At 31.5% G+C, this 72,089-nt stretch overlaps 3 protein-coding genes across 4 annotated transcripts in view; 2 read left to right on the top strand and 1 right to left on the bottom strand.

Moving 5' to 3' along the window:
* The first annotated feature begins 10,497 nt into the window (after positions 1–10,497).
* On the top strand, positions 10,498–15,077 carry LOC139497447 (uncharacterized). Its single transcript, XM_071285671.1, has 3 exons — positions 10,498–10,792; positions 13,148–13,220; positions 14,506–15,077. The coding sequence occupies exons 1-3, from the start codon at positions 10,498–10,500 to the stop codon at positions 14,978–14,980; spliced, it is 843 nt and encodes a 280-aa protein (XP_071141772.1). The 3' UTR covers positions 14,981–15,077.
* A 9,310-nt stretch (positions 15,078–24,387) lies between these two features.
* Positions 24,388–43,079, top strand: LOC139497281 (uncharacterized). Of its 2 annotated transcripts, XM_071285463.1 has the most exons (10): positions 24,394–24,487; positions 27,660–27,851; positions 28,551–28,648; positions 29,162–29,273; positions 31,140–31,271; positions 33,548–33,739; positions 34,311–34,433; positions 39,817–39,873; positions 41,803–41,878; positions 42,340–43,079. In XM_071285463.1, exons 1-10 carry the CDS (start codon positions 24,427–24,429, stop codon positions 42,821–42,823), a joined length of 1,527 nt encoding a protein of 508 aa, XP_071141564.1. In that variant the 5' UTR covers positions 24,394–24,426; the 3' UTR covers positions 42,824–43,079. The 2 variants fall into 2 exon arrangements, with proteins under 2 accessions (XP_071141565.1, XP_071141564.1); XM_071285464.1 differs by lacking the exon at positions 39,817–39,873 and having other exon boundaries at positions 24,388–24,487.
* A 22,639-nt stretch (positions 43,080–65,718) lies between these two features.
* The window catches only part of LOC139499221 (uncharacterized), a 6,620-nt gene continuing 249 nt past the window's right edge, over positions 65,719–72,089 (bottom strand). Inside the window, exons 2-3 of the mRNA XM_071287898.1 lie at positions 68,539–68,892; positions 65,719–67,098 (exon numbers count right to left, since the gene is read on the bottom strand). Of these exons, the coding sequence (XP_071143999.1) occupies positions 66,692–67,098; positions 68,539–68,892 (761 nt within the window). The 3' untranslated portion in view covers positions 65,719–66,691. The remainder of the gene's footprint in view (positions 67,099–68,538; positions 68,893–72,089) is intronic.

Below are 72,089 nucleotides of genomic sequence, written 5' to 3'. Positions count from 1 at the left end.
TGAATTCTTCTTGCAGCGAAGGAAGTGTGTTTGTATATCCAATGTTACACTTGAAAATCAGATACAAAATATGAATTGCAGAAATCCAGTAACTTACAAAGTTTATCAAGGTATTTAAAGTAAATATCTTGTTAATTTCTGTTTAATTTTGGTCTCTTGTGGACGGTTGTCGCATTGACAATCATACCACATCTTCTTTTTTTTTTTATATCAAAGAGTTAATTTACAATCTACGGACTGTAAAATAAAAATTGTTAATGATAATAATCTTTACGTATATGACAAAGACATAAAAAGGTTTGTGCCAGTTGTTCAAAGTTCAGTTATATTGACAACATTGTTGAGGAACGGCAGCAGACATAACATGTACTGAGCAGCACAGACTGTGTAAAAAAATGAAAGACTGAACAATCAAACAAACAGACACTGTTAGACAGAGAAATTTGCAAATAACTCATCTTAAATACCAGGCTAAAGAGGTTGTACGTACGACTCGCGTTTCGTCTACATTAGACTCATCAGTAAAGCATGGATCAAAAATGTTAAAAAACATAATAATGTTAAAGTGCTCTGAGGACCAAAATTCAAATATGTTTTGAAAAAATCCCAATTAAGATAAAAGGAGGACAAAAAAAAAATATTCAGGAAAATGATAGTACATACAGTATCATAAAACACGCTAAAGATTCATCATAATACAAGGGTGAACGAAATGAAAATTTCAATATAAAAACCTAACTTGTCCAAATCGAACCTCTGAACCCATCCGTATTAGGAACTGTAAATAGCAAAAAAAAACGGAAGTAAAACAAGAATACTGAACCAAGTTAAGAGTCATACGATCAAAAGCAGTATAGTAGTAGAAGACAATGGATGGAAAATAGTTTCTCTCTCGCTTTCTATCTTCTGAATCCCTATTACATAAATACATATGTAGTTTATTACAGTTACCGATAACAATTACGAGGCATTGGAGCTTGGGTTATGTAAAATTGGTAGATGTATCAACAGGGCTCCTGCAGTTCCAACATATAAACCATTGAACTCTAGTATTTCAAAATGTGTAACAAATAGTTATGGTATTTCCGGTTTTTGTAGTAAGTATAACTTTCTTATGTATCACTGCTAAATTTAACATATCACATAAACACACAAAGAGATAAATGACTATTGACGATCATCAAATTTACAACAGGCGTACTCTTGCGGACAACCTGAGGTTACATTTTTATATTCACCGCCTTTATTCAATGTCAACAATTTATATCTGAAATTAGCGATACATATAGATATATCGAGCGCGATACGATATTTGTCCACTCCAAACAGTTAAATTTCTTGATTTAAAAGGCAAAGCTCGCCGAGAGTTTTTAATATACAGAATTTTACTATCGAGAATGGATAAATATTACACGATATTTGTTGGTTGCATCATTTTCGAAAATCTTCATCCTTCTTTTCGAACAAAAAGATGTGTTTTTTTCTACGTGGCGTCACGATACATGGTCGCCTTTTTCAGATGTCACAATAGGAATTTCAAAGTACAAGTGAGAACATTTGACGTCATAATAGCATTTTGACCAATGAAGATCAAACGAACCACACGTTAGTTAAATAAAAATAATCAACAGGTCAGGAAAGGGACAAATCGAGCAAGAAATAGAGAAACTAATGTATTCTCTCCTCACTAAGGTATAGAGTGTCGAAAGACTAAAACCATTTAGCCAGATTAGCTATATAAACATTTGGCTTTTTCTAGTTGAATAATGACTTACATGTAAGCCTTTATGTGCCCCACCTACGATAGTAGACGGGCATTATGTTTTCTGGTCTGTGCGTCCGTTCGTTCGTCCTTTCGTCCGTCTGTCTTTCCGTCCGTTCGTCCCGCTTCAGGTTAAAGTTTTTGGTCAAGGTAGTTTTTGATGAATTTGAAGTCCAATCAACTTGACATTCAGTACACATGTGCCCTATGATATGATCTTTCTAATTGTAATGCTACATACATTTTTTTACCCAAATTTCTCGATTCACTGAACGTAGAATATGATAGTGCAAATTTCAGGTTAAAGTTTTTAGTCAAGATAGTTTTTGATGATGTTGAAGTCCAATCAACTTGAAACTTCGTATACATGTTCCCTGTAATATGCCAAATTAGAGTTTTTACCCCAATTTCACGGTCCACTAAACATAGAAAATGAAAGTGCGAGTGGGGCATTCGTGTACTATGGACACATTCTTGTTTAGACTTGTTTTACGGCGAATAATATAAAATGAAGAACGTAGATGGAATATCTTACAGGTCAACTGTTTGTAACCGATCAATCATTGTTCTGATATATAATAAAACCTCTATCAGTGAAGGTACTTTATTTATGTCCGCGTTGAATGGAAAATTATCTTTTTCATGCAAGCACATCAACAATTATTTTTTTTCTTAATTTGCATCAATTGTTCTATACACTTTTATTCCTTATCATTAAGTTTGAATAATGTTCAACTGTAATGCAAAATCGGAAGTTTAGTGTGAATTGTGTACTTTAACATTAAATTGTGAGTATGGCAATGTTCAAAAAATAAAAGCCTCATTATTTACATTAGTATTTCTCTGCTATTGCATATGATAAACCTGAGTTTGGGGAAAAAATGCTTCCAACTTGAAAACATATACATGTAACCCCATTTTTCTGATGACATAATAATCGACCACTATCTCTTAGCTCTAAGAGAGTTTGTTGACCGTTTGATGTGTTGTTCTGTACAATGTCTTTTGTGTATTCCAATAATCGTTCAATGTACTATTTTCTTTAATTATTTTTATTATCAAATAATAGTTGCTCAGCATGAGATGCCAGTGTACTAAAACTGACTAATAATCTAAAAACAGAACAAACAAAAAATCAACATTTCCGACTATTTCAAATAGTCAAAATAATTATTGAAATTGTATCCCTGCACACATCTACACCAATCAACATATCGACCATACAAGTATTCATTCAGTGAGGACCGTCTACATTTCTTCCAAGTTTACGGTCGTTAACTTAAGTATTGACTTCTTATTCGAAACATTGTTTGTGTGTTTGCTTTCTGAATCGACAACATATTCTGTGTTTTACGATTGTATTTAAGTTCCTTTTTTGTGCCTATCAGTGAGTATTGATATTGATAAAATATTAGACATTACACCCTCTTTATTACAAAATAAAATGTTCGTACACTTGCCACTAATGAAAAGGATTTCTGTCTCACCGGTCAATTATCTCCCAACACCAACTGAAAACTCTGAACAATAAATATTGAAATAATGTTTTGACTTTTGCGGTAAATTCTGCAAATTTCAGACAATGCATTAAGGGCATATCCAACAGTTTATTTCTGACAGTGAGAATTTTTTCTTTTTAAGATATGTAGGGTAATTTTACCTGCTCAAATCTAATATGTAATAAAAAAAATATACCTTGATGTGCTTCATTTTGAGTTAATTGAGGTCGAAATTTCAGATATTTGCTCTAAAATCGGATTTGTTGACGTATTTTTCCTCCCGAGAGAAATGCACAACTTTTTTGTTTTAAAAGATAAAGACAAGCTGTTAGTTGTTAAATTATTTATAGGTTTTTCTTTTATATTAGTATCATAACAAAATGCATCATTGAATTTTTCATGAAATTTGGTACAAATAATTTTTATACGTAATCAAAACGAGAGCCATTTTAAAAAAGAGGGGTCCATGATCTCGTTTAAACTTTAAATCAATTTGAATGATAAAAATCAGTCGAAAAATGCATCTTTTCCCGATATATATCACAATTTGACTTAGCAATAATAACATTTTACGTTAGCAACATCATTACCTCTCCTGTAACTGTAACATATGCCCTTAATACAAGTCACTGTTTCAGTAGACTTTTAGACACATCACTTGTATTCAGATCAGTACTACATAGTAGCTTTAAGAGCAATGTCGGTATCATGTTGATGTGTGCATATACACACACGTTTCTGTAAAGTTTGACTCTAGACTATACAGATATAAAAAAACACCTACTATAAGCGAATCTACTGAACAATACTGAATTTAATGCAGTAGATAAACATGCACAGAAAGACAGAAAAGACGAAAATATTCATTATTCAGTGCTTTAAGAGCTTTTAAATAAAACTGCTTGTATAAGATCAAAATTGGTTTACTAATGTGTGCTTTGTAGGAAATGGTCACAGCTTATCAGTTTCAAACATGCAAAATGAAGTATTAAAAGTATGTGAAAGCAGTTATAACTCATTTCTTCCAAATATGTTAAAGGATTTTTGCGAAAAACATGGGTCTAAAGCTCAAGTCAATTTTTGGCTTTCAAAGTTTAGATTATTATATAATGGAACTCAAGATAAAAAAGGTAAGATTTTAATAAAAGATTCTATTTTGTTTAAATTTTGCGATCTTACATTTTTTTTTTATAGATAAAGCAGGTATTGAGACAACACCAAAATAGCAACGAAGGCACTACTGGTATAGGTTTTTCTTAATGTTGAAGGCGGTTCAGTTGCGTATAAATACTTAATTCCAATAACCGTTTCATGCGCTATTTTCTTAAATTATTTTTATTATCAAATAATAGTTGCTCAGCATGAGATGCCAGTGTACTAAGACTGACTAATAATCTTAAAACAGAACAAACAAAAAAAAACAACATTTCCGACTATTTCAAATAGTCAAAATAATTATTAAAATTGTATCCCTGCACACATCTACACCAATCAACATATCGACCATACAATTATTCATTTAGTGAGGACCGTCTACATTTCTTCCAAGTTTACGGTCGTTAACTTAAGTACTGACTTCTTATTCGAAACATTGTTTGTGTGTTTGCTTTCTGAATCGACAACATATTCTATGTTTTACGATTGTATTTAAGTTCAATTGTTGTGCCTATCAGTGAGTATTGATATTGATAAAATATTAAACATTACACCCTCTTTATTACAAAATGAAATGTTCGTACACTTGCCACTAATGAAAAGGATTTCTGTCTCACCGGTCAATTATCTCCCAACACCAACTGAAAACTCTGAACAATAAATATTGAAATAATGTTTTGACTTTTGCGGTAAATTCAGCACATTTCAGACAATGCATTAAGGGCATATCCAACAGTTTATTTCTGACAGTGAGAATTTTTTCTTTTTAAGATATGTAGGCTAATTTTACCTGCTGAAATAAAATATGTAAATTTCAATGAGCACCTCTGTCATATGCAATATCTGCACATTCCAATTTATCAAGTTTTCAATCAGGAATTTCTAAAATCTAGCGAATCAGATGCATTTGGCTACTCCATTTTGTATCATTAGATGCTCGTAATCTCTTTTAATCTTCAAGAAATACAGATGCAAATATAGACTTTCGAAAACAAGAATCAATCTTATAAACCTTCGCAAAATTTAACCTTTCGAATGGTTTGACCACACTGTCAAACGTATAAATTATAACTAACTGCAGACTGTGTGCATAGCACCGTTTATGTTTAGGAAAAGGATATTCTATCTCTATTGTTCCTTGTTCAAAATCACAATTTAAATCATCCTCAATTAGACAATTTTGATCATCATGTTCAGTATATCCAGGTACTGAGAAATTAAGGCCTTAACCATGTTAAAGGCATTGTCACTGATCACGCAGAAAATTTTATCATAAATATCAAAAGATGTTATGCACTCTTCATACCCGTGTAAGATATTCTCAGCAGTATATCTATCTTTGAACCGTTTACAAGCAATCATTGCATATTTCGTTTCCCAGTTTAATACATAGGTCAACAGTTAGACAGATGTGACCAGCTTTTTTAAGATTGTCGTGCAATAATTCACGTACTTCCTTGGCTTTAGTTAGAATAATTTTAGACGAGAGATGTATTCTGCTCGGAAGGTTTAATTTTGGGTCAAGTTTTTCAACAAAGTTCTTTAAGTTTTGGCTTACAACTGTAGCAAACGTAATTTAATCACCGGCAATAAACTGAATTAATGCATCTGACGCCTCTTTTTGCTTAGGATCATTATATGATATTTCTGATGTCCAATCTGTTAAATAAAATCTATCAAAGTTGACTGCTCTTCTGTCTTTGGTTTCAAAGTATCAATGTATACGGGTGCGGGAATTCTCGCTGCATTGAAGATCCATTGGTTGCCTTCGGCTGTTGATTGCTCTATGGTCGGGTGGTTGTCGCTTTGACATATTCACCATTTCCTTTCTCAATTTTATGTCTGTGTTTTATCTAAAAGGAAATTACAGAGACGTAGTTTAATACATATTTTAACTTAATGTAAACTTTTCTTTTATAAAAAACATTTTTGTGTTTTTGCGTTTTTTTTTTAAATTTCAATCAGAATATTTTTATATCTTTCCTAATAATGTAATAAACATAGAGCTTAATTTATAGCTTAGTGTCAAATGAAGAAAAGATTGATTGTAAAACAAACACATTAGTGTTTTATGCCAGTGTGCAATTATCTGTTATTTAATCAAGACGAGATATGTATTTATCTTTTGACAACAATGGAACACTTTTACTATATAGCTTTTCACTTATAATTTTTGTTTATGTAGGTAAATGCAGGAAATAGAATAAGATAAAAAGACATTAAATCAATCTTTCAATCAGTTTAATTGAAGTCTGGAGCTGGCATGTCAATTAACTGCTAGTAATCTGTTGTTATTTATGTATTATTGTAATTTTGTTTATTTTTCTTTGGTTACATCTTCTGACATCAGACTCGGACTTCTCTTGAATTGAATTTTAAATGTGCATATTGTTATGCATTTACTTTTCTACATTGGCTAGATGTATAGGGGAGGGTTGCGATCTCATAAACATGTTTAACCCCGCCGCATTTTTGCGCCTGTCCCAAGTCAGGAGCCTCTGGCCTATGTTAGTCTTGTATTTTTTTTTAATTTTAGTTTCTTGTGTACAATTCGGAAATTAGTATGGCGTTCATTATCACTGAACTAGTATATATTTGTTTAGGGGCCAGCTGAAGGACACCTCCGGGTGCGGTAATTTCTCGTTACATTGAAGACCTGTTGGTGACCTTCCGCTGTTGTTTTTTCTATGGTCGGGTTGTTGTCTCTTTGATACATTCCCCATTTCCATTTTCAATTTTATTAAAAAATAACTCAATCTGTCTGATATGCAGTGTTGTGTTATTCTTTTTAAGTTGTAATTTGGACATTCTAGTATTTATATCATTTTTATCTTTATTTTTTATTTATATATTTGTGAAATATTTCTGGCATATTAATACAATATCTAAATTATTGAAAGTCTTACCTTAAAATGAGTAACAAATTTTGATGTTATCTTTAGACTAGCGGATATCACAGAAAAGCAGTGTTTGCATTTTACCTTTAACACTTCATCAATATTTCCAGGAAAGTCAAAATGATCTAGAGAGTTCGACGTGTCTTTTCAAAATAACAAATTATACTGCAAAGTAATAACTTTTCACTAAGTAGATTACACATTTTTTTCAAGTTCTACCTGGGGCAAATATTAAAATCCAAGTTCCCTCTAGTGATTTAGGTAAAGTGTGAAAAATAATGGTAAATATAAAATCAGTATTTAAATGATTATGTTCTGAGTTAATCAAGAAATCTTCAACAATTTGTTAAACATATATAGTATACAAAAAAAGGAAATGCCATGTAATGCAATGTAATGCATGAAATTACACATATTTTTGCTAAGGTAATGCTTTTTATTAAAATTACATGTAGACCTAAAAATCCTGCATTACACATTACATGCAATTACTAGGGGAAATGTAATGCATTGCCATGCGTTACAATTGAACATTTGCATTACCCCATGCCTGACGAGGGTGTTAATTTACTCTATCACATGACTGAGAGGGTGACAAGTGGTTTGCATATCACCTCTCATCAAAACTAATAAAAAATCGATTATTTAAAGGACAATGAATTGAATTGTATATAAAGTTATTAAAGACAATGCTTAAGTTCTTCATTTTAACTCAAATTATCTTATTTGACTGCTAACATAAAAATGAATAAATATCTTGCTTCACTTTTGTTGCTTGATCTAATATCGGTAACGTTGCTAGGTATGTGCCGTCATAGAAAATACTTTTTAAATAAATGTATCTGTAAAAGACAATAATGGTAGGACATTCAGTATAATAAATTGAATAACACATAGCTGAGAGGGTGATGTAGTAGATTGGTGCCCCTCGAAAAAACATTGTCAATCTTTGCTTTGCCGCGGTTAACAGTGTTATGTATACAGTGTTATAGATCAAACATATTCGTTCAGTATATAATTACTTGTGTTTGTTTAAATGTCTTTGTTATCGAGTTATGCCATTTCAATGTATACTTTATAGTGTGACGCTCAGTTTAAAATATCGACAAACATAGTGCTATCTTTGTTAAAAGTAACATAGAGTATGACATGACAGAATTATTTCTTTAACATGTCATACAGTAGGAATGACGTTCCAATGAATTGCAATATTTCGTTAGAGTAATATTCAGAGGAATAGATGCAATAAGCATATAATCAAAGTGAGAAAAAAAACCTACAGGAAATAGTTCGTCTATATGAGGTAACTTGAAGTTAAAAATCATAGTAGTTAATATTCATACGTCATGCCATTTGTATGAAGTGCAACACTCATACACGTAAAGATTTCAAGGAGGATATAAGTTATCTAAATAAATTTCAAATGCCAAACTTTTCTTCTTAGCAAACCTATGAATTATCTTTAAGTAACGAGTGTTGTATGTATTTGATGTTTCTATGACTACTACATAGTTGTTTAAATGATATATTTTAGCAAAAATAAACTCTGTTTGGTCCTGATATTTCAAAATGTTTTTTTCAATGTTAATTTAAAAAAAGTAAGACTTGAAATTCTAGTATAGGTTATCAAAGAAACGAACAAAGTCCTTCAAAAAATGTAAAACGACTGTTGAATTATAATATATCACAAAATATACAATTATTCAGGACAAATTTATACACAGTAAATAATTCAAAGTCAATCCTAATCATGCTAATGTAAACGGTCTATTACAATCTCTAACAGTTTAACAAAGTATTGAAAAATCATTTAAACTGTTGTTTCTGCAATTATATTTCTAGAATAATTACACCTTATGTAAGAATCCTGGGTTTTGATTGGTTGATAGCGCCAGTGTATTTTTCCGCAATTTACTGTTATCAAATGAATATCGTTAATTTTTTTACGCCGCCGGGGTATATGCAAAACGGATTTGCCTTTTTTACCCTCTCTGCCGTGGAATGTGCCAAACAATACTCTAGCCGACTGGACGCTTGTAACGTCACGATCATCAATGCGTTTTAACATTCAGTGTAATTAAACAGATATAGCATGTTCTTGAGAGGTATTTGAGAAAAATACTTCTCCTTAACATGGTATATCTGTTCAATATATTATCATAATCGTTGTGTTTTGTAATATAATGTCCCAAATTATGATATGTGTCATGTATGCTAACATAAACGAAAAAAAACTGACCTTTTAAATAGATCCAAAGCCGGTACCAGTTTCACTTATAAAGTGTAGCTATGGATATTTCACAGATGGACGGTATAGTGAAAATGTTGGTAGCTGTTTGTCAATGAAAAGCGTCCTTTGTCGTTATAACGGTATATTACTTATATTTTTCAGCAATAATAGCCTTGAAATGTCTGCTAACTTTTCAGTGAATATTCATTATTTTTTAGTTTTAATTTTACAGTATAAAACTGTTTTTAAGTATTTTTAATGTCACTCAAATCTTAACGTATATTAATATTATTTTTAAAAGTCTTATAAATTTTTGCCTGTTTATGATTGAATATCAGTAGGTTTATACATGTACGATCAGAACTATACATATAATGCATCTCATATCTGATATCAGTAGAATGTCATGCGCTACGCCATTGTTTCATTCTGACAAAAATAAAGTTAATGTGTTTTAATTTTGCGAACGACAATTAAAAGTAACGTACTTTGATTCATTTAAAGAAAAACAAAAAGAAAAGTTAAAGGGGTGTATATTTGAAACATTGTGACATAGGTACAAACTCATGTTTTTGTCGATAGTATCATGTCGAAACAATAATATAAAGAAACCATCAACAAGTATCGTATGTAGCTTGGAAATCACAATAATACAACCCATTGCAAACTGTCATGTTGGTTATTAATGAAATGCATTAAGCGAAAGAACCTAAAATCATAATATGGATACAATTTCAAAAACATGAAAAACTGTTACTTATTCCGTGTCCAATTTTCATTTTTTATAAGCCACAAACTTATGCTAACGCAAATTCCTAACATGTCCAGTCAATACCTGTGTATTATTTTAGGTAACAACACTTTTTATTGGGACACGTCTTTTCCGTCTTCTTCTATATAAGAAATACACTAACATCATCACACGTTAATATTTTCTTCCTCTAAGATAAAGAAATGTCATCATCTACACCATCGTATGAAAAGTCATCGGCTACACCATCAATAGAAAAGTCGCAATCTACACTATCGAATGAAAAATTGTCTCCTACACCATCGAATGAAACGTCGCCATTTATACCATCGAATGAAAAGTTTTCAACTACACCATCGAATGAAAAGTCGCCATCTACACCATCGAATGAAAAGTCGTCATCTACACCTTCGAATGAAAAGTCGTCATCTACAGAATTTGATAACCCATTGATGACAACACATACTAGTTCATATTCCAAATCAGTTAAATTAACGGGTAAATATCTAATGTTACCATATGGTATATACATCTATCTAATGAATAATACTTTGTGATGCCCGTCTAGATTGGATAAAGTTACTGTTGTCATTGGGTTATTGCTGCAAACATTTCCGTCTTTTATTCTTGACAAAATGAAAACAACATCGATATTTCTTCATTTGAAAGGGATGCCAATTAACAAAAAATTGTAATGGTTCCGCGGAACCCAGTGTCTCGCCTACTTATGCTGTAAATAGAGAACAAAGATGAGGAAAAAATTCAATAAAAATATTCCTCTTGATATTATCACTTGATTGTAATGAGCTTCTGTCCAAGTTTGGTAAAAATGCAGGATAGTTTATGAATCTAATAAATGATTTAAAAACTTTAACTGCAGACTGTATGTAATGTTAACTGGAAGAAAAACTAAGTCCATTAATAAGTAAAATACAGATACACAGATACAAAATATTAACAAAATTTCCTTCTAAATACTAGCTTTTGGTCATAAACAAGCTTCTGTCCAAGTTTGGTACAAATTTAAAATAGTATGAGAAAGTAATTAACTTTTTTTTAAATTTAACCACAGAGTGAATGTGTTGTTTCCTGGCAGAATATCGAAGTCCATTAAAAAGTAAAATATTACAAACTTTACTTCTGGATACTATCTAATGATCATAAACAAGCTTCTGTCCAAGTTTGGTACAAACCCAGGATAGTTTAAGAAAGTTATTCAAATTTTAAAAACTTTAACCAGAGTGAATGTAATGTTTCCCCGCAGAAAAGTCCATTTATAAATAAAATACAGAAAAAAAATTTATTTTTGCAAACTTCACTTCTGGATACTATTTTATGATCATAAACAAGCTTCTGTCCAAGTTTGGTAGAAATCCAGTATAGTTTAAGAAAGTAATTAAAATTTCAAAAACTTTAACCACAGAGTGAATATTTGTGGAAGCCGCCGCCGACGACGACGACACCGACGACGACGGAATATAGGATCGCGTAGTCTCGCTTTTTCGACTAAAGTTGAAGGCTGGACAAAAATGGTACTTTTTAATTTGACAATATATCATCAGTTTTGTTTATCAATGTTTATGTCTTAAAATTGCTAGTAAAATGTTTTTGAGTTTCTCGCGTCTGTTCATTTGTTTTTGTTATCTTATAATACCGGTTGGTTTTTACTTGGAATTTTATGCAAATTTTCATATTTATGAGGGGTTTTACTAGCTATGGAATCAGTTTGAATCCACAATTTTCTATATAAAAAAATGCAAGTTCCAAGTGTTGAATCTGATCGTTATTTTTCAGTTGTTTGATAAGTTAAGTTTTGAGATTCTGCCATTCAAAAAAGGACTTTCCGATTTGAAATGTCCCAGAGGTTCGGTATTTTAGTATTATCCTTTTTGGTGATTAATATTACTTAAAGTTGTGGTCAAATGAATCTAGAATCATTTTCCTGATGATATGAACTCATTAAAAAATAAACGAAAGAAGATTTCCGCAAATACATGTTATGTTTGTATGAACATTCGTGGATTGAGGAAAACTGTAATATGTAAGTGGATATTTAATTTCGTGGTTTTGCCGGTTTGCATACAAGCCCAAAGGAAATGTGTCTGTCGTTGAACATTTAAGTTCGTTGCTCACCATTACCAACGAAATTTATTAAAGTTGGTATCTAACTTAAAATAATGAATATGCATTACTCTTAAATGTAGAAAATTGCGTTATATGAGTTCATGCCTCTTTGAGTGTATTTGGTTGAAATTATTCTAAAACACATAATCATAAACAAAACACATTGAAAACTTAAGACTGAGAACCACGAACGTGACAAAAAAATTGATGTCATCCTAAGCGAATAACATCCACATAAACGTATAGCGCAATGCGTTAAGCATGAAGTCACATCTGTAGTACGGTCTGTCTATTCTTCAAGCAACGTTACGTTCGAGTAATCTTGGTTTTATGTTGTGAGTACTTGAATATTGATTGATTTTTCCATTTATGCTATGACATTTTCATATGTAAAAAAGAGAAAAAGTGTTGAGGAACAATATGTTAAGAAATGTCCATATCTTCTGCATTTTTTTGAACGTTGATATATATATAATGATAAGAAAACTTTTCAACAAAAACAAGATCCATGTTGATGCAATGTAAACATACGTATAACGTGAAAACATTTTTTCCTTTTTAAGCTTTATGGAGTAATTCACAATTAAAGGAACATCTCCAGTTGAAAAAACACACCTACGGGAAGCTTTATTTATAATCGATAGTTTCACTTCTTGTTTTAAGTCTACATGTAATGTTTATAACTAGCTTAAACATATCACTTTTGCAACTCGTCTTACCTTTGTACAGGAACAATCACTGGTTGTGTTATTGGTGTTATTATTATATCAGCCACTGTCATAACAGTTATTATATGCAGGAGGTAATACTTACATACTATTCTAATAAATCAATTTATAAATGTTTGAATTATTAGGAAACTGAGGTTTCAACTATCACAAGCAAAGTTGATCATATTTGAACTTGGCTATCATTTTCTTATTTCTCTCTTGATCATATGGCCCTTGAACAGATTTCAGATCAAATAAAGTCGTTGCTATCAGGTATAAGGCTACACGTATCAGCGTGCCTGCTGAAGAAATATTAAGAAAAGCACGTTTAGTTAGTAATTCTGTTTGATAAAAAAAAAACCACGAGATAGTTTGACAACTTGTGCATTTAATGTTTCAAATACACTAATTTAGATTACTAATATTTTTATAATTTTCAGTTGTCATTTTAACTGAAATCACTAGATACTCCGTTTACAAAGTTAAGGTCAATACATATTGTATTTTGTATTTGTTGATAGCTGTTTCATTCTGATGAAACCATATCTGCTTCTGTGTCACGATTTTTGTATGATACAAACCCTGAAACAACCATTTGAGGTGTATGCATGATGAGATGTTGCCAATCAAAAGTCTTCCTCTATACACTATAAAATTGAGAATGGAAACTGGGAATGTGTTAAAGAGACAACAACCCAACCAAAGAGATCAAACTGCCGTGTGGCCACCAATATGTCTTCAAAACAGCAGGAAAATTCCACAACGAAGGTAGGCGTCAGCTGGAACAAATTGAAAGTAAAAATCATACAAGTCTAACAAAGAACAGAGGTTGCTTACCTGGGACATGTACAAAGATGCTACGGGGTTAACATGTTTTATTTAGATCTCAAACCTCCCCTATACCTTTAGGAAATGTAGAAACACCAACACACATCAATACGCACAGTAAAACCTAGTTTAAAAGTCCTAGTCCGATGTTAGAATAGGTGAGAAAAGAAACTAAACAAAAAACAATGATAGAAAAATTAAAAAAGAACTAATAGTAGCTACTTATATGCCAGCTCCAGACCTCAATGAAAACTGATTGAAAGATTATGTTTTTTATCATATGAATATTAATCACAATTGCTCCCGTGGGGGGTTTTAGTTCGATACCATTATAAAACATAAAGAACGAATATAACCCTTATTTATACCCTACTATACTTTACCTTTTCTATCCGCAGTATATTGTTTTCTAGTCCTTCATCCAGAATGACCTCTATTACAGATTATATCTCCGTTGATAAAAACTGCTATAATATCATTTCGTTATCAGCAATAGATAAGATGTAACTTTTTATTAGTCACTCTTTTATATTTTATCGAATATTTCAGATCAATGAACAAGAAAAGAGGAACAAAAGAAAATATTCCCGTTCACTTTACAGTAGAAACACATGACGATTGCGACAATCAAAATATAAAAGAACTTCCATATCTTCCGAGTTACGGCATCGATACTGACACAGCGACACATATATATGCTAAAGTAATCAAAAAAGAAAACCCAAAGAAAAAAAAAAGTAACAATACGTTTTCCGAGGCGTGTGATGGAGAGTACGACCACCTTAACAATTTTAAGAATCGAGAAATTATTCAGACTGAGAACACATACGACAGCCATGAAGGCATGCGAAGTAGGGATGATTTTACATATGATAGTTCAGACTTTGATCGCAGACAATTGGATGACAACAATGATGATTATGCCCATGCATTTCCAACTACTAGGACGGATATGGATTATGACTGTTCTACAAATGTCATGACTAAACGAATGAATGAAAACAGTAAATACATGGACAACTAGTTTTCTTTAACCACTTTGTAACATGATGAACCACATAACCATAACTGTTATTGCCCTTGAAGTATTTATATAAAATAAAACATTTCTATGTATGATATTTGGGTGCAATTGAATTTCTAAATACAAAATCATATAGTTTACCAAATTTTGAATTATAAAATTCTAACCTTGACTGAGGTGTTCACATTAAGCCAACATTTCTTATCCATCCTTTTTCAAATATATCGGATAAAGATTGCAATTTGCTATTTAATAATCTTGCATTTATTTGTACTGTATTCCTGTCATGTAATGGTGTTATTTTAGTGTTGTGTTTCTGTTGTTACGTAGTTCGTTTATATTTGTTGTGTTTCTCTCAGTTTTAGTTTGAAACCCGTATTGTTTTTTCTCCACAATCGATTTATGAATTTTGAACAGCGGTATACTACAGTTGCCTTTATTTATTACACGTATATAACTGAATATCTTAACTCCTGTGACAAAAAAAAAATGAAATGTTGTAAACATTTCAGAATAAAGCAATATCATCTATCAAAAATCAATTTTAAAGCCCGATGTTAAACGTTTTTGATTTAAGAAATCAGTTGTTCAGATAATAGTAATTTTTTATAAGAAAATGATATTTTTTTTCACTGTTAAAATCATTCAAGTTGTTTGGGCGGAAATGACAGGAGATGTTCATCTACATATGGTTTAACAATAACATTTCCTATTTCATTTGATACATATCTAATCACAGATTCCAAACATATATCATCTCGTGTATACATCCTTTTACTGATAATAAGGGAGAGTATTTGCGTCTTCCGTTAGAAGTGGTACAATGCTCATCAACGGCTACTTCCATTTTGTATTTCAGGAAGCAAAATATTTGTATCTAATGAAAATATCTATCGTATCATGTACTAGTAGGACGAAAATAAATTATAATGATGAACCATGGGAAGTGGGGAGGGGGCAACAATCCCGGTAGTGTCATCGTATAAGTTTGATAAAATAATTACATCGTCGCAATAATGTCAAAACATTAATTTCATTCTTTTCATGTCAATACAATCTTTAGAGACATATTAGCAAAATGAGACAAGAATACGAGAATATCACAAACAATAATGACAAAATGTACAAGTACCACAAGTATCTTAATAACGATGAAACAAACAAATATTTAACAAGGAGGCATATATCCATTGTAACAACCTCATTCATTTCAGGCATAGATTACCTTAGCCGTATTTGGCACAACTTTTTGGACTTTTGGATCCTCCATTCTCTTCAAAAATTTTCTTGCTTGGCTTTATAAATATTTTGATATGAGCGTCACTGATGAGTCTTATGTAGACGAAACGCGCGTCTGGCGTACTAAATTATAATCCCGGTACCATTGATAACTATTTACACCACTGGGTCGATGCCACTGCTGGTGGACGTTTCGTTCCCGAGGGTATAACCAGCCCAGTAGTCAACACATTGTTGACTTTAATATCATTAATGTGGTCATTTTTTTTTATAAATTTCCTGTTTACACAACTTTGAATTTACCTAAAACATGTAAAAACTAAGGATTTTCTTATCCCAGGCATAGATTACCTTATTTGGCACAACTTTTGGGACATTTGAATCATCAATGCTCTTCAACTTTTTACTTGTTTGGCTTTTTAAATATTTTGATATGAGTGTCACTGATGAGTCTTATGTAGACGAAACGCGCGTCTGGCGTACTAAATTATAATCCTGGTACCTTTGATAATAATTTCTTATTTCTTAATTTTACTTATGTATGTTAAATCCACCCATAAACGATTGAAAAGTTGTACGTACTGTGACCGGTTTGCCAGAGCAACATGGCTGTAACGTTGAATGGCGCGTAGGACGTAAGAATGTAAACGTCACTCAAAAAAATGTGTAACAAAGTAGGAAAATAATATAGTTTATCGTTCTTTAGGCATAGCCTCTGCAGAGTTTACATTAGAAGTTTAAATTTACTACTTGCCGCTTGTCTATAGGATAATTGTGTATATCTTTTAACAAAGAAAAGTCATTATGTATAAAAGAACACAACAGGGTATATATGCAAATCATAAGCAAATATGAAAGACCACAATATCAAAAAGTATAACAGAACAATAACACAATAGAGAGATGTTTAAGTACAGAACCACGTCATATCAAAGAAATATACAAAGTCACACGGACAAAGCAAACACGATAATGCAAAAAATACAATGACGGGATATATAGTTATCTTACCTCCTATTCATTTTCTAGGAATGTGATTGGTTAAAAGCGCCCTCGGGGAGACCGTGTATATTGGATATTAGGTTATTTGGGAGGCGGGGCTTATCTCATACACGGTTAGTAGTGGTGTTAAGTGTTGTCTTATAACTATGTCAAAACTATAAACAGATATAAGAAGATGTGGTATAAGTGTTAATGCAGAGCTCTCCATCCAAGTTACAATTTATAAAATTAAACCATTTCAGTATTAAAAGTACGGTCTTCAGCACGGATCCTTGGTTCACAGGGAACAGCATGGTATAACAGGCCTCCCTATTACTAGTTCAATTACAATTACTTTCGAACGGAAAAAAACAACGGTCTTATCTACATAAAAAACGAGAAACGCAAAACACGTATGACCCACACCAACAAACGACAAGTTCTGAACATCATATTCCTGACATAAGACAGGTGCAAACAATTGCAGCGAGTTTAACATTTTAATGGTACCAAACCTTCAACCTAATCCGATAAAAAAAAATGCATCACAACATAAAAAGACACACTATAAAATATTAATTGAAATGGCTTAACAAAATCAAAACACACATTAACACAAGTGAAAATATACTGAACGAATACATTTGATCTATAATACAATGTAAATACAAAACCAATAAAATAAGAGATGCATAATTAAAGTGACTGAATTATATCGTTATGAACATCAGATTCCCGACTAAGGACATGTGCATACAATTGCAACGAGTTTAAACGTTTAAATGGTACAGAACCTTCACCCTTATCTGAAACAATAACGTAATATCACAACATGGAAAGACACACTATAAATATCTATTGAAATGGCTTAACTCTATCAAAAGAAATAGTAACACAAGTGAACGTATACTGAACGAAAAATGTTGATATATGATACAATGTAATTACAAAATTAATAAAATAAGGGACGAATAAATAAAGTTACAGAATTATATATACTGCTTTGAAAACAATTTCAGAAAAACAAAAATAACCTTGAACAGAAATCCGTCATTACCAATGATATTATTCACATATAAATAAAAATACTTTTGTTGTTAGGTATATATATATAAGTTAAATATATTAAGGAAACTTTGATACACAATAAATAATTTTGATGTTCATAGTACGAAGAGGTGAACATTTATAAGAACATCAAACACTTATTAAAGCTGGTATATAGACCAGATATTACCCTGAATAAGTAAACATTAAATCACAAAAAAAGCATTACAACTAGTATCAACAGGTCAATTTAACAAGAATTTTCGATTCGACTCGTACTGACAACTAGTTAATAAAAAAAATTAACAATTAATAATTAAAGACTCATTCATCAGAGACTAAAATCAACAAAAGCACATCCCAGGTATTTAGTATTTTAACGTCATGGACAGTCAAAGAAGACATGACTTGTGTGCAATGCCAAAAATAATGTATCGACATGCAGTAGGATACTTCGGAGTTAATCTCTTTAAATTTAAAAATTAACGTGGGTGTGTCTTTATACATCCGAATTGAAAAAATACAAACATAGTTATGTTTCAATTTGCTGATGACAAATCCATATTGGTGCAAATGTTAACTATATTCAAAGATCTAATTACAACAATGGTAAGATTAGCTTCACTAAAGAATTTAAAGGTTCGATGAGTTTACACGGATAACAAAGTGATTTACACGATTTTAGTACAATATATCCGTAAAATTTAGGATGCAAAATACCGTTTCTAAAATTGTTCTACAGCTACAGCCACATTAACTTATCAAATCTTTGTATCTATGAAAAATTTTACGAGACACCTGAATTAATAATTTACCATTGATGCATTGTTTACATTCTATGACATCACTACACACACAGGCATTACAAACGAGTTGGGATATAGAAACACCGTAAGGAATATTACCGTCTAAAAAGGAAAATTAACAGTAGGGAATGAAAAGTCGTCTCTTTTGTCGTAAATTTTAGTATGGATTTTCCCTGTAGTAATCGAAATTTCTAAATCTAGAAAATTAGGACCACTGCTATTTATGTTAGATTTAGTTAAAGTAAGTTATTTTGGGTAAATTTCCATCTGATACAGTTCATTTAAACAAAATTTTGTTCCAAGTTCATTCATAAATTCTCTATTAATATAGTCATTAAATCAAACCATTAGATTAACCACATTATGTATATACATAGTATAGTGTTTGTCTGATCAAGTTACTTCATCTCTGAAATATTTTACTTAAAACATGCTATGTGGATTCTTTTTTGGATTAGATCATTAAACATTCACGGTTTTGAACTTTTTGAAGAGTTTTGTATTGTTCTTTCGATTTAATGGGTGCTTTCATATTCACGTTGACTGCGCGGCACAATATGCAACAACCACCAACCACTCTCATTGAGGTTTACCCGCGTTTCATTTTTTACAAATCTACCGTTTTGATACAAGTCATTATTTCTGTTTGAATAAATGTTATATTATACTAAATCGACAGGGGCTGTTATCGGAGGAATACTAGGTGCATGCTCTTTACTTGCCGTAGCAGCTGTATTGATTGTTTGTAAATTAAGGTAAGTTGCAATGTTTTCCTTTTATGTCTGTTTTGGCTGCTCATTAAATTTTGATTATGTATGGAAATATAAAAAAAAACTGTAATACAATTCAATGTTTAAGCTTACCATACAATCAGGTTAAACCAACGACTTTTGTGGGAAAGTGTTCTGACAAAGTCAGGAAAAATGATAATTATTTGACATTCGTTCCGATGAATGGTTTTGTCGATTTTTTGTAAATGGTTGTTTGTTTAGAGGTTGTGACACAGTGATGCTGTTGACTATTTTACCTTTTTTGTCTGTTTTGTTCACACATCGTTGTAAATTTTTCTCCAGACACCAAAATGACAGCGAAATAAAAAAAAATATATGTCACCGTATGGTCTTTAATAATGGTCAAATCTATTACTGCATAGTCAACTATAAAAGGCTTTGAAATCACAAATATTAAACAATTTAAACAAGAAAAAAACAACGCCTTGATTTTATATCCAAAGTTATGAATGTAAAGTATCATTACCACGGTCGTAATTTATGAACCAAAGGCTGTCACCAATTGATTTGTAAACGTAAAAAATCCAGTGGTGTCTGAAATTTCGAAACACTGTTTAATGATGTAAATGCAAACTTGCATCAACGATGTACTATTATTAGTATTTTTTTGTTATCTTTAATCGTATCGAAGATATACAATTCATTTTGTACAATACAATATATTTTTTATAGGTCAAACGGAATCTTTAAAGAGGCTGGCGATAATGATAAAGGAAACACAAATCAGGTGCACTTATCAAAGACAATAAGCCAAGAATCAAATATAACATCAAAAATAACGATTGCAATTACAACATCAAACCAGACGTATGGTGTTGGTGAAACTAGTACAGCAGTTTACGCCGTGGTGAATAAATTAAAGGAAATGGAAACAATACAGGAGACATACAACGATGGAGCTGATGGAGAATATGATCATTTGCATGAGCTACAAAATCGAATAATTGTTCCACAGGAAAATGTGTACAATAGTCATGGAGCATCTCGAAATGAAGATGACCCAACATACGACAGCTCAGATTTCGGGAACGCAAAATTTATGAAAGCAAACATTACATACGACAAGTCTTTCTCAGTCATCGAAGGGGATTATACATGAATGTCAAATACTTCTTGACAACAGGAATAAATGTACGACAAAGCATCTTAGTCACATGCCATTATTATTCTGTATGACTTTTGTAAGAAAAAATGTATTGAATTTTTGTAATAATGTTGGTAATAAAGCAATATCGTCTTTGCAAAATCTATAGTTTGCAGTCGAACATTTTACCTAATATTATATCGGAGGTCAATTGTTAAAATAAAAAAAAAACCAGGTATTTCTACTTCAAATGCACAATTGAAGATAGGACAATTAGGACACAAAACAGTTATTGTCTTTTCAACTATATAAGATGTTCGCTAATTGCAAAACAAACATTTTTTTAAGCTCTTTTCTTCATCTACATCCGGTTAACAAATGATTTTTCCGATTTCATTTAAGGGTTTCCTATAATAAAATGATGTTTAAATTCATTAAATTATAATAAATCACACTATATGCGTTTACCATACAAAAGATACATTAACGTCTACTTCCTGTTTACATTTCAGGAGGAATTTTCTTGTCTAATGGCAAAGTGTCTATTATCAAGTAATAGTATGACGACAACAAATCACAATGCTAAACAAGAGGCTATAACCCAGATAAATGTCATCAGATAAGTTTAAATCTAATTATCACATCATCGAAATAATGTAAAATTATTTATTTCATTTCTTTTTTTGTATTCCTCTAATAGTCTTATAAGCAGTAGTGAGCACAATCTCGAAAGTTAAATTTTATATTTGACCTCTCCTGAATCTAAATATCATATAACACGGATATCACATAAACGAAAACCTAGGTACTAACTTTGTTTTGTCTATAAGTAATTTCACTATACAGTTCACCTCTAACATATAAAAGAGAAAAACTTTGAAATGTCAACGTTCCATTTTGACTAGATTTTGACGCAGTTAAAAAATGCCGCAACTAACAATTTATTAGAAAAAGCTTGGACATCTTATATATAATTATTTTCAAATAGAGGCGATAGTTAGCACATAATATAACCTCGATATGTAGGTCACCGTATCGCTTCAACAATTAAATGCAACTTCATTATATGTAACGAATGAATTATCGAAGAACATTCGAAGCTGTTATCTCAGTAATGTTAACCCTAAAAATTTTATCGTTCAAGTAAATACAAAATGAACATTTTCAATGAAGGAAATAAAGCTATATATGAATTTACTATCCGAAAATATACCTTTTCACTTGCACTTATATATTGACAGAATGGAGCTTATCACAATAAATTACTTCTATAGACTTGCTTCGTGGCAACTTTTTTTTATTAAATGGACACTTTTGACTTTGTAGCCTACCTTTGTTAAAAAAAATCGGTCAAATGTTAAAAAATATTTGATAACTTATAATCTTAGATCAAGGTTGATGATATTCAGATGTTTTTTTTTCTTCAGTTTTTCGATGATCACATTTATTTTTCATTTAAGAATTTTACATAAATCTTATTAAATATAAAATCATTTGTACTTTACTTTGATAATATCTTCAGTGAACAGAGACTTAAAACCACGCGCACAATAAACAGATACCCAACAAATACATAGTTATCGTTATTTTTACATTTGCACACTAAGGCTAAAATTAGAACATGTTTGACCGTGAGCAAGAAACGTCATCTCAAAAATAAAAAAAATATTTCAACTTCAAAGCAAAATTTCTAACATGATGCTATTATAAGTTTGGGAATATCGATGTCCTGAACTAATGATTATTAGAGACACTGTTGGAAACAATCTCCAACTTAGACGCTTCAATCGATTGCCATGTGTCGACTGACTTAGATATCACCAGTGATATTTGTATGGTCTTCGTAAGCTCATGAAAGTGTGCATGAACATTGGTTGGGTCCATTTAGTTAAGATACTTCCTAGCACGAAATATAGTTCAATGTGAACATACATTTATATGTAAAACCCCCGTTCACACTACCATTTTTTTTAATCGGTCTAATTTGAATCGGTCTAGTAAAACCAGTTAGCGTTTACATTATCTCTTGTCAAAACTATCTCTATCTGTCTAATCTGGACCATCGTGTTCTCACTACAATTAAAAATGCAATCGATTTGACCTATTTACCCTCAAAACTGTAAACATGGCGCATAATTAAAACTAATTAATCAAATGCATGTGTTGATACACTGATACACACACTTGAACAAACAAGTAGATGATGTTATTGTTTCTCTTGAATTTTTAAATTTTAATTCTGGTTGCAGAAGTTACAATATGACAATATACTGCGGTTCCGCAGTGAAAAAATCAACATAAGAAGAAAAGACACATATTTCGTAAATGTATGCTATGTCGAAGACAACATTCATTCATTCGTGTCTTTCCTCATACTTGAGATACATTGATTGATTGATTTTTTGTTGCTTTACGCTGCATTAGCACAACAAGGCTATATCGCGGCGATAATTTAGATATAATGAATACATAAAATTGACTACATATCAGACAACAAAAAGAATAAAAAAATAGGAGCAGAACAGTTTTTACATATGCAGACAAATATATACACTTTAGTCTCTCAGCATAAAGTCCTTATGCAATCTCAAATGATGACATCTCATGTATTGCCTAACATGACACAACATCTTTATGTTGCTATGCAGTGCACAACATAGGCGTGACAAACCTCTCAACCTCCGAATGTTCGTCAATGACAATTTATGGAATTTGTTCTAGTAAGATTTGATATACATCCTCCTCATCATATTCACCTAGTTTGCAATACAGTTGTAGAGAAAAATTCTCAATAATCATATCCCATCACAAATCACTCAGTTCTGTAGTACAAATGTAAATGCAGGAACAACATGCATGTACATAGACATCATTAAAGTAGTGTTTTTTCATGCGACGCATGGATTTTCTGATTTTGTCGCTATGCATGCGCATACATTATTTTCGATTCAATTGTCCTAGTTTCAACATATTTTTGCGTTCACATTTCAAGTTAGATCAGTTTATTTTAAATTGATTAAAACTTAACAACCTCTTTGGTTTTTTAGTAAAGACCGATTGAAAATCGTTTCAAAGCGTTCACATTAGCCCTTAAATCGATCAAAAGTGAATGGATCTAGTTTAAATCGATCTGAATGTCCTCGTGTGAACGGGGTATACAATAACTGAAATTTGTTACAACAGTGTAAACGCAATATATCAAGCCCTTATCAAATCTGTGTTAATTTGTCTTTCTATCTCAATAACTAGATAAGCAGAGCAAGTTAACGAGTAGAATATTCAAATATCAGTGAGAATTTCAAAGTTGTGTTAATGAACATTTCTTTAATAAACACAAACAATCGTCATCTAATCACACGTAAATCAGGAAACATTTACAAAAAGTACTACATTTATTGAAGTTTAAAGTTAACAACAAATACACACGTAACTACAAAAAACTTTACCGATAAAAATTTTGACTTCCTGATCAAACTTTCACATACACTGTCAATCAAAATGATATTGAGATTGAAAAGTTCGTGGATATTTTTTATGTTTTGGCTCATGCATATTAAAGGTAAGACGTATTGAATTTAGAAATGGTTAATCATATTTCTTTGTTCTTTCTAAATATAGATAAGCGTCACACCGAAAATTAGTGCAAATACATTACATGGATCTTGTATAAGGAGGAAGTATTAAATGGAGCAGTTACATTAATCACTTGAAAAATTGTGTGTGAATTTATTGGTTATCTAAATTTGTAAAAAACGCAGGACAAATCTTTTTTTATATATTTAATAGTTACTTGTGGTGGCTTGTTATGGTGCACGTTTTCCACAAATGAAGCAATTTACAAATATTTTACCTTGTTTTGTCACATCTTGCTATAGAAAGATTTTAATTGGATTAAGATATTATTATTTATTAACACAATAATGACATAAATTCCAAGTAAGTGAACTGAGAAAAGGACATGTATATTGATACATGTATATGTAACTAGTAAATTTATTTTAGGCCAACATCCAGAAACATTTTTTTTCTCATTCTATGCCTATAGATAGCCAACAGGCATACTTTATGGTTACTTGACTTAGACCCATCCTTAATTGTTTGGATTTTCTTTTTTAAATCGTTGGAGGCCCACCAATTGATACATTAGTCTATGAAGAGCATGATGTTTTTATTCGAAGGCTTTTGAATTTTTGAATATGTTTTCTCAAATGTTTACAGTTTACTAAAATGTTAAATTTCGAAATACTAAGAGTATATTACTCATATGCATATTCAGTCTTAGTTGTATTTTAAACAACATCTGGGGATGTGAGTTATTAATGCTATTTAATATTTTTATTTGATAAAGTCTTTTAAAGATTTGATTTGAGCACAACTGTTTAGTTAAATGAAAACGAAACGGACGTTTAGTGTACCAACACAAAAACCATGTATCTTTGACGACTTTAATTCCTTATAAATGATTACAATTTGTTCAGATGTTGTGCTGATACTCAATTTCTGAGGTAAGTGAAGGGGTGCGGGCTCATAAACATTTGAAGACCAGTCATAATTATGAACGTGTCTTGTTTTTTTCCTGATTAGTTGCTCTATGAATCAGGCCGTCGTTTTTCTTTTCTACTGAAATATTTAAACCCATTTATTTTATAAAAGTTCCTCTATAAAATATCACATATTTTTTTTCCATTCTGTTAGATTATTTTTTTTTAATTATTTTCCGCCTCTAAAATCAAGTTTTTATAATGTCATTTCGAAGTCTTTTGCATAGGGTTTCACCTTTTACATTTTCGATCTGAAAATGGAGTACTTTGTCAGTGTTTAATGCGACTGTCATACAAATGTAAGGTTTAGCTAGCTATTAAAGCAGTGTTGATTGTAATGTTTTAAGTGTTTTAATTATCTCTTAAAATTGTTAAAATGTTGGTTTGAAATTATATATCCCTTACAAATTCCCATTGCTTAATAAATGTCATTGTTCATTCAACCGTTAATTTTTAATCCATACCCCATGGTGTACCCAATTTTTATAGACTACTCAGCCCATTATACAATATATATGTCGTAATAGCTTCCTCCAAATGACAAGGACATCTAAGTTTTGATATATCTGACAGGAATTAGAAGTCTCATCCGAAATTTTATTTTTGATATCGTAATAGTTCCAATATAAGCCAACTATGTAAAATTTACATTTTGTGTGGAGGTAAACACATTTATCATTTTATATTTTGACTTTAACAATTTTCTTACCCAAGAAAGTTATTTCCATTTCTCAAATTGATAATTTTAGGCCCCTTTGTAGTAAAACCCCTATTTATCTGGTTAGTTTTATCCTCCAAAATGTATGAATTAATTTTACCATTTATTTGAAGCATCATATTATCATCTGGACCTTATTGCTTAGACAGTTGTTTTGTTATGTATTTTACATTTCTTGTCTTTGAAGAGCATGATTTAGGTTTAAAATTTAATATAAATGTACACAACAATTTGAAGTTATTCTCACCCCACTTTACACATATCTTGGCTTGACTTTGTTTTTACTACCTATCAACATAATGTTTATTTTGTGTGTGCTTCTGATTTGTCTTGATATCTCAGCATACAAATGATACATTCGGATGGATGCATCCAGTGAGTAAGATGATCCTTCTTAAATAATGAGGTGTCGTCTGCATATTGAGACACGACTACATGTTTGTTTAACGTATTGCTGATTTAACTGTATTTTACTGTTATCGTTAACGCAATAGCAAGTATTAGACACATTCTTACTGTACCTCTTTTAGCATCTTTTCGATTTATATACTTTTTTTTTAATAACAAATATTTCATGTGTCAATTGGGAAATTAACATGTTAAGGGATTAATACTTTTGTTGCAAAACACATGTTTGTTTTTTTAATTATCTTAAAATAATAATTCTGTATAATGGCAATCTCTGTGTAAGTCACATGCTTGCTAGGTGTAGTTGACTAGGCTTGGATAACATTGTTTAACTGTTTTGCTTGAGCCATGGTCTCGTTTGTTTCGAAAGCTGTTTCAAATTCTAATAAGTAAGTTGTTGTTATTGGGTGGCTTCCTTTTAAACGTATATCCCAATTATGAGTCATTCGCTAGAATTATACATTCACATTCCCTTGAGGAAGATAATTTTCACATATATCCACGGCTTGGCCCTTTATGCCAAATATTGTGCCCTGAGCATTGTAAAATTATTTCGATTCTAATAGGACAAAAACAGCAATTGTTTTGTATCGAAGCGCTCTAGGTGAAGGCAAATATTTGCCATTTTCATAAATAAACTATTCAATTGGCGTAAAAGAACGGAGAACTTTTTTTTTTTTTTTGGATGGATTAAAATGATAATTTTACTTATATGTATTATATGTATACCAAAATTGGCCTATAAAACATTTTATCATAGTGTATGAACGTTTCCTTGTGCTAATATTTGTCGGTTTCACAAGAGTGTATTTGCTCAAAAAATGCTTATAATATTACGCCATCGTTCTATGCCATCAGGTTAGTCATACATAACAAAAGGCATACATGTATGTCGTGGGAGTACTATCGGAACAGCTCAAACAGTATATTCATATCTTACCAAGGTTCACGTGTGTTCTCAAAACGTTTGAAGATGTTGTTCATATTCTAGGCTTATTTTGTATGATAGTCCGTACGTGATATAAACATGTCGTAATCTGATTTGAATCATTCACTTTCTTTAGATGTTTGTTATGCACTTGAGCTACAGAAATATCCAGACGGACTCACAGCGATAGATGCACAAGCTATGTGCGGCACTTCTGGTCTAGAAACGGATCCTTCAGTTTTGAAAATATTGTCAAAATTGTATGGCCATGAATTTTGGACAGGGCTTGCTAAATTTTCACAGTTAACTCCGTGGATGGAAACTATAGGTAAGCTATCTTGATGAACATTTTCTAATAGCATTTTCAAAGTAGTAAGTCTATTAAAGCTTGATGTCTTTGCTGTTTTGAATGCTTTGTATGTATCTTCGATAATGTTTGTGTTTTCTCTGGGCACGAAATGTTTTTACAAATGATGAGGTCACATTTTTTTTCTGAACAATGTTTATTTTGATTTCTCAGTTGTTTCTAATTTTTTGAGATAGAACAATTTAAACGTATCTGCTGCAATGTATACGACTATTTTTGACAGCTGTTTTCAAAGATGAAAACTACGAGTATAATTATCTTTCGATTGGAGACACAGGCATGGTCAACCTCATGCTGATGGTGACCCTTAACGGCAAATAAACTGGAATATTTGGCATGCAAGTTCTCACTAATATATGAGTTATGAGTGACTTGACAATATTAGTACATCTAAAACTGAATTGATAAAATTCGGCTACTTGCTTTTTGTCTTGGAAGAGTCACTCAAAACATCGGTTGGGTGCACATAATATCTTTATTAGTGGTACGTAAATACTATTATAAGAAATTTATCATATTTTGTCAAACCCTGCATGTAAATGTTTTGTGTTTTTATGATATTGAAATACAATGAGACAAATGATTAATTTTGATGAACATACCAACGGTAAGCTAAATCATGTAAATAACCACAGGAATGAATACCATTAATATTTTCAGGTTGTTTTTTGCTGAAAACCAAACCAAGTACAGAAAATATCGTGGCATCAGTCGGATGGTGTCAACGAGAATGTGTATCGGGATATTTTAGTTATAATGTAAATATCATAAATCAATACTTTTATATATCCAGTAAAAAAAAAAAAAAATCCGTTCGATATTATTTGGTAAATAGTGTTCTGAAACATTGGAAAAAAACCCGATTTTATTTTGGTGGAATCAAATGCAGCACAACAATTGTTGAGGTCAACAAATATGTATTTACAAAGAAAAAACAAAATTAAAATGGTTTTGAGCAGTGAACAGTACAGTCACATAAATCATTTATTTTTTGCAAGCAATGACCTTGAACCTATAGTTTTTACAAGTCATATTAGGTTTATTATCTAATACACTGTTCGCGCTTGACATCAGTTGATCAATTGTGCTAAACTCAAAACAATTCAAAGGTCAAATCAATCATGCAATTGCAACAAATTTGAAAAGTCTGTTTTCGAGTTTAAAGCAGTAGATACATAAAAAAGTGTTCTCATGGATTATAAATACAGGTGTATACAAATGTTCCTGAATTTTCAAAGCAACAGTTAAAATGCACACATATTTGCCTTTAGAAAGAAAAAAATTCCTGTTTCTGTTTGAACTACAACGAAGAACTATTTTCCAATGCTGTAAACATATCTTCGTGCCTTAAACCAAATGCTGAACCAGTATACGTATATGAGAGTAAGTAAACCTTATCACTAGGTCAAAGCGTAAATAACTATCGGTATATACATCGAGCAATATATCATTCAACAAACATTTGGATCCTGGAATCAAGAACGTTAGTATAATTGGACATTCAAACTTCGCCTATCTATTACCACTTTAGTACTTGATTGATTAGTTGAATTAATCTTCATAGAAAGACCCATTTACAAAAATAATATTTTAACAATTCTTTAGTGACCCTAAAAACCGTGTTCATTTACCAAACTGTGTACATAGGATTCTAATGCACTCAAAATATGTACAGTTGCTGAGAAATACCAATAAATATTATTTTTATGAAAATTTTACCACCAGCATATGTCACGGTTCTTTAAATATTCGTTATTTCATTTTTTTCAAAGGTATTTCAGACATTTACTTATGTAAAACAGGGTGGATTAAACCAAGTTTATAGCTAGCTAATCACATCGCTTGTATGACAGCTACAAAAAAATCCGACATTTTGCCAGCAATGTGTAAACAGCAAAAAGACATAATACATATAAATGTCAAAAATTGGAGAACAGCATTCACAAACATTTTATAATCCTAATCATTATCACATAAGTCAAAAACAAAATGGCATATACACAACGCATTTCAGCAACAATGGCAGAGAAGAATATAAGAAAATTATCATGGCACAATAAAAAAAATAGCGTGATGTAAAAATACCTAGCCACGCCTAAAAATATTACTAAATCTGGTGTTTTTTCTTGTTTTTTTTTACAATTGCCGAAGGAACTCCAACTCATATGAAAATCAGTAGAGCTATGAAAAGCGCAAAGTTTTGTTCCCATAGGGATGCCGACTATTTATAAAAAGTCTACTTCCAAATTCAATTATTTGTTTCTCAGTGTCATGAATGTAGCATATGTTTATAGTTAAATTCATAGGAAAACTGAGAGAAATATGTTCCACCAGTGAATCATATTATCTAAACAAGACATGACACATTCCCCATTTCTATTCTCAATTGTATACAAAACTTGGTGTAGAGTCATTGATGACAAAACATCTATAACACTTATACTAACCCGAAACGCTAAATATATATGCTTTGTTATGCTTTGTGCTAAAATGTTTGACTTCGTTGATTACGTTCCTGTTTGGAATGTTATTAAACTCCGTTGTAAATGGACATAACTGTCCGACGTGCATAATTGGAGACTGTGCAGTACGTTTTACGCTACCATAGACTAATTTGCATTTTGTAAATAAGTTTTCAGTGATGCTCTTAACCTAATAAAACACAAGAATTGCCCCAATAAACATTGATTCCAACTACACAAAATTAAAAAAAGTTTACAAGATGATTGATTCTCAATGGTTAGGGACCAATTTTTAAGTGTTACATTCGTGATGACTATATAAAAAATGTTTGCCAAACTATTTAAACAAAATAACTTTAAGACAAATTTAAAAACCTGAAGTCAAACTGAAAAGATATTTTCACCGTAAAGACTTCTGGATGTTTAAATAAAACAAAACGAAAAACAATGGATTACCGTTCCATTCTCAAAATCTCTGCAATGTAACGAAAGTAATATTTGTCCTATTTTTTTTCTTTTTATCTAAAAAAATCTTTTTACCGCTAAACGTTTTGTTAAAAGGTTTAGACTTTATATTATCATGTGCAAAAATTTGATTTATTCAAAATGTATTCAGAATGAAAATGAGCCAGGCAGATTTCTAAAATTTAGTTAATAGTCTGTCTTCAACCAAGAACACATTCATCATTTAAGTTATCGCTCATCACATATTCAGCATGAATTTTCAGTGGTGTTAGAATAAGTAAATAACCATGTAAACCAGTACTTTTACTTTTTGTTGATTTAGCATACAATGAAACAATAAAAACAGCTAAAGCCGAAAATGGACTTTGTACGACTTTAACCTGCACCTACCCAGATATTGTAGATTTTGAAGCAGCTCACTGTAAAGGTGATGATAGTATAAAAGGTTTATGTGGTAAGTCTAACGGTACTATATCTTATAAATCGGCGATACAATATTCTAACGATTTAGATAGTTCGGTTTTATCCATGCATACTAAATCTGTTTGTAAACAATTTTGAGGCATTGCTTTTAAATTATTTATTATCCGATTTCTGACGTTATTGGCGCTCGGTTGGACAAATGCCGGAAACACTGTAACCCCATGTATTCTTTGTAACCGATTTGTTTAACCTTTTGTTTTTTATAGACTCCGATCAACCATGTCTAAATCATTTTAAATTTGTTATAAATCAAAAGCACTTGAAATATCACTTTCGTTTTCATCACTCACTTCAGTGTGCGATCTTTGGGTAGGAACAGTTGGGTTCCACTCTTACAAATCTATATCACGAATATCCGTTATTCAGTTTTATTTTGATATAACAGGTCAGCTGTGATTATACATTATAGCTTGATTAGACAGTTTACTGAGTTAATGATTGGATAGATTGGATAACTCCTCTTGGTCTTTCATTTGATCAATCCTGACAACCCTTGGTGTGTTATAAGACAGAAAACAACGAAAAATATGCGTTATGTAAATAACATTTTCTAACAATGTATTTCAACACACTACTATGTATGTTACTATTAAGAGTTTTTAAGTATAACGATTCGATACAAAAAGAAACGCAAAGTTTTGATAGACAAACCAGCTTCATCGTGGTCAAATCGGACGCAGATAATAATATTTGTTCATGCATTTTGCTACCTGATAAATAATTCAAATAAAATTGAGAATGGAAATGGGGAATGTGTCAAAGAGACAACAACCCGACCAAATAAAAAACAACAGCAGAGGGTCACCAACAGGTCTTCAATGTAGCGAGAAATTCCCGCACCCGGAGGCGTCCTTCAGCTGGACGTATGGATGAGTTCAGAGTTATTTTTTAATAAAGCAAAATGATAAAAGATTGAAAGATGGTTCTACTGTATGATTGCTGTGACCACGTCTAAAGAGATAATTTTCCAAAATTCCTGATTTAAATAATTGTATTGCATAAAAAGGCAACACTACACCAGAGTTTCATATGTCTATAGGTTATTCGAGAAACAAAATTACATTTGTTTGCATTAACGTCCACATCGCATTGACATGAATATGTTTTAGCTAATAAGAAATTGAAGACGAGACCTACACATGTTAACCTGCATTACAGTTTTCCGATCAACATTTGAAATAAGTTATATAACAAATGTTCATTGTGGTAACTGCTTTGTGTTTGTGGTTAATTGTAAATTGTACATTGTGCATTCATTGTTGTTTAATTGCACGGCGCCTTTTGAATTAAGAATTATTCAATTACATGATTCTTGTGTTTTTAGAACATGTCGAATTTTACCTCAATGATACATACTCATGTATAAAATGTTAACATAGCTTAGTATCTTATAAGTAAATCAAAGAAATTACGGTCACGGTCAACTTTATTATTAAGTGTTTGAATAAGGGTTTTCAGATTTATATAATACGACTTAGTTGAAACGACCATTTCTTATTATTATACTTCACTTTAAAATGCCATATGTTGATTGGCTAGTACGAGGATGTTGATTTACTATATCATATATATATATCAGACTAATTAAAAGTCGATAATTTAATTGACAATGAATTAAATTAACATCAAATTATTAAATACAATGGTTAAGAATTCATGTTTTGGCACATATTTTATTATCATTTATTTATTTTATTATTTTACATTTAAATAAACTTTATCTGTAAAAAATAATAATGATAGGACATTCAATATAATAGATAAAATAACACATAGCTGAGACGGTGGTAGAGCAGATTTGTACCACTCGAAAAAGCATTGTCAATATTGGCTTCACCGTGGTTGACAATGTTTTTCTTTGGGGTAACAATCTGCTCTATCACCCTCTCAGCTATATGTTATGTATATAATTTTGCATTTATAAGTACGTCTGAGCCAGTGACAACTCTACAACAGATTTATCCATCGGATCATCAGAAGTGATGGTGATACATGGCTGTGTACATTGTGTATATACAACTCGTCTAAACATCAACCCAACAATTTTTTGTTCTTCCCTCTCCGGGATTCGAACCCATGCTACTGAGATATCGTGACACCAAATCGCCTGCACTGTAGCCGTCCCGCTAGTATAATTTTGCATTGAAATACATGACATTCATACTTAAAGTATTTTGAATATTCTATTTGTAAATTTGTATATTCATACTTATATCACATGCTAATTTTGCCATTATTTAAATTCAGAAGATGCAATGCAGTCAACTTCGGGAACATTTTATGGTATTCAACGGAACCAAACTGCTAAATACTGTCTGACTAAGGACAAGCTATTATTGAAATCTAATGCCTGCAAACAGTTTCCAAATAACAAAAACCTTACCTCATCTGCTTGGACAAATGTTTTCAGAGAACAAATAACAGTGGAAAAAACATTAGGTATTTTAATGTATATGTGTACAGTTTGCAACATATCACTAGCCATTAAACTTTTGTTTGTTTGTTTTTTGGTTTAGTTGTTCATTTTCGTCTCTACATTTGTGTTGAATTGTGTTTGTTTCAGCATTCTCTATAATTGCCATCAGTAAAATCCATCTTGTGAACTTACTGTTTCGTAATTTCTGTAGTTCATCTAAATTTTTAAACACAGATTGTTATGGTCACTTCAGTGATATTCGACTTTCCGGACGCTTGCATGCAGCGACTGATATCGAATTTGGGTTAGGTTACCGGCAAGACTAGTTATTACACAGAATTGATAATTGTTTTTTTCGTGATTCTGCTGAAAACTACTGGAATTTTGTTCCCGGAGAGGATGAAAAATGTGCATGTTGAATGTTATCTATTTAACTAGCATAGCAAATTATCAAATCAATCAGAATAGACGATAATGTGTAGGCATATTACGAAATAAGAGGCTGGTATACATATTTGATTTTGACTTACACCGCACTATTCTCATTTTATCTATCAAAAATATGTATGTATGGATTGTATTTTATCTTTTTAGGTAAAGCGACATCTTTACCTAAACTATGCCAATCTGCAAACATTTCCGATAAAGGCGAACATAATTTAAATATACATTGGCAGAATTGCTCTATCAAACTAGAATGGTTTGTTTGCAAAAATGGTAATTATGCGTTCTCATCGAATTCTTTTTTTATAATTTAAATTGTTAATCTTTATCATAGAAAAATCAAGATATTTGATTGAATGCCAATAAAAAAAATGTAGTGAACGTAAGCAAATATAAGCAGATATACGGTCTTAGGCAATGAGAAATACCCATATCATAAGGTCTGCTATAAAAAGGTTTTAAAAAGAAAAGAATAAAAACATTTCAAATGAGAAACGAACGGCTTATTAATTACAAAAGAATTAAAAAATAAATTGACAGACATTATCCAGCGACAACCACTGAACTAAAAGCTGCTGACTTTGAACATAAAAAATGTGGCGGAGTTTAACATGTTTATGAGCGTTTATACTCCCTATACTTGGACAGTGATTTGTCAGTACACAAAAAGAGCAAATCATAAAAAGACTCAACTCACCAGATAAATACACATAAAAATATTACTTGATTTATTTCACTTAACTAGGCGGGATTTAAGTGGTTTATTTATCATTAACCAGTCCATTTATAAATAGGTGCTTTTGGATAAACTCTTCCTTGAAAAGCCCTGTCATTCTTGTGTAAATTATTTATTATTTTGATGACGTTGATAGCAGATTAAAATCAACAAAGATTATAAAGCAATAATCCTTATCTCACACATCTTCAAAGTAACTGTCCTTATGCAAATTAAAACGATAGCTTCGCCCAATATGATGTTTAAATGACATTAGTTATACATCTTAAAAACAATTAAAGTGGACGTGGACGAGTATTTATTCACCCCCACCCTCAGTAGCCAAAAGCTAGTTCAAAGCCAATAACAACTAATGAAAAAATGTGGTAAGGAGCTAAACTCAGATTACATATAACATTTATCAAAATCAGCACTCTATAAAACTAAAAATAATTCAAACCTCTGACCACAGTCCTAAATTACATCTTGCTCAACGATGGTTTTATAAAGAAAATATTATGATTGGTGGGAGAACAGCTTATTATCATAATGGATCAAAAAATAATATATTTTTTCATACATGATCTCATAAAGGATAATGAAGAATTTCGTAATTTTGATGACTTTAATATAATATTAAAAAATAGAAACAATTTTCCTAGCGTTTTATAGACTAATTGATGCACTTCAAAAGGAATTAAAAAAAATGTTATTTGTTCACAAGTCTTTTTCAAACAATTACACCCGGTCACAAAATTGTAACCGCCATAAAAAGAGTTGAAAAAGTATCAAAACATATCTATATGTGGGATAAAATAGAGGAAACCCCGTAACGTACATGTATACAAGAAAATTAGAAAATAAATTTTGAATCGATATTGTAGCCGTAGACAATGGTAGCATGTCTTTCTTTACTTATAAAATACAATGTAATATCCAACATTAAGGGCATTTCAATATAGAGCACTTCATAGAATTCTAAGAACAAATACTTTACTGATGAAATGTTTATAATTGAAACAGACTTATGCACTTTTTGTACAGAAACTAAAGAAACATATATACATCACTTTTTTGAATGTAAATTGTAGATAGATTCGAACATTCTGGCTTACCTTTGTTCATAAATAAGAAGAGATATGTGAACGAAGTGCTCGTCAAACTTTATCGAGTATATGTTTTTATCTTGGGTGTTAAATATGATGTATTTAAAGATATCCAAATTACATATATATTTCAAAAACAAATTAATTTGAAAAATCATGTATCTAAGAATAAAATATATTGTGTTTATCGATTTGCTGAGGCATATCAAGACCAACCTTAAACTCAAATAATCAAAATTCTAAACGATTACATATAACCGTTGTAACCACAATTATATGTTATAATTTTAACCTACCGAATTTAACTACTCGAACTGCGAAAGTGGGACTTAAATAAGCAACATAGCAGGTGCTGTTGATAAAACACACACACTTAAAGATGACATTGTGTTGAACGATCGAAAGTGACTATTGACCATCCTGAAAGCTTCTCAATTGTGGATTGAAAAAAATCGAGGACAATAAGTATTAACCTTTGATTAATAGATCTAATAGTGGAATTTTACAAATTTGTAGTTAGACTTGCTGTTAGGTGAGATGAAGAACAATTAGAGGATTTCCCCCCATTTTGCGTGTGTTTGGTCTGTGCATATATTGATTTTTTTTATTATGACGGTATACCCCGTATCCTTTATTTATCCATTTTTTTTAAAAGTTGGGGTTTACTGTTTAAAGACCAAACAGCCTATTCATTTCTACCAGTGATTTTTTCTTAAAATTTTGTGTGAAGGTATTTCATGATTTGAGGAACAAAATATGATGAAAAAAATTGGGGGTCACCGACTTAGTTTTGTCGCTATAGCAACGTCAGTTTCGTGTTTTCTCGAATATTAACATAATATGTGCTTGTTATATAAACTCTCCAAAAATACTTTATATCAAACCTACAAGCATAATTCTTGTTTCACGTTAAACAGTAGATTTGTATCTATCAAATACAGGTTCAAGAGTTTTAAACTCGTATTGTTTTGATCTTTAAAAATATGATTTATTTCATTCCCGCCAAAAATAAAACGTAAAAATGAAAAACGTTTCCAGTATTAAAAAATATCTACCAGTGATTTCTTCATAATAATTTTAAGAAGGAAAGTGCCATGTGTACTCTTCAAAATAAAGCAATAAAAAGCGTATGTCACCGACCTTTCAAAAAAGTTATAAGTAATTTTCATGTTTTTTTCTCGTTCATTTTGAAGAAAAGAGTTGTCTTTCTTCAGAACATTGCATCTGACGTCATAGTACAAACTTTCCTTGCTGGCGCACTATTTGAAAAAAAATCGCAAATTGGACGTTTGAAACCCACATTTAAATTTCCAAGAATGACAACTATATTACCTACTTTATTATCCGGTAATACAAGAGATTAAATACATGTGTCAGTATCAGATCTTACGATGTTGCCGCACAATATTAACCTTCAGAAACACAATCAGTCGGAATGGAACATTGTTTAAAATAACCTTTCACGCCGCTTTTGTTAGGAAAGTATGTCTTTGTCCTCTGTCCCACATACAAAATGATTGAAAATAAAAAAAGAAATGAAAGATGGCACTGGTTAACTTACAGAGTATTTGACTATACCAGACTAGATGTGCTTGTTTCTTTTTCGCGTCAATTTCAGAAGATTGCCGTAACGAACTCATTCGGTACTGTTGAAAGACAGACATACAAAAGCATGGACGGAGTTCTTTGTACCATTATTTTTGCCGACCTAGGACGAACGTTTAGAAATTATTGCATCGAGTTTGTGAATTCATTATTTTAGAATATTTAAGATATTAGGAAATTAAAATTATAGGTATAATATATGAATGAAAGTTTTGATTCTAAAACGTTATACATCTATCTTAAAATACAATCCTTTTATTACTACCTCATGTGTTTTCAATAAACGAGACAGCAAATATAAAATACAAAAAGTTTTTGATTCAAAAATTAATTTAGAAATAATTTTCCGTTGAAAACTACAAAGTAAGATTTCTCTAACAGGATAAAATATAATAAATCTAAATTGCTCATTTTGGAAAATAAAACAAAGAAAATGTTGTTGCCGGCATTGAAAATCGAAATTTGTTTTCAATCTTTCCGGTCACAGTTGTAGCTTAATGAAAGGGAGCGATTTTATTTAAGATATTATTCTTGGAGCAATTGTTTTTGTCATAAGTTAAACTTACAACAATTTAGTTTTAAACACCGAAAATTTTGATTTTAATTCACATTCACATTCGCTGAGTATTAGTTTTATTAATACCTTTTGTCTTACAGCTAATTTCCTAATGCATGTAGGGTGAAACTTTGGTTGGCTTCCTTAATTAATGTTTACTCAAGCTCTGTTATTAAGATTGACATCTTTATATATAGGTATGTAAACCTGTATACATGCTATTTAATTGAATTGGACGTTATCAAAATATAATTATTCGTAATATACAAACAAAGCAAGCAGGCAAACCAAAGTGTTGATCTACATACATTCGAAAATTAGCTGTAAACTTTAGTGAGATTAGACAATATGTTTATCATTTCTCCTTAAGACAATTTGAAATGAAACAAATGACAAACAAAAATGACCCTTTGTTATCATTTTATTTTTACTATAAGATTTTGTCAAATATATTTATAAATAAATTTTAACTTCATTGCAAGATCGGACATTATTTTACGAGAATCATCCAGACATCAGTTACGTGCACATGTTGCCAGTATGTCAAAACTTTTAGGAATATTTGATTATGGGCCTAACCTTGTGAATACTCATTTTTTTTAATTTTTGAAAAATTGACACTAAAATTAGAAGGATCATTGCATAAGGAACATGTTTATTAAGCTTTAAGTTGATAGGACTTCAACTTCGTCAAAAACTACCTTGACCAAAAACTGTAACCAAAAACTTTAACCTGAAGCGGGACAGACGGACGGACGAACGAACGGACGCACAGACCAGAAAACATAATGCCCATAAATCGGGCAAAAAAAACCCAACTTTCACCTTACCTGTACACAATCGGCGCAAACGAAAGACAAAATCTACGCAAGTGAAGAAGAAAAAAAATGAAATGCAGATCGACGCAAATATAAGACAAAATATACGCATGTGAAAGAATAAAAAAAAAGGAAATGCAGAACGGCGCAAATGCAAAAAGTCGAGATCAAAATTTATATTTTATTATTTTTATTAGAACGAAGGTTTAATATAGTGTAGTATCTTATGTGTCCATTTGTGTTAAATCTCCACAGGATATTAAAGTAGCGCGACATAATAGTTCCTCTTTTCTTGGGAGACGTAGAGTACCTACGTAGCGTACACCATGTTGGAATCCGTGAAAAACGCGAAATAGGACGTTATAATTTGACGTCTTTTCATTGCTAGAAATGTTCAACGTCATAGAGCTTTTATGTCACTACCAAGTTGCGTTAGCTGATGCGCATAAACAATAGGCTGTTTGGTCTTTAACCTCTGTCTGTCCGTTCGTCAGTCAATCCGTCCAATAAATAATTTTAGTCGCATCTTTCTAAGAAACTACATCATAAGGATATCTGATGGATTTTGTTTCAAGATTTATCTAAGTCAGCCATAGCGTGTGATGCGTTATAAGATTCATCATTCAACAATTTCCATATAATTGAACATCATTTTACACATGACATCCTAGTAATTCATAATACCTGTTTATACCTAAAACCATAGTGGTTAAAATATTACAATTGCATTTTTCAGTGGGGGTATAATCAGTGAGCAGTTGTTCGCAGTTTCATTTGTTTCTTTAGTATTTCATACAAAATAACGCGATTTATCTTATTATTTCCACTGCTTTTCAAAATCTTTTATTTCCTTCAGATACCTCTACAGTTGAAAACACATACAACAGAGATGTTGCAACAGATGAAAATTACGGTAATGCCTTGTTATTATATTTACTCGAAAGAGTACTTCTCCAAAGGATTTAAAAGAAAACGAGTGATTTTTAACCGAAATAAAAGGGTAATTTACCGATGTGTAGCACATAGCATATCCAAAGATGGTTCTGAAAAAAAAAATCATTTTGATTTTCTGCACACACAACAAATCAATAAAATAGAAATAATAAGGGTTCATAGACAAAATGCAAAACTTATTAGGGAGCTCCAATGACGTTTTATTAGAGTAGGGTATTTCAACCTTCAACATTTCAAGATACGCCACATTATTTTAGTTAGGAAACATACTTGATACAGGGACCAGTAACGAGCCGTCTTATTTTTTCTGCTTTTCTAGAGATTCTAACCAATATATTTTAGCTGAAAAATGTCACAACCAACGCGTCTCTAGTTGGGGGAGAGAAGTGATTGGAAGTGTAAATTTATTTCGACAGTTAAAAATGTGTATGCAAATCGACATATTGTATACGTTCAATTCAGCAAGTTAGCATAATCAATTCAACCATTAAAAACCAATTATTTAATAATGAATGTGAAAATGATGAAAACTGACAGTTAGTCAGTATCATAAATGAACATACTGAAAAGTTAACATATCAATCAACAAAGACACTTAATCAGATAAACACCCATTAACCGTCCAAACCAATTAAAAACTTATTGATATGTATTTGGGTAGTTGCTTGCCAACAAAACCTTCGAACCTATTAAATATGCATATAGGATTTTCCCCCATCATTCATTTCTCTGCACATATTTTTTTACGTAGGGGTAGTTTAAGGCAACACCAGTATATCGCTGTTTGGAATTCATAAATCGATTGAGGAAAAAATTAAATTCGGGCTACAAACTAAAACTGAGTAAAACACATCAAAATATAAGAGGAGAACAACGACACAATAGGAAAACAACACACACAGAAACGAACTATTATATAACTATGGCTATTTTACTGACTTGGTACAGGAGATTTTAAGAATAAAAAGTTGGTTAAACCTAGTGTTATGGCTAGCCAAACCTCCCGCTTTTATGACAATGGTTCAAATAACATTACAATGACATGTTACATGAGAGGACTACAATACAAATAACATACAGGACAGAGAAACACCCAAATAATAGCTATCAAAAGGTGCCAGGTTTTTTAATCAATGTGCCAGACACGCGTTTCATATATAGAAGACTCATCAGTGACGCTCAAATAAAATGAAGGTGCAAAGCCAAAACAAGGACAAAGTTAAAGTGCATTGAGGACCAAAATTTCTAAAAAGTAAATCGAAACCATCTACAATTTAAATCAAAGCTCTAATTTAAAATTTGGCCTGATTTATTTTGTGTGTTTTTTCCGGCTCATTAAAAATGTTTAAATGTTTCAGACTTCAAAATTGTTTCGATTTGATAATAATAACATTTAGATAGGCTACCATTAGTTTTGTGGAACTCTAATAAAGTTCATATCAAAATATTGCATATGTGTTCCCTCTTAAAAAATCACTTTGAATTATATGGTTTTTATCTAAATGATCTAAGGATTTCGTCCATGTTTACAGACGGTTTTGTACTAAAAATCATTTGCAAATGAGACTTTCAATTAAAAAAAAATATACAGAATTTATAAATAAAAATAACAATTCTTCTTTGTTGCGTTAAATGCTGTTTGACAATTAATTTAGTCTACAGCATTGAGCTCAGTTTCCATGTATATTAAGCATCAGATATCCAGGGAGAAAATCTAATAAAATAAATAAAAATGTTTGTGTTATACAATTAGATATAATGCATAATATAAATAAACAAAAAACTATCAATCGATTCACTGCTCTTAGAAAGGGGCCTTATTAGTATAAACATAAACAGTGTGTCAATATAAAGTCTTTTCGTACAATATTTATACTCTTATTTCCAGGAGTCATTGTAGGTGGATCTGTCGGAGCTGTCTTTGTTTTACTGATAGGTGTAATTGTAACTCTGTGCAAAATGAGGTAACATCTGTACGATATAGAAAAAAATGAATAAAAGGTTAATCTCAATGTGAAAGCAATGTCTGTTACAAATATATGCAATGCAATAAACAGTGGTTATACCTTTATTTTTTTTGGTGAATATTAACTATTTTAAATGTATTATAGAAATACAGTTTAAGGGTTCACATTCAGGCAAATATGTTTACCTAAATGTGACTTGCTTGTTTATATGTAAGTGAGAAAGATACATATCTTTTAAGGAATAAAACGCATAAATATCTCTTCAATTGACATAGTTGGTAAACTTCGGTCTGATAATCTATAACTTCAAATCGATATCTCTCGAAATGCAGAGTTAAATTGAAAACACAGATCAGAAAAAAAGCTAAGCCTATCCTATGCCACTTTCTTTGAAAAGAAATTGTAGATATTTAATATTTGCAGTTTTTCAAGTTACACGATGAACATTTGTTTTGTAGGCGAGTCGGAGTTTTTAAAAATGATACTTCAGAAAAAACCACAAACGTAATATTTACAAAAACAGCTAATGATGAAGACACAAGTATAGAAGTAAAGACGCAACAACATGTCAATCAAGGTTATGGTTTGGTAGATCAAGCAAAAGAGAAAACCAACAAAACTAACGATTCATATGCACAAGTACAGAAGGTCAAACGTACGGAGGACACTTATGCAGAAAGCACAAATGGAGAGTATGACCATTTACATAACATTGATGGACGAAAACTAAACTCAGTGGAAAATGCCTACGATAGCAATGCAGGAGTTCGAAACCGTAGTGATCCCACCTATGACACTGCTATTAGTTCTACTAGAGTTGATATGGATAATACTTATGATCATTCATTTACGAACTTGAAAACTTACTCAGAATATGACGTTTCAGATTCACGTACGCAAATCGGTGGAACAAACTATGACGCATATGATCAGGCTTGTTAATTACATGTATGGAACTTAATTACACACCAGATAATCTGACCATGATAGTATTTGGCTTTTTTTTCCATCAATCATTTCACAATCATTCTCGATCGAATAAATAGATGACAACAAAAAATTTCTCTTCTCATATCCATATGATTCACAATGTGCATTTACTGTGTGACATCATCGAATGCCATTTGTCAACATATATTAACTTTTCAATGACACAACAGCAGATACTATTATATGAATAAAAGCTGTTTCACGAACTACATTATTGAAATTATTGTTTATATTCAGTACATTTTGCGTTTGCTTTCAGTGTTGCATTACTAACTATGTTATTGTTACTGTCCAGTATGGCTATAATTTTATTGTTAATTCTACTTGATAACTTAACCTAATGTTTTTAAGTTTGGTGATTTCGGATAAAGGTTAAATGTTGAGAAAGTCATCATACTATGATTTGAGCACATGTCGCTGTATCATTTTAATGCATTTAATAATAAATTTACAAAGACGAAAATAAAAAATTGGTATCACGAACCCTACAAATGTCTTAGTGGGATCTCAGTTACTATCGAAGGGTAAGGCGATCCTGTTTCAAATAGGTCACCCTTCATGTTACTCCTATATGGACAAACCTGGTGATCAATCTAATTTGGTTGGTCACATTCTAGAAAAAATAGAATGGGATAGTATCTACGATGACTTCTGTGAAGTTCGTTAGTTAACTGTTGTGTGTCCTGTAGTGTATTTGTTTTTGTCTAAATGTTAAACATCGCAGAAGAAGATTATATAATTTTACATTCAGATATATTGATAATGTTCTTTCTATTAACATTCCTATTTTTTTATTGGGTTTCTTTAATTTATCCACCAGAACTAGAAATTAAAGAAACAACAGACATGGCCTCCTCCGCCCCAGGTTTAGACGTATACCTCGAATATGACATACACAGTCATCTCAGTACCAAATACTATGACAGACGAGACGATTTTAATTTAAAGTATCATTCCTCCCACCTTTAATCGGAATATGGAATGTACATTTCTTAACCCATTGGTTTTCAAGAGCTTGCAGCTGCTACTCTGGCTTTGTAAAACGTCACCCATGCTTGAGCCAAAAGTTGATGAGCCAGGAGTATATCAATGAACGTCTCATCCTTTCTCTAAACAAGTTCTTTGGAAGGTACCAAGTCCTCGTTGATAAATGTACCGTATCAACTTCACAAATAATATACGATGGTCATGAAGTATAGATTATGGTTACTGACGTTGTTTATTATCTAAATATCGCGTTGTTTTTTGGTTACATCCATTTAAAATGACTCTGTACTTATACATCCTGTCAATATGTTCTTGTTCTAAGTATTCTTGTCTTTCATGTTTGCTAATGTGCTTTGTCTATATGCCTTTTTTTGAGTTTCGGTTTTACCTTTTGTTTGTTTTGTTTCTTTAGTGATTTGGATTATGATACAATGTTGACTGATGAACCCCTATTTTTGATAATTTTACTCTTTATGTTTTGTTCGCACATCGTTATGGAATAATGGAAATCGATGCGACTGTCCAGTGAGAGATAAAGGTATTTATAAAACTAAGTTGAATCCACCATTGTCTGCATTAGAAAAATGCCTGCATCAAATCAGGAATATTACCGTAGGTTGTTATCTATTCGTTTGATGTGTCTTAACTTTTGATTTTGCCATTTGTTTATGGAATCACTGTTTTTACTTTCCCATGGAGTTTTTTTGTGATTTTCATTTACCCTTTGTTCAAGTTATTCAAATACCACATATGTGGATATTCTGTAGCGATTTTGTCAAATTAATAATTAGTCCTAAAAAAAGATAAAAAAAAACAGACGTTGCAGGGTATGTATACATGCAGAAAAACAATAAACACTTTAGATTATATATTAGAGATTACTAACAGATATTAATAGCTAGTTCAAAACAAATACCACCTTATGAAAATTCATGTAGCTAAGACGAAAAATCAATCAATACAAAGCAAGCATACACTGGACTAAGTTTGTAAACGTCAGTCATATTCAGAGAATAAAATGACAGTATGCCATGCCAAAATTCAGGTATCAACCGATTATGAAACCGGGAGTGTGCATATGTATATAGACAAAATGAAATGTAGTATGAGTGCAATGAGCTAACTCTCCATCCAATTAACCAATTGTAAAAAGTAAAAAATCGTATTTCAAAGCATGACTTTCAACACAGAACCGTGTCTCATACCTATATAAATGTATTACAATAGTGTTTGGTTTTAATGAACTGAGGGGAAATGACAATTTCTAACAATAAAAACAATATTCAAAGAAGTTTTGAATTGGTAACCATTTAGAAAAAGTTTATTTGAAGATGCGATTAGTGTATCCGGATTGTATTCAAGCTTTATTACTCATTAAACAACATCTCCATAAAAAAGGATGTGCTATCCCTTTTGGAAATTTTTACAGCTCAACTTCAAAACTATTTTTTCTAGCAAATGAAAGCATAAGGTAAATGCTTTAAATGTGGAATTTTTCAGTTATAATTTTTCAGTTATACACAGATTACGTTTATTGAAATCTAAAAGAGACGAAAGATACCAGAGGGATAGTCAAACCCATAAATTGAAATCACCATGGCTACAAATAAAAAGACAAACAGACAATTAACAGTACAGACGACACAACATAGAAAACTAAAGACAAAGCAACACGAACCCCAACACAAACTGGGGATGATCTCAGGTGCTCCGGAAAGGTAAGCAGATCCTGCTTATCCTGTGGCACCCATCGTGATTCTTATGTTATTTCAAATCTGGTTAATAGTCTTATTCTGTAGTTCACATTCATGAAAAGGGAAAGGTATTGTAGTTACGACATAATGAACATATCCGATATCATCTGTGAAACGGTTATTTCGTAACGGTCAACCAACTCGTGATGGCGTCCGTAAAATGTACGAAGGGATGATTTCAACATCACCATTTGGAACTCTTGATTTAATAGCTTCCTTGTGAGCAGCAAACCTCTATCAAGAACATCTGGAATGTTGCTTCATAGAAATGGAAAGTTCACAATTGGGAAGCTGAAATCATCTCCTTCGTTGTAAAGTTTTGTTTTCAACCGACCCTCATTGTCCATTTTCTAGATGTAATAAAATTGAGAATGGAAATGGGGAATGTGCCAAAGAGACAACGACCATAGAAAAAAACAACAGCAGAAGGTCACCAACAGGTCATCAATGTAGCAAGAAATTCCCACACCCGGAGGCGTCCTTCAACTGCCCCCTAAACACATATATACTAGTTCAGTGATAATGAACGCCATACTAATTTCCAAATTGTACACAAGAAACTAAAATTAAAATAATACAAGACTAACAAAGGCCAGAGGCTCCTGACTTGGGACAGGCGCAAAAAGGGGGCGGGGTTAAACATGTTTGTGAGATCTCAACCCTCCCTCTATACCTCTAGCCAATGTAGAAAAGTAAACGCATAACAATACGTAAGTCAAGCTATGAGGCAAACTAAACTGTATCTGTAGTATCCATTATCTCCAGTTCAATCGGATAGATTCGTTCAACAAAGTCACCAATTTTTGTATTATTTAGTGAATGCACATCATCTATATAACGGAACGTAAAATTAAAGGATATTGCTCACTTCTTATCTTTCTTCCTAGGAAGTTCCTGTATGAAATCAGCCTCATAATACTAAGGAAACAAGTTGGCAAGAAGAGTGCCACAATTGGTTTCCTTTGGAATTCCGAAAGTCTGTTTGAAAACACGTCCTCCAAACGATACAAATATGTTGTCAATCAAGACTTCTTGAAAAAGTCAGTTTCAGAGAATATTTTTTGGAATCGGAGTGATTCTTTACAAAGTAGGATTTATCTTTCCCCAAGACAAAGTAAATGTTAATGTCGATACTTATACGGGTATAGCGAACAAGTAACTTAATTTGGTTCTCACTGCTTTTCAACTTTGTACTTGTTTGACTTTATAACTATTTTAATCTGAGCGTCACTGATGACTCTTATGTAGACGAAACACGCGTATTAGATTAAAGTTTTGTTTTCAACCGACCCTCATTGTCCATTTTCTAGATGTAATAAAATTGAGAATGGAAATGGGGAATGTGCCAAAGAGACAACGACCATAGAAAAAAACAACAGCAGAAGGTCACCAATAGGTCATCAATGTAGCGAGAAATTCCCGCACCCGGAGGCGTCCTTCAACTGGCCCCTAAACAAATATATACTAGTTCAGTGATAATGTACGCCATACTAATTTCCAAATTGTACACAAGAAACTAAAATTAAAATAATACAAGACTAACAAAGGCCAGAGGCTCCTGACTTGGGACAGGCGCAAAAATGCGGCGGGGTTAAACATGTTTATGAGATCTCAACCCTCCCTCTATACCTCTAGCCAATGCAGAAAAGTAAACGCATAACAATACGTAAGTCAAGCTATGAGGCAAACCAAACTGTATCTGTAGTATCCATTATCTCCAGTTCAATCGGATATATTCGTTCAACAAAGTCACCAATTTTTGTATTATTTAGTGAATGCACATCATCTATATAACGGAACGTAAAATTAAAGGATATTGCTCAGTTCTTATCTTTCTTCCTAAGAAGTTCCTGTATGAAATAAGCATCATAATACTAAGGAAACAAGTTGGCAAGAAGAGTGCCACAATTGGTTTCCGTTGGAATTCCGAAAGTCTGTTTGAAAACACGTCCTCCAAACGATACAAATATGTTGTCAATCAAGACTTCTTGAAAAAGTCAGTTTCAGAGAATATTTTTTGGAATCGGAGTGATTCTTTACAAAGTAGGATTTATCTTTCCCCAAGACAAGGTAAATGTTAATGTCGATACTTATACGGGTATAGCGAACAAGTAACTTAATTTGGTTCTCACTGCTTTTCAACTTTGTACTTGTTTGACTTTATAACTATTTTAATCTGAGCGTCACTGATGACTCTTATGTAGACGAAACACGCGTATTAGATTAAAGTTTTGTTTTCAACCGACCCTCATTGTCCATTTTCTAGATGTAATAAAATTGAGAATGGAAATGGGGAATGTAGCAAAGAGACAACGACCATAGAAAAAAAAACAACAGCAGAAGGTCACCAACAGGTCTTCAATGTAGCGAGAAATTCCCGCACCCGGAGGCGTCCTTCAACTGGCCCCTAAACAAATATATACTAGTTCAGTGATAATGAACGCCATACTAATTTCCAAATTGTACACACGAAACTAAAATTAAAATAATACAAGACTAACAAAGGCCAGAGGTTCCTGACTTGGGACAGGCGCAAAAATGCTGCGGGGTTAAACATGTTTGTGAGATCTCAACCCTCCCTCTATACCTCTAGCCAATGCAGAAAAGTAAACGCATAACAATACGTAAGTCAAGCTATGAGGCAAACTAAACTGTATCTGTAGTATCCATTATCTCCAGTTCAATCGGATAGATTCGTTCAACAAAGTCACCAATTTTTGTATTATTTAGTGAATGCACATCATCTATATAACGGAACGTAAAATTAAAGGATATTGCTCACTTCTTATCTTTCTTCCTAAGAAGTTCCTGTATGAAATCAGCCTCATAATACTAAGGAAACAAGTTGGCAAGAAGAGTGCCACAATTGGTTTCCTTTGGAATTCCGAAAGTCTGTTTGAAAACACGTCCTCCAAACGATACAAATATGTTGTCAATCAAGACTTCTTGAAAAAGTCAGTTTCAGAGAATATTTTTTGGAATCGGAGTGATTCTTTACAAAGTAGGATTTATCTTTCCCCAAGACAAAGTAAAAGTTAATGTCGATACTTATACGGGTATAGCGAACAAGTAACTTAATTTGGTTCTCACTGCTTTTCAACTTTGTACTTGTTTGACTTTATAACTATTTTAATCTGAGCGTCACTGATGACTCTTATGTAGACGAAACACGCGTATTAGATTAAAGTTTTGTTTTCAACCGACCCTCATTGTCCATTTTCTAGATGTAATAAAATTGAGAATGGAAATGGGGAATGTGCCAAAGAGACAACGACCATAGAAAAAAACAACAGCAGAAGGTCACCAATAGGTCATCAATGAAGCGAGAAATTCCCGCACCCGGAGGCGTCCTTCAACTGGCCCCTAAACAAATATATACTAGTTCAGTGATAATGTACGCCATACTAATTTCCAAATTGTACACAAGAAACTAAAATTAAAATAATACAAGACTAACAAAGGCCAGAGGCTCCTGACTTGGGACAGGCGCAAAAATGCGGCGGGGTTAAACATGTTTGTGAGATCTCAACCCTCCCTCTATACCTCTAGCCAATGCAGAAAAGTAAACGCATAACAATACGTAAGTCAAGCTATGAGGCAAACCAAACTGTATCTGTAGTATCCATTATCTCCAGTTCAATCGGATATATTCGTTCAACAAAGTCACCAATTTTTGTATTATTTAGTGAATGCACATCATCTATATAACGGAACGTAAAATTAAAGGATATTGCTCAGTTCTTATCTTTCTTCCTATGAAGTTCCTGTATGAAATCAGCAATCAGCATCATAATACTAAGGAAACAAGTTGGCAAGAAGAGTGCCACAATTGGTTTCCGTTGGAATTCCGAAAGTCTGTTTGAAAACACGTCCTCCAAACGATACAAATATGTTGTCAATCAAGACTTCTTGAAAAAGTCAGTTTCAGAGAATATTTTTTGGAATCGGAGTGATTCTTTACAAAGTAGGATTTATCTTTCCCCAAGACAAGGTAAATGTTAATGTCGATACTTATACGGGTATAGCGAACAAGTAACTTAATTTGGTTCTCACTGCTTTTCAACTTTGTACAAAATGTACTTGTGTGACTTTATAACTATTTTAATCTGAGCGTCACTAATTAGTCTTATGTAGACGAAACACGCGTATTAGATTATAAACCTGGTACCTTTAGTAAATGTAACTATTAACTTGCACTATCAACAGTTCTATTGTCAATATATTGGAATTAATAAGATTTTGGCTTTTTGGTTCTACATATAACATGTATAATACTGTTTTGTGTTTGTGACCGTTTGAATTATTTGTTATTCTACGGATTTGTACACGAACTTATGACTGTCGAAATTTGATCAAGATGGAAAAAAGGTTAAAATAAATTAAAAAGAACTGATCAGATATCCAGAAAAACAGGATAAGTCATCAACGGTACACGTTTGTCCAGCCTATGGACCAGTTCTCAACAAAACTATGTCGCTTATGTTCAAAATTACTTTCACTGCTGTACTTTGTGCCCGACATACACAATCCAAACACCACTCTATTGCTGTTTTTCACCAGATCGGTGACACATAACTGACTATAGTATCTAACTCTGATGTTAAAAAGAAATATATACCAACCTGATACATCTGCAGGAAAGGTTCCAGAATGAGGATCGTATCTATTTCCTTCATTAGTATAGAAACTGTCAAATGCAAGTATATGTCCTTGCCGAACATTGGAAAAAGCTTGTTTGTTTTGTACTGTAAATGCTCGAATGGCTGTAATACAGAAATATACAAAATCTTAGTAATATACCTTGTATATTTTATAATTTCGTTATCTAATCATAAAGGACGCAGACATGATTTAATTTCGTCTTGCTTTAGCTTACATAACCAAACTACACATTTTATAAACATTATGAGGTCAATAATTCGAAAGCAAGATCGTAATATTTCGAGTCGATAACTAAATATCCTCCAAAGTTCATATCATTTGAGTGTAAGCAATCATAAGTAACCTTGCAACCTTACATATTGAGAACATGTCTGTCCGAATAGTCGGCTATAAGAAGCCCCGACATGAAAAACGTACGGTCTTATGCATTACAAATTTATTTACTAAAATACACGAGACAGACAACTACATCACTCAACTACAGGCCCCTGACTTTGGACAGTCTCATCAACATGATAAAGAATGTTGCGTGATTAATCTGTTTGCAGGCAGCATTCTTGCAATAACAACAAGCCAAGGGAAAGCGTTCAATCAATTGAAATAATACCTGTTAATATTGATAGCAAATGTATTGAGCAATCCTTTTTTTAACATCAATAAAAAATAAAAGCCCGAACAACATAGAATACATGGTGCACCAAACAAGTAAACAGATGATCGGGTAAATTGTTTTTTCTTTAACACTTTCCCCATTTCCATTTTCAATTTTATAATATTCTATAAACGTTTCTTCTAGACTATACTAAGTCGTGACGAATACAGACGCAGGAGAACAAATAATTACCAATTATCTGTCAATTGTTTTTTTTTGTACACAAATTCCAAAAAGATGGCAATTTGATCAATAATTTTATTTTGCACAACAATCGTATAGAAATAAATGCCTTTCGATAGAAAAAACAAATATCCACATTTCTATCATGTATATATTCATTGTTTAATTATACCTACTGTGCATCTTAAGTTGTTGCGTAGACATATTATTCAGTAAATCGTTAGTCACGACTTTTTCATCTGTTACTAATTGCTGTAGAATTGTGTAGTTATGGCACATCTTTGTCATTAAGGTTGAAAAATTATGTCGATAGGCTTCTCCTTTAATTTCTATACTCTGTTGTAAACACTGCATATCGTTTTGCAAAGCTGATATTGTTGAAGAAAGCTTATGGTTTCCTGTTCCAAGTATTGCATGTCATTTTTTATGACCGATAACTCGGCGCTGCTCTTTTTGTCCATTATTTTCATTCTGTGCAGAAGGTTTACATTATCATTCTCCAAAAGGGACATATTTGATTTTAAATTTTCTGAAAGAAACATACACAATATTAAACTTCTTATGAACTTCTCATCTAAATAAAGATGTATTTTATGCATTTGATTCAATCGTTGATAAAATGTTGAATATAGTTTTAAAAACGGTTGTAATTTCTATAACATTAAAAGGTCAAAGGCAACTCGATTTATCTTTTAACAATCAAAGGTGTTAACGACTTAACACATTGTTTGAAGTGGCGGATTAAGTCTTGTCAAAACATTAAACGCAATAATCTGCATGGTTTAATATGTTTACAACTTAGCATATAACATACATTATCTCGTTGTTAAGGACCTATATTACAAATACATTTACTGATTTAAATTAAAACATGTCCCCTCAATATTGTATTATTCGTGGATACAAAAAGGTTAATTATGAAAGTGAGCATGGTATGAATTTTTAAATATAATTACACCTTGGGAATATATTTCATAATGTCGGTGTAAAGGACACATATTACACATGTCCTGTTCTTTTAAAATTCATCATTTTTAATACAGGTATGCATCATTATATAACACTGAAAAGCTGCACACGGATATGTCTGAATTTTCGGTTTATTCAAATGTCAAGATATATGTCATTAAGTCAATAGCATTAAAAGGATGTCATTTAAAAGTCAATATCTGTTGTGCTTTTCATTAGCCTGTAACAAGTATTTTAGCATAATACGTACATGACGTAGTATTTACCGACTATCGGCTGAAATATATATTTACCAAGTTCTACAAAAGTGTTGTCCTTTCAAACCGTCAGATAACTTGGTGATTTCATTTAATTAAGTTTGTTGTTGTGATCCTGTCTTAAAAATTATTTCATCTAATTTTTCATGAATTGACGTAAGCCTCATTGAGAATGAAAATGGTCTGGCCCACTTTAAACCACAAACCAATAAGTGATAGCTATACATATAATATACTTTGATGGACTTGAAGTATAGATTCTTGTTACTGATGTTGTTCATGATTTTAATTGCGTGTTATGTTCTTTTTTTTATTATTTGCCCTTAAATAAGCAACCTTTATTGCTAAGTCTATTCTTGGTCATAACATTTTGAAGTGACTTGGTACTCATTTATCCCGTCAATGTGGTCTTGTGCTGTGGATGTTTTGTGTATCTTTGATTTGTCATAATATGTTTATGGTTACAGACAAATCATACTACATAAAAAAAAAACTAAGAAAAAAACCCGAGACTTTAAATAAATTGTTGCATTCAAAGCGCTTTTCTGAATCTATCTTCATCAGGCACTCTCAAAGACCCATATTTGAAAGCCGATAATGTAAAAATATCGAATCAGTTTAAAAGCTTACTTAGTTGATTGCAAGCGAATTTTATGAAATTAAATTAAATGCAATCGATAAATGTGATAATTAAACTTCATTGTTAGATCTTTTCACACGAAATAAAGGTCAAAGTGACATTTGCTCACTAAAATTCTTTCACTAGCGATCCTATTTATAATAAGTTCAAAGCAAAAACATGATACTTTTAATATTTTGTTAAAAATGTTTACGCTTTATAAACTCCTAGGTTCTTTGACACCAAGTTAAAATAGACTTTGCTAAAATATGCAACACATTTTGATTTTGAGTTTTATAATGCTTTTTAATCTTGTATTTTATTTTACTTTCCTACAATTTTGATTCGAGCGTCATCAATAATGATTGGTTTGTTGATTAGCAATTGAAGCTATTTGTGTTTTCCTAATAATGATAAGAATTCGTAATCTATACCCTTTTAATTTGCCATCCGAGGACTTTGAATTTTCCTCGGAGTTCAGTATTTTTGTGATTTTACTTTTTTTGTTCTAATCTCAATCACTATTTTGATTACCATCCGTTTACTGAATACCCACATAATGAAACTACTATTACACTGCCTTAATATACACTTTATTCTAAATTTTAAACAAATAATAGCAACGCAGGTGTAAAATAATAGGTAAATGAGATATTTGACTATAACTTGAGATATACATTTAGGTTATCACCATAACGTGTTTATTTGTACAATATCAGTCTTGTTAATGGAATTGTATTCAAACTAAGATGAAAAATTTGACACGGTTTATTTTGGTTGTTCATTTTAGGCTCAATATTCTATGCATTCAAATAATTTATGATGACAGTTTTATATGCTGAAGTTCTTAATTAAACTTGATGAAGTTTACCGAGAAACACCTTTCACGAAAATATTAGTATTAAAGAGTTTGCCTCAAATTAAAAGGAAATCGATGAAATTTAAAGGTTTTTAATTTATATCAATATATTATATTCAATATAATAATGATCCTTTAGACTAAACCTGAACAAAACGGATTACAATTTCAACGTGATACATAACGAAAGGGAATGCGATTTTATTTTTAAATCTGTTAAAAAATAAATGTGTGAACAAAGGTCGAAATCAAATTTTTGTTGAGTAGATCATGTTCCACATTTTGCATCAGTCTACATGTTACTAACGTATATAAGAACAAATATATTAGTAAGTCTAATTGGTACGTCATATTAGAGGAAAAGAGGACAAAGTTTAAGTTACGATAATTAACACATATATATCTTCGTTTTTTAAACATATATCCAATAATGGTCAACAAAGTTCGTGGCCTCCGTAAATGTTTCGAATGGTTGTCCTTAACTTAACTACTTGGAACTTTTAGTTTAAGAGCTCCCTAGTAAGCAGCTTTTCGTCATTGAAGTAATTGTTAAGCATCACATTAGGAAATTGTCAAATGAGTATTTCAGGTTACGTATGTTTTTTTAATCTTTTTCAAAAACAAAGTTCCCTTTTCCAATCTATATTGGTACACATACGAATTGACGTGTTTTAGGTACTTGTGTAAAATACACTTGATTGGTTTTTTGAATTTTCGAAATAAACTAAAATGAGAAATTACATATTTATTATTTATTTTCATTGACATTTATGGTTATGTATGATATTGTAATTAGTTATCAAATGTACGAGGCTTAACATTGTAAACGCCAGACGCGCGCTTGGTCTACATAAGACTCATCAGTGACGCTCAGATCAAAATAGCGAGAAAGCCAAACAAGTACAAAGTTGGAGAGAATTGATGACACAAAATTCCAAAACGTTGTGCCAAATACGTCTAAGTTATCTATGCCTAGATAAAAAAAACTCAATTTTCGAACAATTAATACTTTTGCAAACAGTGAAAAGTAAAATCACAAAATACTGAACTTAGAGGAAAATCAATTAGGAAAGTCCATAATCACATGGCAAAATCAATTAACAAAACGCATCAAAAACGAATGGACAGAACTGTCATATTTCTGACTTGGTACAGGCATTTTCAAATGTAGAAAATGGTGGATTAAAACTGGTTTTATAGCGCTAACAATTTTAAAAGGAACAATTTAACAGAACACAAAAACATCCATCTACAAACACATTCTTTGATTTGTGTGTCTGACGTCAGAAAATGTTATACATCACATAAATATATTAAATGACCATATAAGTGATATGCATGTCAACACCGAAGTGCTAAGTACTGGGCTGGTAAAGCTATTGGGGACGAAACGTCCACCAACAGTAGCGTCGGTCCAGTAGTGTAAATCGTTATCAAAGGTATCAGGCTATAATTTGATAAGCCAGACGCGAGTTTCGTCTACATAGGACTCAGATCAAAATAGTAAGCAAGCCAAATAAGTACAAAGTTGAAGTGCATTGTTGACCAAAAATTCCAAAACATACCTGTTTCATTCTTCAGTTGTTGCAGTTCCTTTTTGAGATTCTGCAGATCATCATTTATAAGTTGTGATTTAATTAGTCCCAAGAAAAATGATAGTAGCAACATTATTTTCATATGTTCCATTTTACATGAATAGACTTTACATGCAATTTGCATTGAACTCTTCTAGGCGTTCAGCGTTTATGCTAACTGTAAACATATATTTGGTACTTTACAAATGTATGGTATTCATGATAACTACAGTATTCCATTTTGTATAAATCAGACACACTAGCTTACAGTGTACTTTATGTAGCAAGATAAAAAAATATGTTCCCTTCTGTAACACTTTCAGTTAATGATACAGGTTTCATGACAACCTGTAGTTATAACATCAAAAGTCTTTGGTTTTGAACGCACGGAATCAAAATTAGCTTTAAAAATTTGTTGACACACATTGACTACTTTTTATATGTTTTCAAGTTGGAACATCAGGAATATACAGAACGCCAATATATGAATAGAACGAGATGCATTTTATGTGTTTTCAATGTTACTTTTAATATTCTTGAATAACAAACAAATAGAAAAAGCGGAAAGGCCTATAGAATCATATCCAAACAGTACCTTTTGAATATTATATATATTACGTATGACTACAACCATGTCAAAATGGAACACAACATAATGATTATCTTTGTCTATTCGTATAAAAACCAATATTCATATTGACAATTCACCTTTGCTCTTAAACTATTCATCGACGTCAAGGTGCTTTGATTACCTTATTGGTTTAAAGTCTTTAGAATTTGTTTAGGTTACGTAATCAATTCTACCTTTTTACTTCAAGAACAAAGTCGGGCATGGATTTCTACAAACGATATTGATTGCTAAACAAACAGTTTTGTCTCTTTAAAACACGGAGCTTTCCATTTAAGAAGTTGTCAAAAGACTCTTATTTAGAAATAACTATGGATCTGATTCAAACCTACCAGACAATTATTGTTATTAATGGCTAAATATAAAATTGGCAATAGAATTGGGAACATTTCAAAAAGACAACAGCTTGACAAAGAGCAGACAACAAAACAAATACGCGATGTTCTTGTTTATTAAAAAGCAAATGATTATTATGTTCATACATCTGGAAAAAAGATATTTTTTCTTTTCATTTTGTTAATATTTTCTCCTTCGTTATATCATGTATTGTTTTTTCTGTGAGTAATGCTTTTGTTTCTTCCTGCTTGAATATTCATAATGTAGGCTTTCCAAATGTGTTTTTCAGTTTCAAAGTAACATAATAAATTAAAATAGAAAGTTGAATTTGTTATGAAAAGTAACGATACATATTAAATAATACTAGCTTTATTTTGTGGTACAGCTTAAAGAAAAATGTCTGAATGTGATTTCCAATGCTGAAAATTATATGTCTTCATGTTGATGTATAAAACAATTGTTTAAAATTGTACAATTACAATTATTCATGTTGGCAATTAGAAATTTGTTAATATCTGAATAATAAAAAAAAAAAATTCCTTTCGTGAGATTTATTTTAAATTATGTTTACCAGATAGCTTTATTCGACATTGTTCATGTGGAAGAAAAGTGCTTGACTTTCATTTACCTTCTTATACCCAATGACTGCTATTACGATTTTACAAATACATATGTTTTACTAAATGTATAGTAGTGTGTTAGCTATCAACTTCCTTGTTTGATCATACATGTATACAATGATTATACAGATTCATTCTTTCCGATTGCTAATATCCTCAATGGTTGCTGCTGACATGATGATTTTACATGCTTTAATTGTGGTCATTTTCATTCATTTTGGTAAGTTGTATCCTTTTTTTTAACTGAGTACCTGATTTCAATATACATTTATATTCATATGAAGGTTTCTTCTGTGTAATTATACAATATTAGAAGATGTAGTCATACATGTTTTTTTCTGAACGTGTATGCACACACATGTAAAACAGCTCATGTCCCCATAAAATCAAAAGCTCAAACACATCAAACGAACCAAATGAATGGAACACAGTTTAACTGTGATATTCCTGAATTGGTTCATGCATTTCTTTTGTTGAAAATGATGGATTATACCTTGTTTTATAGCTTTTAAAATCTAAACATGTTATCACCAATAAAAATGTATTTCTACAAAATGATCAACTACTCAGCAAAGTAATTGAAACAAATGGGTTTGACTGCAGTATGAACATTTTCGATGATTTGCAAGATAATACAAACACGATCATGACGATATGGGTCAACTGAAATCATTTCGTATTCTATATACGGACTTTTTTTTTATAAACTTCGGTATCAATAAATGTTTCATTCTGTAGATGATATTTATTTTGAATTTTAACATGTATCAAATATGTTGAGAATACGTGTGATGTTTTTATTTGGCAAAAATTCGTTCACACGATTTGTCGTTTTTTTTTTAAATGTACAAGTACGTGAACTTTAGACTTCCTTGTTAAATATATCAAAAAGTAAAAATCAAAAATCAACTTTTGATTTCCGATTAAAGTAATAATGATGGTGAATCATTTCCGACGACAACCAAAGTTAAATTTGATCATTCGAATACCTACACATTTCCCACATTCGTTTTTGTAATATGTTCAGAATATATGAAGGGTCATACATACTGTTATTTGTTAAAGCAAAAATAAATAAATTATAAATTGATAGATATTTGAGTCATACATGTTTGTTACCTTTCCTTCATTTATCGTATAATGTGTATAATTATGCATTCACAATTTACAACAGGAAGGTTCAAATAATGCCTTCTATGTATAGGTCAGCATATCCAGAAATCAACGCCCATTTGCTTTTGCATTTAATATTGTACTAACAATCGGATACGGGTCACGGAAATTATATTGGAATGATAGGGAATTTTAAAAAAAATAGTGTCTATTTTACATTTAAGTGATAGACAGGTTGCGGGGACAGAAAATAAATATAAACAACAATATACACCATTTAACATAATGACTGTCGTTAGAAAAGAAACAAGGTTCCTGAGCTATTTTAAAAATCGCAGCAAGAGGCTTTTAACATTTCAGTAAAAAATACAGGCTAAAATGGGTAAAACGTCAAATTAGCAAATTTCGTGTTGAAAATTAGCTAACAAAGTCATTACAAAAACAGGTTACTTGGGATAGAAACTTGAAACTAGAATGTTCAAAGAATACATGTAAGCAAGTCCAAACCTTGTAAGTGTAGTCATAGAATAAACTCACGAAAACACGAAAAATTCACTAAATTCGCGTTCATTGTTTTGATTTTGAACGCCTGACAAATTTACGAAAATATCAGAGAGATTATAAACAAGGCTTCTGTGACGGGCAACTTATAATATCCGTGTTTTAAAGATTTTAATAATATCAAGTCAGTCAAGTTGCAACCATTATCACGTGGTACAATTTTCTTTTACATATTATGAATTTTAATTAGCAAAAGTACTACTGATGTCTGGCTGCGGCGTTTTGATGTTGACCTGAATCTTATGATACATTTTTTTCTTAAATTACAGGTTTCACATTGTCAATGCAATTGTTTTATGCAAGCAACAATAACAGCTCAGTATTATATTTGACAGCGACCTATGTCAATTATGTCAAATATATTGATTTTTATTATTTTTGATCAGTTTTGTATTTTGCGTTTGACGTTGAATTTTGCTTGGGGCATTTTATGCAGACATTATTATGTAAGTATTTTTTTTTAGATACAAAGCTTTCTATATATATCTGTATTTCATCTTTAACCACACCTTATTTTCTATTTCGTTAGGAAAAGGAAAGTCTTTAATCAAATGGCAAAATCTAAAACTCAAACACACTAAACGAATGGAAAATAACTATCATATTCCTGACTTGGTACAGGCATATTCTTATGTTGAAAATGGTTGATTGAACCTGGTTTTATAGCTAGCCAAACCTCTCATATGTGTGACAGTTGCATCAAATTCCATTATATTGACAACGATCCGTGAATCAAACAAACAGACACAATCGGTAAAAATTTCAAAAACAGGGGAAGAGCTGTCAACATTGTATTATCATCTTAATCACTATAAAATCAAATTTATGTAACAAAGAAGCACAAAAAGGCATACATAAAAATATCATCCCCACTTTGCCTTTTTATGACACGATTTTATTAATCCATGTAAAATCCATCCATAAATGATTGAAAGATTTTAAGTGCTGACGTAGAATCGCGCGTTTGATGTCACACAGGTAGATATCAAATAACTGTGTCGTTCAAAGTATGACGGGATACATATGTACAGAGTCATATCATATTGATATAACAAACATTAAGCTTAACAGTAAAAGTCATATCAATAAAACAATTTTTTTTATATGCTATAACACGTTATTAAGATGATAAACAACGTCAGTACGCATAATCTATAATTTAAGACCATGATGTTATATTTGTGAAGTTGATACGGAATATTTATCACCAAGGTCTCGGTAACTTCTACAGAACTTTGAAATTCTATTTTTTTTTAGAAAAAAGGATGAAAATTATTCTTTCTAAGTGTGATTTAACGTATGTGAAACTTTTGTTGGCATAAAAAGATATAACATGTATGCTCTTCTTGCCAATAATGTAATCCCAATTATGTTTTTATTCTTTTATTTTGAATGTTTTGACAAGCTTTTCTGAAATAAAGCGTTATCCTGAATTCACAGACTTTACTAGTATGTTCGATGAGTGACTATTCACGTTTTCTAAGAACGATTTCTATTTTCCATATATTTAGAGGACATTTGAGGGACCTTCTAGAACATAAAACAAGTTCGTCTTTTGACATCAAACGTTTAAATGGCTTTAAATTTATATTAATTCAAACTAGAAAACTGACGTCCTAATTTATATACATAAAACAATAACCGCAGGATAACAGGCTCCTGACTTGGGACAGGTACATACAAACAGAATGTGGCGAGGTTATACATGTTACCTGGAACCCAACCCTCTCCAAACCCGGGACAGTGGTGTAACAGTACAACATAAGAACGAACTATAAGAATCCGTAGAAGAGGTTTATTTCATCAGATGGATACAAATACAATTACTACACAGAGTGGACGTGGCCGGGTGCTTGTATAAACCAACAACAAAAAGACACTAATTGCAGATCTGAGAGTACTAGCAGTTACTGACAGCTAGTTCAAAGCCAATAACAACTAATATAAAAGCATCATGCATCTAAAACTAAATTATCAATCAGTACACATCTTACATCCAATGTCTTTAGTGTAAAGACGTCTTAAACAGTCAGAGAAAAACACAGCCTTGTGCAATACCAAGAGACAGGTATTGACAGATTGTAGATCCATGAACGTGTATATGTATAGAACAATATTTTTTAATTTTATTATGCATATATAAAACTAATTCTGTTGGCTTGATGCAGCTTGCCTGTTCCACGAATGGCGATTTATATCAGTAATCATGACGTAGCGACTGCCTCATTGCAGAACAATAAAGACGTTATGAGTAATAATGTGTCGTATTATTTGAATCATAATTATCTACCCCATATCTTGTTTTATTGATTTTCAAATTTTCGCAAATATATCGAACTCTGTTTAACTTGATAGGGGAACACGGCAGATGCTACAAATAGAGCAAGCGCTGCCTGTACATACGACAATTATACAATAAGCTCTTATTCTTTTTGTATTTTATTTTTGTACTTAGAACATCAATTATGGGTAATATGAATTGTTTGCAGCGAATGTATGGGCAAAACCAGTTATCCTCTATCATCAATGCCTCATCTTCCTTTCAAAATCTTTCATTCAAATATTATTTTTTTTTTTGGTTTTTGCATATGGTATGCTAAAAATTTGGCCTCAATTTTAACTTATTTAACACATGTCCTCCAGATGATAATGTGTATTAAGTTTTTCTATACTTTATCATTATTACTTCTTATAACAGGTGCGATTGTAGGTGGATCTGTCGGAGCGGTCATTGTTTTACTGATTGTTGTTTGCGTTATTGTGTGCAGAATCAGGTAAATATGACATAAAAAAATATCTGCAATTACTCTTTGTGGTGGCAATCCAACAACACAAATTAATATGATGGATAGTGACATGTTTTTATCTACGTTCGAAAGATTCATAGAGAATATGCTAAAGCACAAATAAATATTTTTTCAAATCGAAACGGGATATAAAATTCGTTCTTGCTTGTCTCCTATATTTGCAGTTACTAATACTTTTAAAATCCTGTATGGAATTTAAAACACTAGATCTTCGTTAACATGGTATAAGTAATTTTTTTGTTGTTGTGTTAAATCCAAAAATCAGGTGAAACCGATCTGATAAAAATCGACAGAGCATAGCTATAAACAAGCACAATACATTATGCACATATATAAGACAACCGAAAACTCATATTTAACAAAAAATACTCTTTTTTTTTCAGACGAATCGGACTTTTCAAAAATAATAATTCAGCGAATACGACAGCTGTAATTTTTACGAAATCAGTTTATGACGACAAATCCAATCTTGGATTACATACACAGCAACAAGTCAATGAAAGTTATGGTTTGGTATATCAAGCGAAAGAGAAGAACAATGAAAGAAACGATTCATATGCACAAGTACAGAAGGTCAAAAGTACTGAGGCTACTTATACAGAAAGTGCAAATGGGGAGTATGATCATTTGCATAACATTGTTGGGAGAAAACTAAACGCTAGTGAAAATACATATGATAGCAATGCAGGAGTTCGAAACCGTAACGATCCGACATATGATACAGCTATAAGTTCTACTAAAGTAAATATGGACAACACGTACGATCATTCTTTTACAAATATGAAAACCTACTTTGAATATGACGTTTCCGATTCAGGTTTGCAAATCGATAGAACAAATTATGACGTATATAAGCAGGCTTGTTAATTAGATATCAAAAGCTGTTTCCCGTAATGAATTATATAAAATTTCATTGTTTATATCCAATATCTTTTTTGTTTGCTTTCAATGTTGTATTACCCACTATGTTATTATTAGTTTCCTGTATATATTTAACTTCCTTATTATTTCTATTCGATGGTGATGGATATTTTCTTTAAGTTGGGTTATTTCAGTTAAAGTATAATGCTGAGACCGTCACCATTTCATAATTTGAGCCCGTCACGCTCTGTCGTTTTTAATGCATTAAAACATTAATTTACCAAAAATAAAAAAATGGTATCACGATCCCTACCAACGTCTTAGTGTGATCTCAATTGCTATCGAAGGGTAAGACGTTTCAAATACGGCACCCTTCAAGTTACTCGTGTACGTACAAACCTTGTGATAAGTATAATTCGGTTGGTCACATTCTAGGAAAATAGAATGGGATAGTATTAGTTATTAGTATCTACAATGCTTTCTGTGTAATTTGTTAGTTTACTGTTGTGTGTCCTGTAGTGTATTTGTTTTTGTCTTAATGTTGATTGTCTTGTCTTTGTACGTTGTACCTCGTCGAAGTTTAACAATAACTTACCACTTTGTTGACTATCGGTCTAATCCTGGTATCTACGATAAGTTTATTTCATATGAATTGCAGTTCCTTCATACACTTTTCAAACACAAGAACATCGAAGAAGCAGATAATATAATTCCACATTCAGATATTTTGATAATGTTCTTTCTATTAACATTCCAAAATGTTTTGATTGGGTTCCTTTAATTTATTCGCCAGAAACAGAAATTACAGAAACAACAGACATGGCTTCCAACTCCCCAGTTTTAGACGTACACCTCGAATTTGACATACACAGTCATCTCAGTACAAGACTATATGACAACCGAGAAGATTTTAATTTAAATAATCATTTCTCAAACCTTTAACCGGCATATGGGATGTAAATGTCTTAACCTATTTGGTATTCAAGAGCTTGCTGCTGATACTCTGACTTTATAAAACGTCACCCATGTCTGAGTTGAAAGTTGATGAGCGCGGAGTATTTAATGAACGTCTCTTCCTTTCTGTTAACAAGTTGGAAGGTACCAAGTCCTTGTTGATAAATAATCTGTATCAACTTCACAAATAATACACAATGGTCATGAAGTATAGATTATGGGTACTGACGTTGTTTATCATCTAAATAGCGTGTTCTATTATTCAAGAATTTCTCTAATATATGAATATTACTTTAATTTTTAGTCTGATTTGGTGACATCCTTTTGACTTAACTCTGTACTTATACATCCGTCAATATGTTCTTGTTCTATAAATTCTTGTCTTTCATTTTTGCTAATGTGCTTTGCCTATATGCCTTTTTTGTGTTTCTTTCTTACATATTTGATTGTTTTATAGTGATTTACATTTATAGATTTATAAAACAATGTTGACTGATGAATCCCTATTGATCAGTTTACCCTTTTTGTCTGTTTGTTTTGTTCGCACATAATTGTCGATATAATTGAATTCGATGCGACTGCCCATTGAGAGGTTAAGCTAGCCACAAAACGAAGTCTAATCCACCATTTTGTGCATTAGAAAAATGCCTGCACCAAGTCAGAAATATTATATTTTGTTGTTATCCATTCGTTTGTTGCGTTTTAGCTTTTGATTTTGCCATTTGTTTATGTTTATGTTTATTTTAAGTTTACGACAGATTTAATGTTTTTGTGATTTTTATTTACCTTTTTGTGCAACTTATTCAAATACAACATAGGTGGATATTCTGTAGCGATTTTGTCAATTTTAATAATGAATCTACGATTTGAAGTAACATAATCAAAACAGAAAAAAGGCAACAAAATACAGACTAGACGTTGCAGGGTATGTATATGTTGTGTACAAGTTATCATTTTGTACAAATTATAATTTGTACAAAAATATTGTACAAATTATAATTTGTATTTTGACTTTGTACAAAAAGCCTCGCTTTCCCCGTTTCTAAACCTCATCCTTATATCGTTGATATGTCAAGTCAATGCACTAGTATCATGAGTATTATCTATGTATTTCACTGCCTCAGTTATGCGTTTAGACAAATAAATATCCCAGAAAGAAAGCGAGATTAAACCCACGATTTGGTTAGGAATATGACTTTGCTAAAAGTCAGGAATATATCAGTTGTTTTTCTGTCGTTTTTTATCAATGTTTTTTTTTCAACAAGAATCTTTGTTTTATAAATATCTATGACTGTGCATAAAACTTAACGGAACGGAAATCAGTTAGGGCAATACAAACTTTAAAAACAAAATACAACTTATGCAGAACAGACAGACGGATTTTTATAAGAAAACTAGTTGGTGTAGTATTATAAAATCATCAGCCCCAATGGCATTGATCCATTTATCTTTTCACAAAAATAACTAAAGTGGAATAAGTGATGTAAATCCAATCTTTTAGTGTACCAATTACAAATATAAATCATCATTTGTTTAAAGAAATCTTTGATTGTTTGCTTGGACTTTTTGAAATAACGAATAAGTGGCAACAGATCTTTCGAGATCCTTTTCACGATCTTTCACGATCCATAATATCAAATTTTACAAATATACTAGTTTTTGAATTGAAAAAAAAAAAAAAAAAAAATGCGACAAGAACTTATTATGCAGTATTATTAAATGATACTTTTTTTCTAAAGGAAAAGTGGTTTATGTATTAAAAATTTGAAAAAATCGTATTTGTTTACTTTTTTTCTCTGAAAAATTTCGAAAATAAATCTGCCTTTTGTAGTTGTGTGAAAACGGTGTATTTTGTTAATAAGGTTTAATGTGTGGTCAGTAAATTACAATTCTATCCTGTGAATCAATGCATTTTTCACCAAAATTCATATTTAAAACTGTTGTACAAGTTATAAGTGAATTTTGGTCAAATTTTGTACAAATTGTAATTTGTACAGGCACTTTTTGTACAAATTATAATTTGTACAAAGGCAAAATACAAATTATAATTTGTAAAATATTTTTGTACAAATTATAATTTGTACAAAATGATAACTTGTACACAACATATACACCCATAACACCAATACACACTTTAGATCATATATTAGAGATTACTTACAGTTATTAATAGCTAGTTAAAATCCAATGACAGCTTATAAAAAATCATGTAACTAAGACTTAAAATCAATGCGAGCCACACATACACTAGACTAAGTGTGTAAACGTCAGTCACATTTAGAGAAAAAACACGACAGCCAATATTCAGGTATCGACATATTATAAAACCGTGATTGTGCATATGTATATAGAAAAAGAAAATGTATGAGTGCTAATGAGACAACTCTCCACCCAAGTAACCAATTGTAAAAAGTAAATAATCATATGTCAACACAGATAATAAGATATATAAATGTATTACAATATTATTACTGAGGGGAAAATGAACATTTCTAACAATAAAAATAATATCCAAATACCTAAATGCAGTATTGAATTTGTAATCTTTTAGCATACGTTAATTTGAAGATGCGATTAGTTTGTTCGGATTGTATCCAAACTTAAGGGCTCATTAAACAACATATCCGCAAAAAAGTATGTGCTATCCCTTTTGGAAGATTTTTACAGCCAAACTTCAAAACTTTTTTTCAAATGAAACGAAAGCCTTAGGTAAAGGTTTTAAATGTGGAACCGACAATTATGATTTATCAGTAATACACATACTACGTTTAATTGAACTATTAATGTCATAATTTATACAATATTTAGAAATGGTGTTAATCAGATGTGTATACTGAAAATAAAACAAACAAAACAACGAAAAAAGGGCAAAAAAGGGAGAATAATTTTACTTAGATGATGATGTGTGTGCGATCATTGTTTGCTATCTAGACAATTTGAAATCTTTCCGAACTTTGAATAAACTCGAAGACATTTTTGATAATGGTTTGGTTTTGTTCTAGAGAAAGAAGACAACTACCCGAGATTAGTAGTTCTATGTTAATCTTACAATCATGTAGAAGCCATAGGAGACTTTTAAATATTATATTTCGTATGTCTGATTATCATTTACATTTTTTTTTAAATGATAAGAATCTTCACAATTAACAACACAGCGACAAGAAGGGTCAGAAATAATATTGACCCTATATAGATCATAGATTATAAGCCTGGTACCTATGACTATTAACTTGCTCTTCCAACAGTTCTAGTATTATCCTATTAGAATTCATAAGATTTTGAATTTTGAATTTTGTGTTTTAATGATGTTGTATAATACTGGTAAGTATTTGTCAACTTTTAGAATTATTTGTCATTCTACGGATTTGCACACTTACTTATGACTGCCGAATTTTGATCAAGAAAGAATAAAGGTTAAAATCAATTAAAAAGAACTGATCAGATATCCCGAAAAACTTGATAAGTCATCAACGGTACACGTTTGTTCAGGCCATGGACCAGTCCTTAACCAGACTTTGTCACCTAGGTTCAAATGAATGACTGCAAAATTACTTTCACTGCTATGCTGATGGTACTTTGTGCCCGACATAGACATTCCAAACACCACTCTATTGCTGTTTTTCACCAGTTCGGTGACACATAACTGGCTGTAGTATCTAACTCTGATGGTAAAAAGAAACATATACCACCCTGCGACATCTCCAGTAAATATTCCTGAATGGGGATCGTATCTGTTTCCTTCGTTAGTATAGACACTGTTAAATACAAGTGTTTGTCCTTTGGGAACATTGGAAAAAGCTTGTGTATTTCGTACAGTAAATGCTCGAAAGGCTGAAATAGATTTATTTTAGAATAATGCATTGTATACTTTGTCATCCTATTATATTATCATAATGACACAGATATCATTTATTGTCGACGTCGTTTAGCTCACATAACGCAACTACATATTCTCTGTACAAAATTATGTTAACATTTTAAAGCAACTGGTGATTGAAAAAGTCTCTTTTTAAAGCTAGATATAGGAAGATGTGGTGTGAGTGCCAATGAGACAACTCTCCATCCAAATAACAATTTAAAAAAAAGTAAACCATTATAGGTCCATGTACGGCCTTCAACACGGAGCCTTGGCTCACACCAAACAACAATCTTTAAAGGGACCCAAAATTACTAGTGTAAAACCATTCAAACAGGAAAACTAACGGTCTAATCTATATAAAAAAACGAGAAACGAGAAACACGTATATATTACATAAACAAACGACAACTACTGTACATCAGATTCCTGACTTAGGACAGAAGCAAACATTTGCAGCGGGATTAAACGTTTTAATAAATCCTAACCTTCTACCTTTTTCTGAAACAATAGCATAACATCACAACATAGAAGAAAACACGGTAAAATATCAATTGGCAGGCTTAACTCAATCATAAAACGTAAACTATTACACTATGAACGAATAAATTTGATCTGCGATATCTGAATGCAAATGCACAGTTAATAAAATATTAGGGACAAACATTCAAGACCAAATAGCAAACATGTCCAAACAAAGCCATGGCAAGATACCACTAAAGCTAATATATATATAGAAATAAGGAGATATTTAATCTTTGCCAATTAGGTAACTTTGTACGAAGGTTCATAATGAATTTGATGTTAGCAGTTATAAGCAACCGTACGACCTTAGATATTGAGAAATTTTATGTCAGAAAATGAAATTATACAAAGCCCCGAGATTTAACATTATTCAACAATTCAATTAAAAAACTAAACGGCATAACAAATATATGACAGACAACGACAACCACATAGCTACAGGCTTCTTACTTTGAACAGGCACAAAAGAATGTAGCCCCGAAAATGTGATCAAGTTAAACAACAACACATTAATCAATTACTTCACAAAAAAAAGTGGCTGCTTATAATGATAGCAAAGGCAGTGGTTAACATTTGTATTACTGTGAAAATAAAATAAAATACGAAACAACATATAATTAAGTTAATCATAGTCTCCCATGAAAGTAAACAGTTTGAGAGTCTATATACATGACTGCTAGACTAATATCATAGAATGAAGCCGCATGAAACCAACTTAAAATATCAAGGTATATCCCCTTTGATTTGCATCTATTTTGTTTGTTCACAAATTAAACATAGATTGTAAATCGCTGTCAATTTAATAATTGGTTTTATTTGGCTATTCTGTATTATTATAATACAAATACCAAAGTTTACAGCATAGGAATTTGCCATTTAATTATACCTACTATGCATCTTAAGTTGTAGCGTAGACATATTATTCTGTAAATGGTTAGTTTCGACTTTTTCATCTGTTACTAATTGTTGTAGAACTGTGTAGCTATGTGACACCTTTGTCATTAGGGTTGACAAATTCTGTCGATAGGATTCTCCTTCAATTTTTATACTCTGTTGTAAATACTGCACTTCGTTTTGCAAAGCAGATATTGTTGAAGAAAGCTTTTGGTTTTCCTGTTCCAAGTATTGCATGTCATTTTTCATGACTGATAATTCGGCGCTGCTCTTTTGGTCCATTCGTTCCATTATGTGCAGAAGGTTTGCATTATCATCCTCCAAAAGGGACATATTGGATCTTAAACTTTCTGAAAGAAACAAAAAACAACATCAAACTCTTATGAACACCTTATTTAAATGCCAAAGAAAAATAAGACAATATATTCTACAGTTGTTATTGCAACGCTATCCTGTAATTGATTATAAAATTTAATGCTAGGATATATTTTACGCATCTGATTCAATTTTTGGTGAAATATATATATAGGAAGATGTGGTGTGAGTGCCAATGAGACAACTCTCCATCCAAATAACAATTTTTAAAAAGTAAACCATTATAGGTCAATGTACGGCCTTCAACACGGAAATGTTTAATATAGTTTAAAAAAAAAGATTTTTCTGATTCAACCCAATTTATCTTTAACAATCAAAGGTGACGACAAGTTAACGATTGTTTGACGTGGCGGATTAAGTCTCGTCAAAACACTAAACACAATAATCTACATGGTTTAATATGTTTACACCTTGGCAAATAACATACGTTATCTCGTTGTTAAGGACCTATATTACAAATATTTGTTTTTGATGTTATATTTGTTATTCTCGTGGTGTTTTGTCTGTTGCTTGGTCCGTTTCTGTGTGTGTTGCGTTTCGGTGTTGTGTCGTTGTTCTCCTCTTATATTTAATGTGTTTCCCTCGGTTTTAGTTTGTTACCCCGATTTTGTTTTTTGTCCATGGATTTATGAGTTTTGAACAGCGGTATACTACTGTTGCCTTTATTTAGCTGATTCAAATTAAAACATTTCCCCTAATATTGTAATATTCGTAGATACCAAAGGTTAATTTGTAAAGTGAGCATGGTCTAGGATTTTTTTTATATTTACTAGCATCTCGACGAAAATAATACATGATGTCGCTGTATAGGATTAATATTACACATGTCTTGATTGTTCAAGATTAAAATATGGTCATTTAAGATTCTTAAATTTAAATACAGGTATGCATTATACTGCATCGAAATGCTGCACTCTGATATGAATTTAATGTGTATTTAAATTTTAAGAGATATGTCATTAAGTCAAGTATTCCAATGATATCATTTAAAAGTCAATATATCTAGTGGTTTACATAAGCCTGTAACAAGAAGTTTTGCATTATTTGTAGCATTTACCGACTATCTGCTGAAATATCTTTTTATATAGATCTACAAAAGTTGTGTCCTTTCAAACCGTGAGATAACTTGGTGATCTTCTTAACTTAGGTTTGCTGTTGTGATCCTGACTTAAACATATTTTATCTAATTTTCATTAATTGACGTACGCCACATTTAGGATGAAAAATGTTTGGCCCATTTAAAACCACACACCAATAAGTATTAACCTAACATATTATACATGATGACTTGAAGTATAGATTTTTGTTACTGATGTTTTTAATCATATTAATTGCGTGTTATATTCTTCTTTGATTACTTGTTTTTAAATTAGAAGCCTTTACTGTTAAGTCATTTCTTGGTCATAACATTTTGACGTGACTGGGTACTTATTCATCCCGTTAATTTGATGTCATGCTGTGGTCGTTTTTTTTTTTTGTATCACTGTTCTTCATTGTTGCACCTGTTTTTTGTTTGTAAGATATTCTGATATTTTTGTTATCACACTTGGTTTTTAAGTGATTATGATTAAAACACAGTCTGACACCTGTATCCCTATTTCTGTCAGTTTTATGCATGATTGTTTTGTTCCAGATCGTTGCTAATATAATGGAAATGTATGTAACTGTCATACAAGTGAAAGGTTTTGAAAGCTTTAATAACAAGTAGTTATTAACCCTTTTTTACATAAGTAAATGCCTGTAACAAGTCAGAAATATAACAGGTGTTTTACCATTCGTGTGATGTATTTAGGATTACAGTTTTAACAATTGATAATGGTCTTTTAGTTTTGTATTTCTTTTAAAATTCGGTACTTCTGTTATTTATTTTATTAGTTTATGTATAGTCTACTTCAGACAGTTTAGTAGTTATGATTTTATATGTGTATGGGTACGGAATAAACGTCATACTAAAAAAAAAAATCCACTTGAAATAAATTGTTGCGTCCGAATCGCTTTTCTGGATTTATTTTCATTAGGCACGCTCCAAGCCATATATTTTAAAGCCGAAAAAAATAAAAGTATCGAAACAGTTTAAGAGTTTTATGACAAACACACTACATATAATCCGTTTAAGGTTAACTTTGTCTGAGCACTAAACTGTACTGATATAATTGCAAGATAATTTTCTGAAATGTAGTATACTGACATATTAGATACTTGTGTTCATTGACATTGATAGCTTTGATATGCTGTTGTAATTAGTTATTAAAGTTAACAGGCTTATTATTTGATACGCGCGTTTCGTCTACATAAGACTCACCAGTGACGATCAGATCAAAAACGTTAGAACGTCAAACAAGTACAAAGTTGAAGAGCATTGATCACACAAAATTAGAAAAAAATGTGCTAAATACGTCTATCTATGCCTGGAATAAGAAAATCCTTAGTTATATTATAAATACTTTTGCACACCGTAAATTTATAAAATGAACATATAATGGATATTCAGGTGAATATCAAAGTGCTGGCTACTGGATTGATGTTACCCTTATGGACGAAACGTCTACCCTAATTGACATTAACCCAGTTGGATTAATAGTTATAAAAGGTAGTTGGCTTAGAACTTGATACGCCAGATGCCAGTTTCGTCTAGTAAAGACTCATCAGTGACACCAAGATCAAAATAGTTAAAAAGCCAAACAAGTTCAATGTTGAGGAGCATTGATGACCCAAATTTCCAAAAAGGTTATGTCAAATACATTTAAGGTTATCTATGCCTTGGATAGAACGTCCCTAGTTTTTGCGAATAATTCATACTTTTTGCAAACAGTAAATCTCTAATTTGACCACATAATGGATATTTAGGTCAACACGAAAGTGCTGAATACTGAGTTGGTGATACCCTAAGGTACGAAACGACCTAGTGGTGTTAATAGTTATAAAAGGTATTAGGCTTAGAAATAGATACCACAGACGCGCGTTTCTTCTTCATAAGACTCAGCAGTGACGCCCAGATCAAAATAATTAGAAAGCCAAACAAGTACAAAGTTGAAGAGCATTGATGACCAAAAATTCCCCAAAACTCTGCCAAATACGGTTATGGTTATCAATGCCTGTGATAAGAACACAATTCATATTGTTGCAAACAGTAAATTTATAAAATAACCATATTATTGATATGGACTTGTCT

The sequence above is a fragment of the Mytilus edulis genome, chromosome 12, assembly GCF_963676685.1.
Source record: "Mytilus edulis chromosome 12, xbMytEdul2.2, whole genome shotgun sequence".
Classification (NCBI taxonomy): domain Eukaryota; kingdom Metazoa; phylum Mollusca; class Bivalvia; order Mytilida; family Mytilidae; genus Mytilus; species Mytilus edulis.
The sequence above is the reverse complement of the archived record's forward strand: the minus strand, read 5'-3'. Positions and strand labels throughout refer to the sequence as shown.

Bases quoted from the DNA above. Each gene is read 5' to 3' on its own strand.
- LOC139497447 (XM_071285671.1), top strand. From the start codon at position 10,498: ATGTCATCATCTACACCATCGTATGAAAAGTCATCGGCTACACCATCA. The intron at 10,793-13,147 runs GTAAATATCTAA...ACCTTTGTACAG, and splicing joins CAAATCAGTTAAATTAACGG to GAACAATCACTGGTTGTGTT. The intron at 13,221-14,505 runs GTAATACTTACA...CGAATATTTCAG, and splicing joins ACAGTTATTATATGCAGGAG to ATCAATGAACAAGAAAAGAG.
- LOC139497281 (XM_071285463.1), top strand. From the start codon at position 24,427: ATGATATTGAGATTGAAAAGTTCGTGGATATTTTTTATGTTTTGGCTC. The intron at 24,488-27,659 runs GTAAGACGTATT...CACTTTCTTTAG, and splicing joins TTGGCTCATGCATATTAAAG to ATGTTTGTTATGCACTTGAG. The intron at 29,274-31,139 runs GTAAGTAAACCT...TTGTTGATTTAG, and splicing joins ACCAGTATACGTATATGAGA to CATACAATGAAACAATAAAA.